Source organism: Ochlerotatus camptorhynchus, unplaced genomic scaffold (assembly GCF_037179485.1).
Source record: "Ochlerotatus camptorhynchus isolate MF236.1 unplaced genomic scaffold, CSIRO-AGI_Acam_v1.1 ptg000429l, whole genome shotgun sequence".
Lineage (NCBI taxonomy): Eukaryota > Metazoa > Arthropoda > Insecta > Diptera > Culicidae > Ochlerotatus > Ochlerotatus camptorhynchus.
Window position 1 is genome coordinate 907,704 of NW_027040915.1, and position 60,948 is coordinate 968,651.

Consider the following 60,948-nt stretch of genomic DNA (forward strand, 5'->3'; position numbering starts at 1 on the left):
GAAAACAAATACTTCGTAATGTTAGAGGGTTCGAGGGGGGGGGGCGTAGAATCTCATAGATGAACGATAACAAACTTTGATGTTTATGTTCTGGATGGGGAGTTGATTCGACAGTGAGAATACAGCGGATTGTTGCGGGAGGGCATTTCACTTCGTAGTTAATGGATGTTTTGTTTGCGATAAACGAATGTTAACAGATTTTTGCATCAAATTTGATATTCGATGGTCATGGCACAATATTGAAAATCATTTTGGAAATGGTTCGTTATCTTTCAGTATTCTTGACCATCTTCATCCAATATCAAAACTCCACCTAACTTATCGAAGTTCACTACCACCAATATGTCCAAATGACAACATTCGTCCCTTCCATCCCTGCATCCGTCGCCTCAGCCTCAAACCTCACAGATGAAGTACGTCTCAAAACTGCACGGCGTATCGTTCCACTTGAGTCCTTTGCCGTCGCGATTCCACAGCTCCAGACAGTGCTCCTCCTCGCCATTCTCGTACCGGAAGTTGTTCGGTTCACCGGCGTTCCAGTTGGTGAACGACAGTGGTCGTCCGTTCGAAATCCAGAAGAAGCTACCTTCTTCGGCTAGATCGGTGCCGGACGTCCAAAAGTGTTCGGCAGCTAGACCTAAAATTGGAAAAAGGATGTTAGATGAATGCATTTTTATTTCAGTTTTGTTTCAATGTTGCAAACAATAGCTAGTGACTAGAACAAAATTTTAACAGGAGCCAGACGAGCAAAACTGTATTGTCAATAGATATTGCTAAAGTGTGATTGTTTTTTTTTTTTTTCCTTTGGTTTGTTTTTTCCGTCGATCTTGTTTTCCGTGCTGAGCACCAATGCTACCGACGTGCCAGGAAGGCAGCTCCCACACCTGGACCCTACCTATCGATCCATCAACTCATGAACCGGGGACCAACGGCTTTACTTCCCATCCGAAGGAAGGCGTGATCAGAGATGTTATGCCTCAGAACATCCCGGCGGCGCCGACTGGGATTGAACCCAGGCCTGCTGGGGTGAGAGGTAATCACGCTTACCACTACACCACCGGCGCCGTAAAGTGTGATTGTGTAAGTGATTTGTTTTCATCAGGAAAATTATCCGCTATGAAGTCGTGACAACAAAATGCTTTAAAAAAAAATGTACTGTCTCAAATTTGAATTCAGTCAAGGAAATTATTTCGTCATTTGTTGCTGTGGGGTCACTCTACAAAAGATATGCAAATGTTGTTTTGTTGTTTTGTTGAGATCTCTGTCATTTTCCGTTAGATTTTGTTTATCTTTATGTCTTAGGGTACTGAACAGGAATTACTTCGTATGTGCTTGGCTCAGGATATTTTTCTAATTTTGTATACTAAAACTTCACCTTATGTTAACATTTTTCAAAATTCAGCCTGAATATTCATGAAAGATTTTATTTAAAAAGTAGGGCCCTTATTATGTACACAATGAGGAACGTTCATTAAATTTCATGAAATATGAACAAAATTATTAACAGATTTTGTTTTCAGGGTGACCCCAAACTTTTGATCGATGACTTGAATAACTATTTTATTAGTTTAAAATGTAAACTAAGTTTTTCAATCAAACTTTCACGATCATTCCTTATTGTGTTTAGATTAAGAATCCTACTAGCACTTTCATCACAAAATTTCGCCATCTCACTTATGAAAAAAAACCAATCATGAATTTTCAGTGTTATTTTGGAAAATTTTGATACTTTAGGCGATTTTTGACGTAGGACTACGTCTTTGATTTCTATATGGGGGTGCACTTTGTGAAAACCGAAAATGAAACATGTAACACATTAAGAAAGATTTTGAACGTTAATAACTCAGCTGCCCCTTGTCCAATTTAAATAATTTAATCACCAATCGATCAGATATATGGCTACGCATCGATAACAGTGCTTCCGAATGTTGATTTTCAACAAGAAACTATTGAAAAACTGGTAAATGTCCAGCATTGTCCAAAAGCGTCGAATTAACTAACAAATCCACCAATTACCTACATGCATATGCTGCTTCCCCAGCACAGTCGTCAGAGAGTAGTAAGTAGACGAAACAAGTCGAAGTGGCATTCGCCTCCTATCCTCAGGCGTGTGCGAATAGGGAGGATGGAATTGCTTAATATTTTGCACACTCATCGCCATATTCAGAACCAAACGCAAATTCTTCGAGATAACCACCATCCGTCGTCTGGCTCGCCGTGGCGGTGTTTGACGTATCTCCGGTCTGATTTACGAGGTGTGCTGAAGGTGTTCCTGAAAAATGAGATCCGTGATGCTGTCACCTACACTAAACACGCCAAGCGTAAGCGGCCATGGATGTCATCTACGTTTTGAAGTGACAGAGACGCACTCTGTTTGGTTTCGGAGGTTAAATCATCACCAACTTTGGCAACAAAACGGCTCTTTTCAGGGCCACCAAGCTTATTACAGTAAAGAGTAGGAATAGAATTCATCTGCCTGTTTGTCCTTATTCAGAACCAACGACCACACAAAATGCTCATGTAATCAAACTGGAAGCAGGGATACAAATTATTTTGATCAACCTTGATCAACTTTGAATCACCACGGCCGGATATTTTCGATGGAAGAAGCAACAATCTAGCATCTAATTCGACGAAGACAGCAGGAAACATTTGTGAAACCGAGTTATTTACGAAAGAGAGTGTCGATAAAGAGAATCGATCAATGTAGATAGGACCTATTGAAAAGTGAAGCGAGATTTATTTTCCGTACTGAGCTCCAATGCCAGGGAGGCAGCTCCTACACCTGGACCCTACCAATCGACCCATCAACTCAACCGGGGACCAACGGCTTTACTTCCCGAAGGAAGGCGTGATCAGAGATGTTATGCCTTAGAACATGCCGGTGGCGCCGACTGAGATTGGACCCAGGCCTGCTGGGATGAGAGGTAATCACGCTAACCACCGGCGCCGATATCTTTCAAGATGATATCACGGCGAATGAGAACGACCCAAATTTGAGTTTAGTTATCTCCGAAATAAGAAATAAAGTGCAGGAACTCAGCGATAAGTAAATTTGCCTCATGTTTTCCCAGATTTTTTCAGGATTTTCCAGGAAAAAAATCCCGAATTTGAGAAAAGTAAAGATTGAATTCACTCAGTCTATTGGTACTACTCCGAGATTGAATAAAATTTCCGTCAATTTCCTTATTTTCAGGCAGATTTTTTACGTTTTCCATAGGAAACCATGAGACAAATTTACTCATCGCTGAGTTCCTGCACGTTTGGCGATTATGAGTGAACTAAACTCAAATTTGGGTCGTTCTCATTCGCCGTGTGGAAAAGAGCCAGTGTCGCTACTTGATAGCAAACTACTCATAATGGGAGGAGTCTTTGTAGTTTTTATACCACTTGGTTGCACATCATTCTGCTCTAACCTGAAAAGATATAAAAGAGCGCTGCTGTATGGCATTAGCTCATTTTTGCTTCGGATGGCGTGGTGAACAGCAAAAGCAGCAGTAGGAAGGTGGTGGCTAGTCCACTCTTTCACACCTAACAAGCAACAATTGACTGGTCGTGGCAAAGGAGGAAAAGGTCTGATAACGGAGGCGCCAAGCGTCATCGCAAAGTTCTTCGAGATAACCGCCATCGGTCGTCTGGCTCGCCGTGGTGGTGTCAAACGTATCTCCGGTCTGATCTACGAGGTGTGCTGAAAGTCTTCCTGGAAAATGAGGTCCGTGATGCTGTCACCTACACTAAACACGCCAAGCGTAAGTGGCCATGGATGTCCTCTTCAATAAAACGGCCCTTTTCAGGGCCATCAAGCTTACATCAGTAAAGAGTTGGAATAGAATTTATCTGTGCTTGTTTGTCCATATTCAGAACCACAAGCCTCCAACGACCACACTAAATGCTCTCTGTAATCTATGTAATCTTGTAATCTTGTAATCTTGTAACCAAACTTAGAAGCAGGGGTGCAAGTGATTTTGATTGATTCTCTTAATCAACTTTCTCTTTGGTACGCCTACAATTCAAAAACGGAAAGAGTTGAGATAATACATAATTGATCAATTAAAAGAACTAAATGCTCTTCACATTTATTCCGTCCACTAGCGGTCCTACGTCAAGCTTCCGTTCGTGCCCTAGGCACAGACCCTTCTACTTTCATCTGTCAAATTTTAACCAAAAGTTGAAAAAAAAAAATCGCAAAATGGTTCAGAGCCAAGGATGGTCACTCTACACACGTATTTTGCGCCAATATTTTTCTCATTGTGCCTCATGTGTGCCGTAGCTGTGACGGCAGTGCCAAGAGTGTCAGTCATCAGACTGAATTTGTTTGTTTGTATAATGACATGTTTGGCAACCCGGTTAATTTGACACTTCAAAAATGTTGAATTTTGAAGAAACAAAACAAGCACAACCGGTGGAAACTAACGATTTAAAATTGGCTCACTGCTTGACTAACCTATTAGTCCCAAGCAAATCGATTAACATACTCCATTCTAGTCGAAATTCTAGTACTACACAATGTTTGTTTTGATTCGCTATGAAAATTTGGCAGATAAAATGAGGGGTTCGTGGATTTTCCTATGTTTCGAGGGGTGCATCGATTAGCTTGGGACCGAAGAGAATACCAGAGCTGAGCCAAAAAGTTGAGCACGTTTCTTGCGGACCTTCTGGTCTTAGAGTTACCTCTATGGTAGAATCGAGAGTGAAATCCTATCCCAGATCCTAACCATCCTTACCAAGACGATGTTCCAGAGGCACTCCAGGTGGACAAGTTGATATCGGACAAACTGGCCCGACAGGATGATCTCCTCAAGAACGTGATCGAGCTCCCTCGCCCGCTGGACAACGAGCACGGCAAAGACAACATCAAAGCGCATCTGGTGGTATTCGAAATCTACAATCGCTGGACGGGTTCACGCTATCGATGCCAACCACCCGACCGGAACACCACGGATTCATAGTTCGAAGAGGCCAAGGTCATGTACCAACTGGACGGCAAGAAACGGGACGAAGCAGTTAATTTCAGAATGCGACAAAAATATTCCTGCTGCAATGCTAGCTGCTTCAGCGGTGAGCACGAGTGTGAGCAGGTGTATGCATTAACAAAGTGCTGCAAAATGCGATTCCCGATGCAGTCTCACCACCATGTCGTCGCCGCTGGCATCTTCAGCGACCGTCACTACCAGTACCACCGGAACGGTCATGACCTCGATGGAGCAATAGCCATTGAAAGCCACCATCCGGCAGCCACAGCAAACTAAAAGCTAAAACAAGACTAGATAATTTCAGGCTGGTCAAACCGAAACACAAACCGGAGTAGTAGTGGAGGGCACCATTCCATCCGTTTCTTTTCCTTTCTTTCAGAATGGACGGAGCATACAATATAGAGGAGTTTCTTGTTTTTAATTTAATTTATGAAGAACAATAAAGCACCCCCTCTCCCCCTCTCCCCCTCTCCCCCTCTCCCCCTCTCCCCCTCTCCCCCTCTCCCCGTTCGTAGTTAGTTTATTGAAAACCGCTGTTAAAGAATCCATGGTGGAACTTGGCTGGAAATTCGCAGTTGCAGAACAAAAATTGGATTGTGTCAACAACAATGATTAAAGTTTTGACACATGCACAGCGGATATAGGACAGTGTTGCCAATAACTTTAAATATTATGCACATTTCCAACCATGAGTACCAATGAGAGTGCCCAGGTGTGTCCAATTGTATTTTTGACACACTGTGCCGAGTGACCAACCCCTTGTTCAGAGCCTAACTTGACTGGACACACTTTTCTATCAGGTTATGGGCCCAGTCAAGCTCCATAGCAACGAACAGTGTAAGTTCGAATTTTAATGCCATTGAGGCTGTGAACCATTTACCGAGTTAAATTTAACTCGTGGTTAAAAGTGACATTTCGAAAGTTATTTTCTCTGTTCGAAAATCCCTGTGCTGTCGATCGACCGGTTTTCGAGAAGAATTAAGCCAAGGTTGCCAAATTTAACTTCTTTTCTGTCAGAAGTAACCACGCTTGGATAGCAGGGTTAATTGATAACTTTCCATCTGTCAAATTTTAACCAAAAATTAAAATAATCCACTAAAAGGTTCAGAGGCTGAGAAGAACTGGAGATGGAGTGCTACCTGTTCCTTGTCAAGAAGTTGGCGAACCAGAGCAGATCGTTGCAGATCAAGAAAACCGAACACAAGACCAGGGGCTTCAGACGTGAATCAGCAAACAAGGATGAGTAAGCAGAGGATTCCGACCAGTAGCGTATCGCAAAAACCCTTGGAGAATCTGGAAGGCCGGAACGATTATGTAGCATGGGCGTTTGGTATGCGGATGGTCATGGTTAAGGAAGGTACGTGGTGTGCTGTCGACCATCCAGAAAGCATGGAGATTAATGAAGAGCTATCGCAACGTGCTTTGACCACAATTTGCCTTAGCATTGAACGTTCCAACTACAGTCTCGTTCAAAGCGCTCAAGAAGCATGGAAGAATCTGAAAACGGCTTTCCAGGATAGTGGCAAGAATCGAAAAATCAATTTACTGCGCAAGCTCTTGAGGATGGATTTAGAACTTCTAAAGAAGAATGTTCATCAGTCGAAGAATATGTCGATGACATCTTGACCACCAGCCAAAAATCGCAAGATAATGGATTCCCTATAGACGATGAATGGTTATCATTAGTTCTTATGATGGGGCTTCCTAAGCGGTATAAACCAATGGTAATGGGAATGGATGTGTCAGGAGTGAAATGGCCGGCAGATTGGGTAAAATCGAAGACTCTACAGGATGTAACAATCAACAGTACCAGTTCCAACAACGCATGCGCTGCGTTGGCAGCACGTCCGAAGAAGCCAGAAGGCTAATTCCAGTATTCAGTGGTATAAGTGTGACAAATTTGGACACTACGCTTCGGAATGTCAAGGTCAGCAGCAACAGAAGAACGTGAAGGAGGAAAAAGGGTTGAGAAACAGAAAGGCAGCGTTACTGGCAGTAAACCGATCCAGTAGTGTGCCTGATTAATGGATTCTTGATTCTGGAGCAGGAGATGGGAAGGACGCAGAGTACTTCAACGAATGCCGGAGAAATTTCGCAATCCACATTTGTGGCAGATGCTTACAAGCTAGCGGTTGTAGCTGTTGGCACCGTAGGATTGGAATCTGATGTACCGTTTGCGTGATAATGTTTGCAGCATCGTCTTGGTTTTTTTTACCGTAGTAGGCTGTGTATAAAAGAAAATGATTTACTTAGTTTGACAGTTGCACCATGATGAAGTGGCAGCACAAACGAAGTGACAGACGGAGCGGCTCGAAAACTTTGGTGACTAACCTGCTATTGCAATTTTTCAGTGTACCACATGGCAACACCACTACTACTGGATTGAACCACATGGCAACACAACTACTGGATTGAACTAGCATTTTCACCAAATGTATTAGAATGTTTTGGTTCTATCTCTTTCACTCTACTCAAAACTGAAATGCATAAAAAAATGACAAAATGATACGCACTCTTTGCACACTGTCAAAGAATCATTGTACACAAAATCAACTTTGTGCAAATCCAAAACAAAAATACTATCCCATCTGGTGGATGATGGCACAAGCTTCCAAGAAAATTCTATTACAGTGAACCACATTATTTTAATGGATTTCTTCGCCAGTTAGTCGTCTGTAACTTCGTTTGTGGTGGCAGCGTATTCGTGATTTGTCCCACGCGCAAATGTCGCAAAAAGAAATTTCAATCGCCGTGGGAGTGTCCAGTGAAAAGAAAGGACAACTATCCACGAAGGTGGCCACAGGTCGTCCGAGGTCAGCTCGGGTTCCGAGTGTTTTCGCTGCTATCAAAAGGAAGATTCGGGTGAATCCAGTGCACTGCAGTGCGTTCAATAAGGAAAATGGCAAAGGAACACGGGATCAGTGATTTACGGCACGGAAGATCGTAAAGGAAGATTGCCGGGCGAAGTCGAGGGCACGGAAAAAAACTCACATGATTACCAACCGCATCCGGGAGCTACGAGTCGAACGATGCAAGAAAATCTTGAACTTCCTTAAGCGAAAAAATCCGGTAATCCTGTTCATGTTTACATGTTTACTGTCGATCCCGTATCACATTCCAGAACCGACCGGTATATTAGTTCTCTTCCGGTAAAAGACGTGGCCAAAGAGCACACGAACGTGTATCTGACCAAGCATCCTGCTAGCGTTATGATGTTTGGATTGGTGGCTTCCGATGGCAAAAAAAAATAGACCCGGTGTTCATTCCAGAAGGCAACAAGGTCAACATCGGGATTTTAAGTAAGTATGTTCTTCCGTGGATCTAAGAACAGTACATTCCGAAGTCAAATGTTGTTTTTCAACAATTGCAGCAAGTGGAAACTCGATCGATGATTAACATAGTTTAAGACTCTGAGAAACACCCCCTTTGAATAAATAAAAAAAAAAACTCGAAAACGAAATTTTTGAGATTTTTTTAAATTTTGACATTGCTCAATGGTGCAAACATTATCACGCATACAATAAACGGTGAGTGCGCTGATCTAGATGTCTCTAACTTCTTTTGTGTTCCAGAATATGCAGTAAATCTCCTTTCTGTGAGCCGAATTTGTAAAAAGGGCTACAACGTCACCTTCACAAGCCAGTCGTGTGTGGTAATGCACGAACAAACGGGAGTGGTGATGGCCACGGGCTGAGAGTCAGATGGCCTATTCAAGCTAAACCAGTTGTGTCAATCCAGTGCATGTTTGGTGCGGCCATCTAATCTGGAGTTGTGAGACGGTTGGGCCATTTGAACGTGGACAGTGTTAAACGACTTCCTAGCATGGTGGAAGAAATAGAGATTCCGATCGGTTTGCTATCACCATGTGTTCCCTGTATTGAAGGCAAGCATCAAAGTTCACCATCCAATTCGACGGGATCAAGAGCAAGCGAGGTCCTTGAAGTGGGCCATTCGGATTTATACTGACCAATGGAGAAAGCATCCATCGGTGGAAGTAGATATTTTGTTACAATCTTCGATGATGCTAGTAGGATGGTATATATCTATTTCTTGAAGTCCAAAAACGAAGCTTTCGAAGTATTGAAGGAGAACAAGGCTCACCAGAAAATCAAACAGATCGAAAGGTGAAGTGCCTCCGTAATGATAAATAGCAAAAAGTTCGGTAAACAGTTCGAAAGCTTCCTCAAATGCATGGCATTCGGCATGAAACAACAGTCCCTCACAATCCCGAACAGAATGGCCTAGCGGAACGTATGAACCTCATAATCCAGGAGCGTGCAGGGTGTTTAATGTTTGATGGGCAGCTAGGAAAGCAGTTTTGGGCAGAGGCAGCTTCGACGGCGGTATACTTAATAAATCGATCGCCAACGAAAGGTATTTTTGTCACCCCCTATGAAAAGTTCACTGAGAAGAAGCCATATTTGTCACACTTCCTTGTTTTTCAATCAAGAGCGATGGCCCAAGAAAGTCAAGCGCAAGAAGTGGGACGCCAAGTCAGTGGCGTGCATTCTAATCGGATATTCGGAATGTTCCAAAGAGGTAGAGCAAAGAGGTGTTCGAAAGTTGAGATGTGATCATTATGGATGAGGGTCCGTCAACGAAAGCAAGTTGTCCACTCATTCCGAGGCAGCTGATGAGCATACGATTTCGTTTACTGATCATTTAAGCGAAGCGATCATTGAAGAGGAGAATGCTGAATCCACGAGTGGCGGCAATTGAGTTGAACCAGGTGACCAACAAGCTGCTGGTAGTGAATCAAATTGGTCAGAAGAGCAACAGCAGCCTTTCCAATGAGGCACAGCAAGCGGAAGCACAGGATTCCAGGCAAGTATTCTGATTTTAAGATGACGTACAGTCTCGTTCCTCAGAAATTTGCCCTTTCTCAGATTTGTAATTCTGATGAGCAACGTTCACCAACCCCTGAACCGGTCAACACTGTGCTCCCGTCACACTTGAAAGGTGGCGCTGTTGATTTGCAACACGATTCTGGGTATAGTGGCAGGAAGCGCCCAGTCCTAGGCAAATGTAATGACGATTCCATTTGCAACAGCAATTCCTCGCTGGCTTGTATTCCGCAGACTATGATTGATCCACAGACAGTACAAGAGGCTCTGGATCGCACGGATCACGATCAGTGGACAGCAATGTAGTCAGAGTAATAAGCGTTGTGCGACAATGAGACGTGGTGTCTCGTTGATCTCCCGGAAGGACGGAAGCCGTTGATGAACAAGCGGGTTTTCAAGCTCAAAACAAATGTAGACGGTGAAATCGAACGTTATAAGGCAAGAACGGTATATCGATGAGTTACTTGAGAAATTCAAGATGAAGGATTGCAACCTAGTTTCAACTCCTCTTGACATGAACAAACGGCTATCTAAGGAGATGTGTCCTAAAAACGAGAACGAGAAGGAAAAGATAAAAAAAAGTTCCATTTCGTGAGCTGATAGGGGGCCTTCAGTTCATCGCACAGTGCATAAGACCCGATATTAGTCACGCGGTCAGTGTATTAAGCAGTTATTGCAGCCAGCGTTGCCAGTATTCCAGATTTATCTGGATTTTCCCAGATTTTTAGTCGTCTTGCCAGATACATAGACAGACCACGTATATTTCCAGATTTTTCTAGATTTTTTTAAAAATATTGCTTTAAAAATATCACTGCAACTGATTTAAACTCTAATAACAAAATAAAACGCCAAACTTGCTACTTTAATAACTAAAGGCCATCAACGATGGACATAATTTGAATTTTAAGGTAATTCTGAAAATAGTTCACAGTTAAGTGTGAGGTGAATTCTTTGTGAAATCAAAGTAGAATTTCAAGCTACTTCTGAGTAGAATTAAATCCATCTTTGTGGGCTTCAGGGTCGTGCGGCGTCACCCATCATTCAGGCGTATTGTGAGTGCCACGAAGTGAGGGTTCGATTCCCGCTCCAGCCGGTGCAAATTTTGGCAACCTGAAAATTTCCCTACTGCTCTAATGGGTGTCGTGTGTTGTCCGTTGTCTAGTGTTGAATGTTCAGTCTTTGCGACCTTTGGTTGAAGACGGTGTCAATTGTCTTGTCAACTCTGATGACAATTGCATTGAGATTTTGTCAATACAGGAAATACAATCCGGAAGAGAAATCATAGAAAATTCTTATGATGAAACTTAAGTAGTATGCTGATACGAGAATAATTTCAATGGAATTCCGACCAATGATTCTATGGAGATTAATTTTACTAAAATTGTAAGCGCAATTTCTGAGAGACTTTCAAATCCATTTTGGCAAAGTACTTGAGTACTTAGGTAATACTGGAAAGAATTTCAAAACAATTTTGACCTTACTTACAAAGCAGCTCAAAGGGAATTATCGGATAAATCTGAGAAGAGTGTGACTGTCATTCTGAAGAGTGTACCAATGAAATTGTTAAGAATATTTTAAGAATTTCATAGAGAAACAAAATTAAGCCAATTCTTGCCAGTTTGAGGGAGTTGTGGAATTGGAGAGTGATTAATAAGAGATTACAAGAGGTAATGCTAAGAACTCTTAGAATGTTTCTGGAAAAGTTTAGATATTTTCAAGATTATTTTAGGGGAATATAGAAAAGAAAAATAATGGAATTCTAGGATGATTCAAATTAAAACAAAAAAGGCTAAGATATCCTGTGAAGAGTTTCAAGTAAATTCAGACTACCAAAAAATTTCATGATCTGGGGCGCAAGAAAAATATAAATTCCGGGATTTAGCATCATTGCAAGATCCTGAGACTTCAAAAATGAAACTATCAGACTTCACTATTCTTTTGCATAATGGTCATGCGAATAGTGGAGTTACCCGTAGTTTAGGTAAACTGTGTGTGAGTTCCACAATATCATGCTTTGATTCTTACTTCAGCCCGGTGAATTTTGCTTCAAAATAAAATTTCCTACTGGTCTGTTGGGTGTTGTGTGTTGTATGATGTCAAGAATTAAACTGTAAATCTGATCAACCTCAGAGTAATATTAGAATTATTTAGAACTAATAAAATCTTTAAATTCTGGTACTGCATCAAAAAGTAAGGACTACATCGACTTTAAGTACAAAAAATCCATCCCATCAAATTTCCTTGATTCTTTGCTTCTCACACTTTTTTTTTAAAGTTACAGTTTAAAGAAAAAACAATTCTAACCATATTTTCTGCTGTTTTTTACCCACATTTATCTCAATTTATGAAATGCTGCGTTATAGATATTTGAACTTTTTGGGCACACCGTGTCAATACTTTTCAACTTTTTGATGATTTTAGCAATGCTGACAAGTTATTTGCTTTATATAATTTATTTAAACATGTTATTTATTACCATTCTAGTGCTTTAAACTAATTCTACATGATTATACTGACCTATTTTTACGGAAGATTGGCACATAACTTTGATTACAATAGCATTATGTTAAAAAGAGGATTTTTTGGAGCATTCCAGATTTTTCCAGATTTTATATTTTACCTGTACCAGATTTTTTTCTGAAAATGACCTGGCAACGCTTATTGCAGCGATTCAGGATTTGCTCTCTGGACAGCAGCAAAACGGATACTTCGTTATCGCCAAGGCACGAAAGCATGCAAGCTGTCGTACCGAAAAACTGGTGATTCCAAACTATCGAGCTATAATTATGCGAATTGGATAAACGATCCTGAGACGAGCCGATGCTGTATCGTGGAGTTCCCGATAGTAATCCACTGTTGATTTATCAACTACAGAATCTGAATATATGACACTCTCAACGGCAACACAAGAAATCATCTGGTGGAAAGGATTCTTGGATGAACTACATGGCACTAAGGATTCAATTATCATCAAGTGCGACAACAAGAGTGCCATCAGTCTTGCTGAAAAAGAAGTTGGCTATTCAGCAAGAACCAAACACATTGGCATCAGGCATCATTTCATCCGAGAGTAAGTGGAACTGAAGTCAATCAAATTGGAACACTTCCTTTCTATTCTTCAAGCTGCGGACATCCTCACTAAGGCAATAATTGACTTGAAGCTCATTGAAAATCGAAAGATATTCCGCTTAAGGGAGGATATTAACATAGTAAGCGTTGTATGATAATCAGTCTAGTCATATCTCCGTTGAAACTCCTTGGGAACCTCCGTTGGCAGCATCTGATTTCTCGACTCCACGCTTTTCTTGTTTTGTTTGTTTACTTCGCCTCGATTCATGTATGTATTTATAGGTGTCAACAAAAATGCACAACAAATGGTTGATGTAAACGATGGAAATTAAATGCATTTTATGAAATTAAATGCATATTCAATGGGCATTCTAAACGTGAGACACAGACTCGTGTTGCAAATCATATAACTACTGCCGGTATTTGAAGAATTCCAGCTCTACATTCCTCAAGCAATATATCACCTCAAAAGTGTATATGAAGATCAAGATCAATTAAGAAACAATTATTATGCAACTGGCATCCACGTGCCATTCATGACCATGTGTTGCTTAATCCCCACCAGTTACACCCAGTTACAATCATTACCATATTCTTTGACATATTTTTCCAGACCATCGTTTTCCTCCTGTGACTGCATGCTGGCGAGCTGCATTCCATGATATCGGCAGTACTGCAGGGCTTTGAACCAGTTAGCCTAGGTGGGAAAAGGAAACATTAAACAGCGTTCAATAAACCTGAGGAATCCGCGTTTAAAAAATTCATACTAAACTAGTTTTGCCAATACTCCTTTCACTTCCAGAAGGGGAAAGAAAAAGTTCAAAGAACACCAATAGGTATGCGAAACTTTCAACAATGGAAGCGTAGCTCGTCAACACTTACCTTGAAGAAAATGCTAAGATAGTACCGCTTCTCGCCCAGTTTCAGCAGCGGCATGGTCCATCTCGTGGGGACACTGGAATCTTCAACACAGTTGGGACAATCTAGAGAGAAGAAAACAAGTAGGGAAAAGGATTACTTCAAGGTCCATCAATTTTGCCGCAGTCAGAGCGGGCGGGAGTTACACAATCGGACATGTTCAATGTTGGTTGGGTTATGCAAAACGTTTGCTGCACTTGTAGAAGTTGATCACATGTGAATGAAAGGGGGAAACGAAGGGTGGCAACTATGTAAAGGTATTGTAGTAAAGGTTGGAAAGGCGAGAAAATAAATCTGAACCTTCGATTCGGCGGAGATTCACCAATTATTCATTCAATTGCAACAATAGATTGGTTCCATGCAGTGGAATTGCCTCAGCGAATGGTCAATTGTATTCAAATTTATCGCCACTTTGGACGGCTGCAGATGTTGAGAGTGGAGCAGCAGAGTGTGGTTTGTTGCCATTGGCTATTGGTATTTATGGACTGTTAGACATTTGCACCAGTTGAGTAGTTCGATATCAACTTAAGCAAAGGTGTTGAGTGTTGCGTTTTGTCAGTGGAAAGTATAAGGGGGGTTAAGAGAGTATGCCTTTAACTTTGATTATTCTTATATTACAGCTACAAGTGTGTTCGAAAATACTGCAGAGCTCTAGTCCTTTCGAGCCGAACACACTTGCACTGCTTGCTTTAAAATTCTATGAACTTTTTCTGCATCACAAAAGGGTTAGAATCAGTTTCATGAGAAGACCACTTTTAAGGATATCCTGAACCTTTCAGTTCCAGTCACATCTATAAATTCATTCATTGAAATCGGATATTGTAGCTTAATTTAGGTAGAGGGCATATTGTGATGATAGAACGAATCATCAGATTTTCTTCAAAATGTTTTATATTTTCATAATTTTAAGATCATCACTATGATCTACAATTCAATAGTATTGAAATACCCAGCTTCTTATTTTTAAATCCTTGTTAAATAGAATGTCAATTATTATTTCTGCCAATCCATGGTTTTCACATGTTTGAAAAGTGGGAATGAGCCCAACGTTAGTTAGGCATTCGTGTCTCTTACGCTAAAGGTAACGAGTTGGTTACCAATTACACAGGTAACATGTCTTTTGAGTCTGTGATTTCCAGGGAGAAAGTCATTTTGCCACCTTGTGTTAAACACATCAAAAACACTCATCAAAACACGCAAACGCCCTCAAACCACCATCAGAACCAATTGTTCAATCTTTTTTGGCAGCACTGCCTAGATCCAACAATGTTTACATTCGTCTGATGCCCTTTTTTGTTTTGGTTGATTTTTTTCTGAAAGAAGGAGCTCCAGCAAACGGTAGGACTTCACAAAAAACTGATCGGGACACCGAAGTAACCCTCACCCCCACAATTGGGAAAGAAGATTCAACATCAAGCTCAACATTGAAAAAAACAGACAATTTCAGCCTCTAACAAGCTAGAATATCTGTAACTGTATAGGAATGAAGCGCATAGTAATTATCATATCAATCAATGGCTGAAGACAGATATTTCTTTCTAAAGTGTTTGATGCCCTTTCGTCGTGGTTTTCATATACACAATACCAAATCAGAGAGATCCATCCTACTAGCTGCCGCCTACAAATAGGTTCGATTTTTTTTTTTTCGAAATTTAGATCTAGAGATTGCTTAGAAAGGAGCGTGCTCGGTTGGGTTATCTGGGCTTGATTGCGACTGGAATTCGGTTGCACAAAAGTGGATGTAATGGTTGCCAGTCAGCATTAATTTCCAGTCAACGTTTTTACAGCTATGTCGACATGCAGAAATACCCATTAACACCTTCCGACACCCTAAAACACACAAGAAACACAATAAACACAGGCACAAGGTGGTTGAGTGACTTAGCCCCTGGTAATTTCCCATGTTTGTTTAGAATCTTTGCTTTACAAGAAGAATTCGATATATCGATTATTATGCTTGTGTAAATAGTAAATTAATTTAATAACGATCCATAATGACTCGTATTATCTTAATTTAAATGAGAAATCTAAAATGAAAAATAATTTGTAATTTAGATTTTAGAGGTAGGGTTAACAACCCCATTTCCAGCCTATTAAGCACAACCCGCACTTAGTCTTTCTTAATCTATCGCAGTTTAGCACCAAATGGAATGTTATTATTGCTGATGGCTGCCAAATTTATTTACCTTTCCGTATGTACCGTAAGATTTGATAAACAGAAACCAATCATTGAGATATTGCCAAAAGTCTAACACAGCTTCTTGACACCAAACTCGGCCTACGGATTCTAAACTCGGCCGAACGCATGAACCGCCATTGAAATGCCAATGAATTCACTTCGACCTATCGGATTAAGATAAGAATTGATTCGATCGGAGCGCTTCTTTTGTTTTTGGGAATAATGGATGCAAATCTTCATATCACGCATTCTCATTGACTTCGTTTGGTAGCTTATTTATTAAAGTATCCTACCAAACGCATAATTGACATGTTAACTCTGAAATCATGGATTTATTTGAAGTTTTCTGCTCGATAGGCCCAAAATGGGCGATTAGGCCGAAGTAATTCTCTACCCTATGTGTTCTTTTTCATCACGGGATTTACGTTGCATTGCTGGTAACGGTGTAAAGGTGTATATAATTATTATTTATTTATTTATTTCGTCAAGCAAAATAGACTACATACAATGTTTACAATGTTTTTCTTATTGGCTATACATTTTTTTCTATTTCCTCTTAGTATATGGTTTTTGGAAATAGTGATGTCAATTTCTTCGCAATTTATGTTATACAGGTAAACTATTCGATTGATGGGACCATTTTTGCGTAACTTGCTCTGCTTGTGTTTTTTTTTCCTTGGTTTGTTTTCCGTCGATCTTGTTTTCCGTGCTGAGCATCAATGCTACCGACGCCAGGGAGGCAGCTCCCACACCTGGACCCTACCTATTGACCCATCAACTCATGAACCGGAGACCAACGGCTTTACTTCCCTCTTTCTTCACCCTGCCTCAGAACATCCCGGCGGCGCCGACTGGGATTGAACCCAGACCTGCTGGGGTTAGAGGTAATCACACTTTCCACTACACCGCCGGCGCAGCTTGCATGTGTTTTCATAGAGTAATTTTCGAGTTCTAAGAGGTTTAAAGGGCGCATACAAATTTAGCTGTGAGAGTATTGCTGCAGATTCTATGCGGTGAAAGATAATGTCATTGATAAAGAAAAGCATTGCAAATTCACGCCGCTCCTTTAGTGTTTGCAGATTGATAAGCATGCAGCGTGCTTCATATAATGGTAGAGGAAATGCAGTCCAATTTAGTCGTCGAAGAGTATACAAAAGAAATTGCTTTTGGAAAGATTCAATGCGTTCTTAGTGTATGGCAGCGTACTATAGCATACTATGTGGCAGTATTCCAGAATAGGTCTTACATATGTAATGTACAGTTAGTCTATAGGGTAGGGGTTCTAAAAATTGTAACTGAACCTCTTAATGAAGCCCAACAGACTTTTGCTACACCAGGTGTAGGATAGATTTATTTCATTCTGGAATATTTATCAGCTTCATGTTATCTGCATACACAAGTACTTTAATATTCTTGAATATGAAGGAAATGTCGGTTGCATACAAAATAAAAAGAAGTGGGCCTAAATGAGATCCCTGGAGGACCCCAGAGCTGACTAGAATTGGTAATGAAAGTTTATTTTGAAAGCATACAATTTACTTACGGTTTGATAAGTAGGACTGGAGCCAGTTCAAAAGTCCGAGACGTTTATGAGTGGTTTCGAAAAAACCGCAGAGCTCTAGAATCTGTTTCGGGAATTGACCACTTTTACGGATTAGAGATGAACTAGCCTAAGGCTAAAAATCTCTTTAATAAAGCCTTAAAAAAAACACTTTTACGGATGTTCCGGATCTTCCGGAGGACCATCGCATAGTCCCCAGAGTCCATATTCCATTAAAAACTCTGAATTAATTCTGATAAGACGCCTATGAGTGGTTTCGACAAAACCACGAAGCTCAAGGATCGGTTTCATGAATTGACCACTTTTATGGATGTTCCAGATCTTTAATGAACCATCCCTTCGACCCCAGCATCCATTTTCTGGTTACAACTCCGAATTCATGTTGATAAGACGTTCATGAGTGGTTTCGAAAAAACCGTGGAGCTCTAGGATCAGTTTCATGAATTGACCACTTTTACGGATGTTCCGGATCTTCCGGAGTACCATCGCATAGTCCCCAGATTCCACATTCCATTAAAAACTCTGAATTAATTCTGATAAGACGCCTATGAGTGGTTTCGACAAAACCACGGAGCTCAAGGATCGGTTTCATGAATTGACCACTTTTACGGATGTTCCGGATCTGCAATGAACCATCCTTAGTTCTCAGCATCCAATTTCTGGTCACAACTCCGAATTCATATTGATAAGACGTTCATGAGTGGTTTCGAAAAAACCGTGGAGCTCAAGGATCAGTTTCATGAATTGACCACTTTTACGGATGTTCCGGATCTTCCGGAGTACCATCGAATAGTCCCCAGAGTCCATATTCCAATATAAACTCTGAATTAATTCTGATGAGACGCCTATGAGTGGTTTCGACAAAACCACGGAGCTCAAGGATTAGTTTCATAAATTGACCACTTTTACGGATGTTCCGGATCTTTAATGAACCATCCCTTCGTCCCCAGTATCCAAGTTCTGGTCACAACTCCGAATTCATATGAATAAGACGTTTATGAGTGAATTCGAAAATACCGTGTAGCTCAAGGATCAGTTTCATGAATTGACAACTTTTACGGATGTTCCGGATCTTTAATGAACCATCCTTAGTTCTCAGCTTCCAATTTCTGGTCACAACTCCGAATTCATATTGATAAGACGTTCATGAGTGGTTTCGAAAAAACCGTGGAGCTCTAGGATCAGTTTCATGAATTGACCACTTTTACGGATGTTCCGGATCTTCCGAAGTACCATCGAATAGTCCCCAGAGTCCATATTGCATTCAAAACGCTGAATCCATTCTGATAAGATGCTTATGAGTGGTTTCAACAAAACCACGGAGTTCTAGGATTGGTTTCATGAATTGACCACTTTTACGGATGTTCCGGATCTTCCGGAGGACCATCGCATTTTCCCTAGAGTCCATATTGCATTCAAAACGCTGAATCCATTGTGATAAGACGCCTATGAGACGCCTAAGGCTGATACACAGCTAACATAGAACATGTCAAGCTTTATAATAGCCGCATATTAGCCTTATAATGCAAAAAAGGGAATTAGCCGGCTTGATGGTTACTTGGGTAGTTTCTACGATTTGGAAATTATTCAAATTATTGGGCCTTATTACGGGTGTCACTACACGGCGATAAGGAAGTGATACTCAGAATAAGAGCCGTGACTGCCGTACAATTCAAATGAGAATCACTTCACCGTGATGACAAGTGACAAGTTTTCACCGTGAAGTGACATCCGTAATAAGCCCCATTGTTTATTGGGGAAATAATGAGGTGAGAAATACACAAATGCAAAAATGGGTTTTTCTCCAGCAATAGTTGCTTTGGCCCAAACATGTTCAAATTCTTTGTGTTTAAGTAAATTGGTACGCCCCTCGTGCGCCAATAGGACGCCTCTGGTGTTGGGAATCGAAAATCTTTGACAGTGGTTTGTTTACAGAGAACAACTAGAGGAAGTTTGATCAAAGTAGTCGATCGCGTTCAGAAATAAAGTCAAATGGAACTCGAAAGAAGAAAAAATATTGTGCACAAACACCTGGAAAATCCGGAGTGGTCCAGTTTCAAGCTGGCTAAAGCGCTGAAGATGCCGAAAACAACAGTTTGTCGAGTGCTCAAAACCTACAAGGAAACCCTGAGTGTGGAAAGGAATCAGTGAACCTACGAAAAAAACTTTCGTCAGCTGCCAACAAGGTGTTGATGTGCGTTATGGCCAACCCTGGTCTTTCGAGATGTGGCCAGAAGGTACAACGCCAACTTTCAAACGGTGTGGAACATCCTTTCCAGGGAAGGATACAAGCCGTACAAAGCTAGTAAACATTCGAACCAGCACATGAAGCAGAATTCCGTGGCCAAAAAAGCGTGCAGCTCTTGTACGACCGTGTATCGCGACTGGATGTGGGGATGTGCCGGGGAGATTCAAGTTCGTGTTTGCCGACAAGTTTGCGAAGAAGGCCATGATTTGGCAAGCGATTTGCAGTTGTGGCTTGAAAAAACGGAACCATTCATCACATCCTCGACGATGACATTCCAAGTTTACATTGAAGAATGCCTGAAAAGGGGGTAGTGCCGTTTGTCCGCAAGCATAGGGCAAAGTCATCTTTTGGCCCGATTTGGCCAGCTGCCACTACTCCAAGGTGCTTCTGGAGTGGTATGCTGCCAACAAGATCGATTTTGTACCCAAGCTAATGAATCCTCCGAATTACCCGAAATTTTGACCAAACGCAAAAAAAAACTAGGCAAGTCAAGGACATCCAGCAAATGCGGGCAAAATGGAAGAAATGTGCTGATTCCGTATCCGTTTTCACTGTGCGAGCGCTGACGGGATTCCTCCAGTATTTATGAAAAGTCTAGCAATGGAACTCATGTGTCCTTGGAATCTGAATCCTTTCCAAAAATTTGGAAATGCTCGATTTTAGGTCCTATATTTAAATCTGGCCGAAAATCGGACGTTCGTAATATCGTGGAATTGCCATCATCTCTTGCATTCTTAAATTTTTCGGTGCAATTTTTAACGAAAAACTGTTTCTCCAAATCAAAAATAGAATTACTGACATGCAATACGACTTCTTCAAGAGTCGTTCGACCTTAACAAAATTTACTTGAATATGTAGACTATTCATTGAATGCAATGGATAACAGAAACCACGTAGAACCCTCTAGACTTTAGCAAGGTATCTGACCGCATAATAATGCTACTCTTGAAATTGCAAAAAATTAGATTTGAGTCAGGACTCTTGAAATGGCTTGAATCATATTGAGATTACACGATCAAAATACAGACGATAAAAGGGACACGTAAGGGACGAGTAAAAAGATAATTGAGTGTACTTTATATAGCACATTAGCGGCGAAACCAAATGTCATGTTATATAACTTCCTCGACTTAAATCATGTGCTAATGGCCCTCGTTTAGCATTGAAAAGCTTAAGACCGAATCCCACAGCACATTCCATCCTCTTCCTTTCACTATCGATAGTGTAAAGCGCTTCCTTTACCGCATCATCACCGAAGCAGGTTTGCTAGCCTTATTTGTATACTAAACTAATTATCCGGACAAGATGGATCTGCGACAGCGGCAGCATTCAAACCTTGCCCACCACCGTCCATGTGTGCAGTCTCGACAACGACGACAACGAGTTACCCGCACTAAACGACCTTCACCTTAATGCGTCCCGCTCAGCCGTTTCATGGATGCATCGCATCACCGACCGTCGCCATGTCGGAGGCTTCGGTTCAAGTGCGAGAAGATGGCTCTCCGTGCTGGCGTGGTTAAACAATGCGATAACGACAATTTTTCACTTATTTAAATCAAGCGATTTTCACAGAAGGCCTGCCCATGGAACCACTAAAAGATCGTAAACACCAGGTGATAATATTGTGAGGGTCTCATTGTGAAGTGCACCACCTAAAGGTTAAGCTCGTTGTGATGAACTACCCGTGCTTTACGATCATACAATCACAACGGAGAGAAGTTGAAGAATGGTGGAAAAGAAGCAAAGTCGATGTGTGTAAGCAATGAACTGGCACTCGTCTGTGGTGTTTGATAATTTAAAATTATTCAACTAACTCAACTGGCACATCTTTTTGAGATTATATTATCCATCTTCATATGATTGGTTCGTTGTGCGGGTTCAAATTTTTCATCGGCTATCAGCAATCAGCATCTTCAAAAGAAAGACTGCCTAATTTTATAATGAGTGATTTACAAGCGGATCAAACGAAATGTATAACCAAAGTGGAATCTTCTTTTGTATGACTACTGCGTGAATACGTTCATTAGGGGTGATGCATATATTGCGTCACGATCTAAGGGGGGAAGGGGAAGTATATGACAAACGAAACAACGTGACGAAAAAGGGAAGACGGATTTTTTTCCTCAATTTAGCATGACATCATTAATGCATGGCCCCTTATTGATAAGCTGTTACAGTAGCAGGTGGTGAAAATATTCATATTAGAAAGTATGGGTTTAATTTGATGCATAACTTGATAAAAGCACAGTTGTCTCAAGATAAAATCATTCAATCTTTGGAAATCACTTGTCCTTATAAAACAAAGCAATGTACTGCACCCCTAGAACAATCAATCATGTAAAACGACCACGGAATGATCCTTGAAACGTTCATGATCTGTATTGTGCTGGCAGTCTTGCCCAAAAAAAAATCAATCAATACTGCCCAAGGTGTACCTCGTGACACACGAGAACCCAGACAAGGTAACGCCAATATTTGATCAGAAAACAGAAAAAGGAATGCACCTCGACAGCGTGTCATAATTCGTACAACCCCAAATTAAGCAAACAACTTTTTTTAGGCAAATAAAACCATTCCACCTCTTGCTACAAGTTCACGAAGACCTCCGGTTGTGCTCAGGATTAATTAGCACCTTGCACATTTATTGTACCTTTAAAACCTTTGGAACACGCACGAATGTTATTACAGATTAAGTTCCAAATCACTTCTGTTCCAATCACTCGTCACTGCCCACCTCGCAGCGGTAGTTGCCGATTAATTTAATTGCCATTTGCTCATTGTGTCCGACCTTCGCTCAAGGCAGTACCTATGTTTGCTTGCCGTTATTATATTTTCCATCGATTGAAGTGGATAGGTAGGTACATAGCAATTGACCAAGGAGCAAATAATTTACTCATTTCACTTTCGTTTAAGAGCACTTCAAACAGCGCCTGATAGATGTTAAGAGATGAGGTACCTACCTACCTCTTTACTCTCAATAGAAGCCACCGGTACTGGAGTCAGTGCATCTGAAAAGCAGTGCGCTTTACGCGTGCCAAGCAACCGTTCAAATTACTACTTGCAACATCGCTGACTGCTGACTGGCACTGACTGTGGTGGCAGAGCTTCAGTTGTATCCAATAACACTTAATTCGCTTTAACTGGATCATTTGTGCTGCGGTGATAATTACGCAAAAATACGCACTTTTGCCACTTGGTCGATTTGTACCTTGTAAGTAGGATTTGGATATGTTGTTGATTCTGTGAACCAGAGTGTAAAATATCTATTATAGGCTGTTTTAGAAATTATAAGCACCGCTGAGGACGATTTGCATACGAACGATTTTTAACGTATGGACACTTGGTCAATAAATCAGTTTTCCATGCATTAATTTTTCATGAATGATAAGATGAATTTACTTTAGAGAAATGGGTAAGACCATTATAGTCAAAATAAGGAAAAATGCATTGCAAACCAAGCAATGGAATTCCGACTGATGGCAGTTTTGAAGGTTTGAATTATTTTCCCATTTGAGCAATTCTCTACAGATTCACGAATTTTTTAACATTCAAAGTGATTTGATGTTACTTCATACGCGAAGTTAGCGATTTTCAGAGTTGGTTGGAAATGCTAACATGAAGCTTTATTGTGATAATTTATTAGCTAGAGAATGATCTTTAGAAGAGGGCAGGTGGATAGTTCCGTTAGAGTACGGCAGTATGAAAATTGAATAGAAGTTGAAAATGAGCGAAAGGCCATTAATGCGACAGTTTTTAAAGCTAGACGCACATCTTTTGCCTAACCCGTACGATGTACGCGGAGACTTGAAGTACGTATCCAAGTCTACAGGCTGAAGAAGAGAAAATATCTAAACTTTTCTGCAGTCTGCTGCAAATAACACGAAGACTTCTTCCTTTAGCAGAAATGCCTGTGTCATCAGCGAACAAAGATTTGTGGCAACCCTGAGGCAAATCAGGGAGGTCCGAAGTGAAAATGTTATACAATATAGGCCCAAGAATGCTACCCTGAGGAACTCCTGCTCTAACAGGTAGTCGATTAGATTTGGAATTTTGATAATTTACCTGCAAAGTTCTGTCAGTTAAATAATTTTGAACTAATTTCATAATGTAAAGTGGAAAATTAAACTCCAAGTTGAGCAACTCCAGTTGAGCAGCCTTCAGATTTGTTTGAACGAATTAAATTGATAACTCTTAAGAGTTGATGAGTATTTATGTGAAGCATCATTTTATTTAAAATTATCTTTTCAAAAAGTTTACTTTTGAAAGCAAACTTATTGGATGGTAACTAGAAGCTTCAGCTGGATTTTTATCCGGCTTCAAAATTGAAACATCTTTTGCATTTTTCCATTTATCAGGAAAGTATGCCAAATGGAAATATCTTTTAAATAATTTTTCCAAGAAAGACAAGGTACTCTCTGGGAGTTTTTTTATAAGGATATATAAATTCCATCATCACCTGGAGCTTTCATATTATGAAACTTTTTAGTTGTAGACCTTACTTCGTCCAAAGCAGTCCCCCAGGAATCATCAAAAATATTTTCCCGAGAGCAAATATTCAGATAATCCCGAGCAACCTGATTCTCAAAAGGACTAGTAAGACCCAAACTGAAATTGTGGGAACTCTCGAATTGCTTAGCAAGTTTCTGAGTTTCTAAGCGCTGGAATAGGTTTTTGAGGTTTTTTTAAATTTTTTGTGAGTGTCCAAAAGGGTTTGGAACTCGGGTCTAATTTAGAAACATTATTTTCAAAAGTTTAGTTCATCAGGGCAGAGAATCGCTTTTAAATTAGTTTTTGCAAATCCCGCCAGATAGCTTTTATGGCAGGATCACGTGTTCTTTGATATTGTCTCCTACGGACATTTTTAAGATGGATCAATAGCTGAAGATCATCGTCTATTATAATTGAATCGAATTTAACCTCACATTTTGGTACTGAGGCAGCTCTTGCTTCAACTATAGAAGTAGTCAGAGATTCAAGAGCATAATTAATTTCATCTTTGGTTTGCAAAGGAATGTTTGGATCGAAGTTATATTCCATAAATGATCGATATGTCTCCCAATCAACTCTATGGTTATTGAAAGTAGAGCTGTTGGGATTACAAATTATTTCTTGGAATATTTCAAAAGTTACTGACAGGTGATCAGAACCGAAGTCAGCATGGGTAACCAATTAGCTACAAAGTTGGCATGAATCAGTTAAGACCAAATCAATAGTTGAGGGATTTCTCGCAGAAGAAAAGCATGTTGGGCTGTTTGGATATTGAATAGTGTAATAACCTGCAGAATATTACCATTGGAATTGCTTTGAGCATTATTCCATGAGCGGTGTTTTGCATTAAAATCACCAATAATGAACTATTTAGACCTAAGACGAGTTTCTGAACGTCACCATTGAGAAAATTCTTTTGCTGGCCTTTGCATTGGAATGGCAAATAGGCAGCTATAAACGTAAGTTGTCCACATTTTGTTTCAACAGAGACACCCAAAGTTTCAAAAACCTTGGTTTCAAATGAAGAAAGAATTTTATGTTTGATTCATCTATGAACAATGATGGCAACGCCACCACAGGGTCCATCAAGATGATCATTTCTTTAAATCAAATAATTTGCGTCCTTCTTATCCTTATGGTCAGGTTTAAGGAACGTTTCAGTTATAGCGGCAATGTGCACGTTATGAACTCTCAAAAAGTTAAATAGCTCGTCTTCATTATCTTTAAGAGATCGAGCATTCCAATTTAAAATATTTAATGCTTTAAAATCCATTACTGAATTTTAAGGTCATGACAATATTGTTTGCAAATTTTACTCCAGATTGAATAGCATCAAACATGGAGTTAGATTTAAGCATATCAGAAATCATGTCAATTAATGATTTCTGTAAAAATTCTATTTTAGGGCCAGTTATGCTTCCGAAGTCAAAATTGTCAAAATTTTCGTTAGAATTACATTGGTTAGCATTTTGATTTCTACCCGGTGCAATAGCAGCATAGGTAGCTCCATTAACTCGCTGAAGCAGGGGTGATATTTGTACCTACGGGTCCAAATGTATAATTTGTTCCTCGCTGACCGTTGTTAACAACAGAGTAATTTATACCAGGTCAGAAACGTGGAGCGTTTCCTACCTGTCGCTTAGAACGAGATTGTAGGATCGCTTTGCGAGTCTTACATTCCCAAAAATTGGATTTGTGGTTTTCACCACAATTTGAACATTTAAATTTCTTAGGATCTTCCTTCACAGGACAGTCGTCCTTTGCGTGAGAGGAATCACCACAATTCATGCATTTAGCTGGCATGTAGCAATTTTTAGTTCCGTGACCCCATCCCTGGCACTTACGGCACTGAGTGAGGGGGAATCTTTTCCTTCTTGGCATTAAGCCGGGAAAGTTTACTAGAATTTTTCTTGGATGATGGATCATTCTCATCATCCGTGAGCAAATCAAATTGATTACTCAAATTAATTTCTTCAGAAGGGGGGTCAAGAGTTTGCCCCTTTCTTTTGCGTTTAGGCGCCATGGCGGCAGCAAATTTTTATCCAAATCGACTTCCAAGCAGATTACTATAGGAATCTGAAGGATCGAAAAGGAATTTTCCAAATCGACATCCAAGAAGGATTACCTCGGGTAGGGTCCAAACAAGGATCGAAGAGGAATAAGAGTTGAACAAGGTAGAAATTTTTTTTTACAGGTTGAGCACTGAAAAGTGTTGTTTAAATTTGTTGTAGCTTTAGGTAGTAGTAACACTTCCTTCAGCAAAAAGCAAATATATCCGCACGGCAAGAAAGCATACATACATACATTTATTTGTACAACATCACATTTAAGATGAGACATAATCAACAATAGTACGCCTCAATACTCGGTTTGCGGCTGCCGCTCTCCATCCTCGGTCATGTCCAATGCTCGCTAGATCACGCTCTACCTGGTCCGCCCATCGTGCTCTCTGCGCTCCACGCCAACCGGATGAGTAGCGAACACCAACTTTGCAGGGTTGTTGTCCGGCATTCTTGCAACATGCCCTGCCCACCGCATCCTTCCGGCTTTGGCCACCTTCTGGATGCTGGGTTCGCCGTAGAGTGCAGCGAGCTCGTGGTTCATTCTTCGCCGCCACTCACCGTTCTCCTGCACACCGCCGAAGATCGTCCTTAGCACACGACTTCCACTGATGATGCGCCTTCGTATTTCACGACTCACATTGTTGTCAGCCGTCATTAAGGATCCAAGGTAAACGAATTCCTCCACTACCTCGAAAGTATCCCCGTCTATCGTGACATTACTTCCTAGACGAATCCTGTCATGTTCGGTTCCGCCTACTAGCATGTACTTTGTTTTTGACGCACTCACCACCAGTCTGACCTTTGCTGCTTCGTGTTTCAGGTGGGTGTATAGTTCTGCCACCGTTCCAAATGTTCTTGCGATAATGTCCATGTCGTCCGCAAAGCACACAAATTGACCGGATTTTGTGAAAATCTTACCCCGGCTGTTGAGCCCGGCTCATCGCATTACACCTTCTAGAGCAATGTTGAAGAGTAGGCATGAGAGTCCGTCACCTTGTCGCAGTCCCCGGCGAGATTCGAATGAACTGGATAATTCACCCGAAACCCTTACGCTGTTTTGCACACCGTCCATCGTTGCTTTGATCAGTCTGATCAGTTTCCCAGGAAAGCCGTTCTCGTCCATGATTTTCCATAGCTCTGTGTGGTCGATACTGTCGTATGCTGCCTTAAAGTCGATGAACAAATGATGCGTTGGGACCTAGTATTCACGGCATTTCTGGAGGATTTGCCGTACGGTGAAGATCTCGTCCGTTGTCGATCGGCCGTCAATGAAGCCGGCTTGATAACTTCCCACGAACTCGGTCATTTTAGGTGATAGACGACGGAAGATGATCTGGGATAGCACTTTGTAGGCGGCATTCAAAATGGTGATCGCTCTGAAGTTCTCACATTCCAAATGGTCGCCTTTCTTGTGAATGGGGCAGATTACCCCCTCCTTCCACTCCTCCGGTAGCTGTTTTGTTTCCCAGATCCTGACTATCATCCGGTGGCCAACTTTTCTGGGCCCATCTTGATGAGTTCGGCTGCGATACCATCCTTACCAGCTGCTTTGTTGTTTTTGAGCTGCTGAATGGAGTCCTTAACTTCCCTCAGCGTGGGAGTTGGGTCAGTTCCGTCCTGTGCTGCACTGACGAAGTCGTTTTCTCCATTGCGCTGGTATCCTGTGCCTACGTTATCCTCGCCATTCAGGTGCGCATCGAAGTGCTGCTTCCACCTTTCAATCACCTCACGTCCGTCCGTCAAAAGGCTCCCGTCCTTATCCTTGCACATTTCGGCTCGCGGCACGAAGCCGTTGCGGGATGCGTTGAGCTTCTGGTAGAACCTCCGTGTTTCTTGGAAACAGCACAGCAGTTCCATTTCCTCGCACTCCGCTTCTTCCAGGCGGCGTTTTTTCTCCCGAAAGATGCGGGTCTGCTGTTTCCGCTTCTGTTTATACCGTTCCACGTTCTGTCGGGTTCCATGCTGCAGCATTACCGCCCGCGCTGCGTTCTTCTCCTCTAAAATCGCTCTGCACTCCTCGTCGAACTTCATTCCGTCGACTTCTTTCCACGTACCCGATGCACAGTGGCGGCACTGCGAACAAAAGTCGGACGAAACCTAAAATGTCAATGAAACTGGCTGAAAATAACATATTATGTTAATTTTTGGGTGCTGAGTTCATTTTTGAAGTCAACAACCATAAAAATGCAAACTAATCCCCCTAAAGTGCGAAATAATCTTTCGGATCAGAATAAATTTAATGACTGATAATTTATTGAGTTATTACAACACATGATATTTTTAAGTTCATTTTATCTTGTCATCGAATCCAATGGTAATACGGCTAAAAACAATGGTAATACGGCTAGACGATTCTTCGCCAATGCACAAGTATCTTCGGAGATTACAGGAATTGATTTGGATTTGATACTGCGATTTCGGACTTTACTAACAGCGATTTCTAGTGGTGAGAGCATTGATGTTTCAAAATTCAAGTCATACGCGACGGAAACAGCTCACCACTACGTAAAACTGTATAGTTGGTATCACATGCCAACAACAGTTCATAAATTACTGATTCATGGAAGTGAAATTATCGACCAATCTTCAATTCCAATCGGTATGCTCTCTGAAGAGGCCCAAGAAAGCATGAACAAGGAGATTCGTCGAATGCGTGAAAGCCATTCTTGGAAAGGATCCCGTGAACGGACAATAATTGACATCTTTCATGGATTGTTGGTTGCATCAGATCCAGTTGTATCCAGTTTCCGACACAACAAGCCGAAACCGAAAAGTGATTTCCCAAAGGAAGTGCAAGATTTGTTGATCTTTGATGAAGATGACGATTAAGTAGTAAGGATAATGCTAGTGTTATAAAAGACTAAGAGTGAAAGTAGTATTTTTAAGACACCATTATTTTTCTTAATAAAATTAGCTTAACTGAAACCAAAATGAACCACTTTTGAAAAAAAAATCGATAAAAAACATATAAACTGAATGGATACCCTTCCCAATCCTTTTGTAACATGTCTATTTACTTCTGAATTTCTAATCACCATGGTCCTCCATACCGGTCATTTTATATTAACTCTCGTATGTCCAAATTTTTTATTTGATTCTATATAATTTCTTTCGATAGGCCTTCATGAAAATATGAACAATTGACATATTTTTTTTGATCTAGATCAATTCGGCTGGTCTAGAGCAGTTTTCGTAAAAAAAGATTTGTTTTTTTTAATTTCTTGCATACTATAGCACAGGTTTTCACCAAATTTTGCCAGTTGCGTCTAGAATTAATGAGCGAATTCTGGTAAATTAAAATTTACTTTTTACAGACAAAATCTGAAAAATAATAATTTTTCAGAAAATCATCGAATATTTGTTTTCATCATAACTTAGCAGAAAGGTTTTGCATCGGATTATCTTGAAATGTTCATGGAAATGATAGATAAACAATGTATCTTTCTAACCATGTGCACACCATTTGGTAGAAAATTCAATATGTTTGGTCCCAGCAGTTTAAGCGTACCTTGCCAAAAAGCAGGCTTGGGTGTTACAGGGTTAAAATATGTTTTTAACCCCTTGGGGCAACTAGGGGCAAGTCGGGATGCATAAATTCAAAAAGTTGAGGAAATTTCCTATAGAATGTATATCATGTGACCTTTTCGGACTGTTTCAGAAGATTGTACAGTACGAATTTGCAAAAAAAATAAGGTTTCATCATAATAAGTTTCACCATACATTATCAACATTTTCCATAGTTTAGAGTAATCTAAACGGATGGGTTTGAATGGAACAATAAGTTTATCCATCAAACTTCAAAATGAAACTTGTTGTGCTCAAATCGGTTTAAAATTGGAAGAGTAACAGCCATTTGAAGTGAGCCTTAAAAATGTAGTTTTTGAACCAAAAATCATTAAAATTTGTTGACACCGCAGCCTTCAAAGTGCTGTCAAAATTCAAAATAACATCCAATAGTCATGAAACTTTGCGACAACGTTATTCAAAGTGTAAGAAAGCTTGGAAAATTATAAAATACTCAAAATAACAAAAAAAAAAAATTGGGTTTCGTCCGGCCTCCGGCCACTGTGCGATGGTGCTCTCGGCTGCATCGGTGATGACTGCTTTTACTGTACTCCAGCAGTCCTCTAGAGGGGGCACATCAAGCTCGCCCTCCTCTGGCAACGCTGCCTCGAGATTCTGCGCGTATGCTAAGGCGACCTCCGGTTGCTTCAGTCGCTCTAGGTTGTACCTTGGCGGGCGTCGGTACCGTACATTGGTGATGACGGAAACTTTTGAGCGCAGTTTGACCATCACCAGGTAGTGGTCAGAGTCAATGTTAGCGCCACGATAGATCCTGACGTCGATAATGTCGGAGAAGTGCCGTCCATCAATCAGAACGTGGTCGATTTGCGATTCCGTCTGCTGTGGTGATCTCCAGGTGTAATGATTGGGGAGGCTGTGTTGGAAGAAGGTGCTACGTATGGCCATGTTCTTGGAGGCGGCGAAATCGATGAGTCGTAGGCCGTTCCCGTTCGTCAACTGGTGGGCGCTGAACTTTCCAATCGTCGGTCTGAATTCCTCCTCCTGGACTACCTGAGCGTTTAGGTCTCCTATGATGATCTTGACGTCGTGGCTTGAGCAGCGATCGTATTCGCGGTCGAGCTGCGCGTAAAATGCGTCCTTGTCATCATCAGTGCTTCCGGAGTGGGGGCTGTATACGTTCCTCAACCTGCACATTCTTTCGTCGATCGGCCACCAACCTATCACGTGCTTCTGCATTTCGCCCATCACGATGAAAGCAGTGCCCAGCTCGCGTGTGTTGCCGCAACTCTGGTAGATGGCATGATTACTTCTGAACGTTCGCACCATGGATCCTGTCCAACACACCTCCTCCAGCGCTAAGATACCGAATCCGCGGTCCTTCAGTAGATTGGCGAGTATTCGGGTGCTCCCGATGAAATTGAGGGATCGACAGTTCCACGTGCCGAGTTTCCAATCGCAAGTCCTATTTCGTCGCTGGGGTCGCTGCCCTTGATCTCGGTTCGTATTCCTCTGTTGCTGATTTTCCGTTGCAATGCTTTTTTACTGCTGACACCAACCCCCTAACTTTCCGGATGACCAGGGTGCACAGTTGTGCTTAGAGTCCTTCACTGGCACTCGGACGTAGATCAGCCACCCCTAACATGGGGGACAGACGCTGTTGTGAGCCGCTCCTCCTGGAGAACAGACACTCAGGCTTGCCGAAGCAAACCCCCCCTTCTCTTTCAGCCTATGACCAAAGTTCCCACCGGGATGGTTACCCGATCTTCCCTAAGGTTGCTCACAGTTCCCGGCCGGTACCACGGGGAGGTAGGGATAGGAGTTGCTGGGAAGAGGCTAGTGATCTCAATGGGATCTGTATTGCGCATTACCCAGCATTACCCGACAAGAAAGCACGATGCGGCCTGAATTAAAGTATGCTTAGTTTAAAGGGTGTCCACGATGAAATTGCCACACACAAAATTGATTCGCAAAATTCGAGTTTTCATCCGATTGCCATCAAATTTTCAGGGATTGAGAAATAACTATTAAACTTCATTTTTCCATTTTACTCGTATTTTATTTACAGTCCATACGCAAATGCCCGCACCTTGGCCTTAACCCCGGCCATAAGATTCTGCACAACCTGTGAATCAACCGTTTTTTGCATGTAAACCCATACTTTCTTGAGTTCCTCGACTGTCTTCACTACCTTAGGTCGTTTAAGAAGGTGCTGCTTCATAATCGCCCAGTACTTCTCGATGGGGCGGAGCTCCGGAGTGTTGGGAGGGTTGAACATTTTCGGCACGAAATTGACCTTATTGTCCGCATACCACTTCTGCACGTCCTTGGAGTAGTGGCATGAGGCCAAATCCGGCCAGAAGATTGTTGGGACGTTGTGGGCCTTCAGGAGAGGAAGCAGCCGCTTCTGGAGGCACTCTTTTATGTACACCTGTCCGTTCATCGTGTCCTGGGTCACGAAAGGTGCACTCCGCTTCCCGCACGTGCAGATGGCTTGCCAAACCAGGAATTTCTTCGCAAATTTGGACATCTTCTGAGTGCGGACATGCTCCGGAACGCTGAACTTATCCTTGGCCGTGAAAAACAGGTTGCCGGGGATCTGTTTGAAGTCGGCCTTCACATATGTTTCGTCGTCCATGATGCAGCATTCAACTTTCGTCAGCATGTTGAGGTACAACTTCCTGGCACGGGTTTTGGCGGACTTGTTCTGCTTCTCGTCGCGATTAGGGGCCTTTTGTACCTTGAACGTTCGAAGCCCAGCCTTAGTTTTGGCCTTCTGGACAAAACTTCGGCTTAGGTGCAGCTTCTTATCCACATTCCTAACGGAGGCGTTCGGATTTCGGTTGAAGGCCCCAACTACGCGGTTGTGATTTTTGGTGTTGTACGGAATACTTTTTCCTTCACTTCTGGGCTTCCGATCGGTGGTCAACCGTTCCTCAAACCGCTTAATCACTCGCGACACCGTGGAATTCGCGATTCCCAACGTTTTAGCGATGGAACGATGCGAGAGATCCTTGTTCTCGTGATGAATGCGCAAGATTTTATCACGCACGAGCTGTTCTTTCGAATCCATTTCCGCGAGTTTTGATCACAGGACTTTAAAACTTGCAGGATGTAAATAATGCACTATGAACTAAATCCACCCAAATTTTCATTAAATTCTACCCGACGGTTAAAAAGTTAGAGCAATTTCATAGTGTGGCAATTTCATCGTGGACACCCTTTTAGGTTATATATGTAGTATATCTGGAATATACTGATATACAAAATCATGCAAGTGTTCAATCGTTATGATCATTTTCAAAAGTGACAGTTATTCCAAATCACCCTGTACAATTAGAACAATTACAACTTTTGCAAAAAATCTGATATAGTCAAATAATCTGCAAATATCATATGAAACCAATTAAACAATCATACGTTTTAAAATTGTCCAAATGTTATTTATCTTCTTCAACCAATCATGTTTTTATTCAGTTGGAGATGCTTAACGTCAAACATCAGACTTAATGGGAACATTTTATACGAATGTTGATGAGATAAATGTATAGAGTTGATAGTTCCGTTCATCATTTTTGTTTGGACAGTTTTCCAGCGACTAATGCAACAATAAAAACAATGATCAATTAAAACTCCTATACAAACAAATTAAATATGTAACTCCACACTTGATTTGTCGATAAGAACATTTGATTGAACTGAATTTCGACAAAAAAGTCTTCGAGCAACAACAAGTTAAGTCGGATCTTGTATCCATATCCTATGTGCTTGACTTTGCAATTTCATTTAAAAGACACCATTCCATCTCATAATCAGCAACCTTTCCAGATTTACGATTTTACTGTAACATCTTAAACGATCGTTAAATAAGCATTACTGAATCCATAAATATGAAATTTCGTCACCGGTGAATAGAAATGAGCCTGCCTTCCCATTAAAAAAAAACTAAACTCATTTCATCATACTAATCTTGCGATCATTTGCAGCATCATGTATAGTAGTGTAGTAGTGTAGGACACACGTACGTAATCTCACGGCGGTGCCATACCACGGTGGCTTACCATACGTACCAGGGAATTTCGCCGTGCCAGTGAAATATGAATTTAATTGCATCATTGCACCTCCTTGACATTTATATTGCTCACGTGAACCGCATCACCGGCATCATCACGGGCTGTCCGCAATCCATCGTCGTCGTCGCCGTCGGCTCCGGTGGCACTTCTTTTGAAGATGGCCAAAAAAAAAAACCAGCCAAAACCAGTTACGTGTGCGAGTATGCTGAGCTTGGGTTAGTGCACAGTATTTACACAGGGATATGATCTTCAACTTATTCGGTTGACAGCCGCGTGTCAAAATTGGTTAACCAGCGACATGGCCACCCAAAATCAAAACCATCCCGTATTCGCGGAAAAACTTACGAGAGGTCAACAACGGCGAACGTCAACCACTGTGCCAACAAATGCGTTACGTGCCTCTGCAGAAGTGCAAGACAAATAATTACATTTTCGGTGCGTGATTATCTCGATCTGTGCCCACCGACCAAAAGTAAGTGATTTACTCCGTCGATGAAAGAGAAAATGAGGCAGTTAATGTGCCATCAACACGATACGGATCAATATTCGACCGCCAGCTGGCAACCGTGTGAGTTAGTACCTAGTTCTTATGTTTACCCTTGCTGGGTGGGAGGTTATGAAGGTTATTAATGCTCAATTTGCGTTTCACTGTGATGGTCATCAAGAAATAAGTTATCAGTGTTTCAATGCCTACTTCAGATGATTACTGTTATGAGTGCTGGAGAGTTGGTAAATTGATGATTCCATGTTATTTGTTCTTGGTCTAGTTGAAGCTGTGGCAATGAAATTCCTATTTGACTTTATTTGCTTGTTTAAAAATTAAATTTTATTTCGTTAATTGTTCATAGTTAATAAAGGGTATCCCGCATCAAATTGCATCACGGAAAAAAACGCTGTAGAAAATTATCCATTGGGTATTTTTTCTTCAACATTTGGGTAGCGTATTGTTTACACTGTATTTTTGTATCGCTGTCAGTTTTTCGAAAGTTTGAAACAAATTGTGTCACCCGAAAAGCAACGTTGCGAATTGATTTTGCGCAAGCACCTGGAAAATCCTCAACTCTCTCATCGGGACATCGGAAAACAACTTGGAATCGAGCAGTCAACGGTGAGTCGTGTGATTAAACATTACTACGAAACTTTGAGCATCGATCGGAAGGAGAAATGCGGTCAGAATGGATGTTCTATTAGTGATCAGGATCACAAGCGTGTTGTGAAAGCGTTTATGCGAAATCCCAATGCTTCGGTCAGGTATGTGGCCAAAAAGTTGAATCTGTCCAAGTCTTTCGTTCAGAGAGCCAAGGACCGGGAGGGACCTGCATACGTACAAAGTGCATAAAGCTCCAAATCGTGACGAACAGCAAAATACAGTGGGAAAGTCACGGGACTAGAAACTGTACACCCAGATGCTGACGAAGCCTAATTGCCTCATCATGGATGATGTGACTTACGTCAAGGCGGACTTCCGACACCTTCGGCTACTGTTCTTCACCGCCCAACACAAGTTTGATGTTCCGGAGGAAGTAAGGAAGCAGAAACTTTCAAAGTTTGCCAAGAAATACATGATTTGGGAAACGATCTGCTCATGTGACAAACGGAGTATGCCGTTGGTGACTACCGGGACTGTAAACGGGGAGATCTACCAACAATCAATACGAAACTAACGATTTTAAATTGCCTCACTGCTTGACTAGCCTACTGGTCCCAAGCAAATCGATTAACGTACTCCATTCTAGTCAAAACTCTAGTACTACACTATGTTTGTTTTGATTCGCTATGAAAGTTTGACAGATAAAATGAGGGGTTAATGGATTTTCCTATATTTCGAGGGGTGAATCGATTAGCTTGGGCTGCCAGAGCTGAGCCAAAAAGTTGAGCACGTTTAATCGGGACCTACTTATCTTAGAGTTATCTCTATGGATCTACCTCAAGGAGTGTCCACATAAGTGTCTGCTTCCTCTGTTGAATCGTACGGTCCGATCTTCTGGCCAGATCTAGGTTCGTACCACTATTCAAAAGGTGTCCTGGAGTGGTACGAAGCCAATGGGGTCACTTTCGTACCCAAAGACATGACCCCCGGTTTGTGGCAAGTGTGCTACTAGGGTTGGATTTATTACATCCTCTGCATATGTTTTTTAAACCAAATCTAATTGTAGTTCTTGCATATGCATATTTCTCAGCAGGGTGCCTTCCATTCATTTTGGCTAAAAAAATGTTTTTTGGACTATGGAATAATGAGATATTATGATGATATGTTGTATGTGTATACAGTAAATATTGTATATAACTGAGAGATCCATTTTCACGTTAAACTTCCATAATTTGGCTGTTTTCATAACCAAAACCCAATAGTTTCGTGAAATTTCGTCTGTACCGCACATCCTTAGTAGAGGTGAGAATGCTTTGAAAATGCAAGCGTCGTCTAACGTGGTCTCTCAGGGGTCATGCATATATAATTTCACGCTCAAGAGAGAATCGGGGCTAGGGTGGTGCTTATTTTTCAAAATTTCTCACGGGCATGTTTTCCCATGTGGACTAATAATGGTATTAATTAAGTAGCATATCAAAATTTGAGATTTATTCGATGACATTTAGAGGAGTTCTAAGTTCAAAATGTCGCATGATGATTTTTTTTTTCAAATTAAACGTATGGTTTTATAAGTAAACATTTGATTTTGCGATTCTACAGGACAAAAATGTTGTCCATTTTGCGAAATCTTCACTCGTTCTTGATATATATGGCATATCGGTGTTCCCGTATATGAACTTACGCTTACATATTGGTCTATCGCAATCAGCATCCTTGTGGTGGTAAATGTATCAGGAACTCAGCTCGGACCACTATCCTGTGGTGGCTGGAGTGGGTTCCTCAATCAACAAGCTCCAAGCATCGCAAAGAAACTACCATCGGGTAGATTCGTCGCAGTTCCAACACTACGTTGACACCAGTATCGACTATAACGTCCACCCGGAAACGACAGATGACCAGTGATGGCATAATCCTCACTCAAATGATTTTGTTTTGCTCTCAAGGGCTCCCAATATCACGCATGATATTGGAATAAAATATCAAGCATGATATTGTTTTTACAAGCTCCTTTGATATTGCGAGACTATTCAGAGCATATAAAATTGCAGCCACGAGTTGACTTACAACAAAAATGATTCCTTTGCACATCGTTTTCATAGAAAGAGAAAGCATAGTTTGCTATCTTTCTTTACGCTTCACAGATGGCAGACACGAAGTTACTGCTGCCAGCAGTGATGGAAGTTTCGTTTAGTGTTCGGATTTACAGCAAAAATCTTGAAGCTCAAACGCAACACAGTTTGGTGAGAATTGTAGCCGGGGAGTTTTGTTAGCATGATATCATAGCAACCGTATCACAGCTTGTAACACGCTGTTGTTTGCGTGTTGAGTTTTTGGTCTACGATACTCAAATGAGATTATGCACATTGGTGAGATTAGATCTTTTGATATTTTCACAACACTGCAGATGACATCGACCGGTGTCTGCGCACTACCGATGAAGCGATTTCCCGGGCTAGGGAGCAACATTTCCCAGTATCCAGACAGGTGAGTAATACTCTGAACCTTGACAGGCCCACTAAAGACCTCATTAGACTCCGAAACACGATTCGTAGGTAGTACCGCGTACTGGGCTGCCTAACCTGAAGACCAATTGCAACCGTTTGAACAAAATCATCCAACCAGGATGGTGGATCTCAGAAATATCGATTTTGCAAATAAGATTAGCTCTCTCCCAGATTGTGCTAAGCCATTCCGAAAAAGGCAAATATTTTAAAAAATAAACCGAGGCCCATCCCTCCCCTTTCCTCTCCTGATCGGAATTCGAATCCATCCTTACTCATAAATAGCCCCAGTTGAAAAGGCCAATGCTCTTGGTTAACACTTTGTGAATTCACATGACCTCCACATAACGAGCTTGCAATATCGGAGGCAATGTCTAGAGTCGCAGCCCCCTTGTAGTTGTCCCTGACGAAAGTACAATATCGGCTGATGAGGTGCTAGCAGCGATTAAATCAACCAAGAACATGAAGGCCGCTGGTCAGGGATGGATCGCTCTTTCGGGACGTTTTCATTATTTTTGAGTATAGAATACTTACGTTAAATCAAATTGAATTTTTAGTAAACTAGATAGTTTAGTGTAGCTAATCTCCCGATCAAAATTTATCATTTCCGCACCGCAGAGCCACACTCTGTGATTTCACTTAAGGTACACTTGAGAGCGCTCTCGAGTGCACCTTCAGTGAAAACACAGAGTGTGGCTCTACAGTGTGGATATTTTGTATTTTAATATGGAGTTTAAGAGCATTAAACTATCTACTTTTCGATGGGTTAACTGAACATTTAACTGGCTCTTACGTTAACATTCTATAATAAAAAGTAATGAAAAAGCCCCAAAAGAGCGATCCACCACTGCCGCTGGTGTCGATGGAGTGGTCAAACTCGAGTTAAAAAACTTAAGTGTTGACTTTTTCGAGCACGTTGCACCGGTCTTCAATAAGTGTTTGGTACTTGGCTACTTCCCTGCATGCTGGAAGTTAGCCAAAGTCATTCCAATCTTGATTAGGTCACTCTATCCACTTATAAACATAAAGTCCACCCTTGCCATTAAAAACAAGCTTGCCGTCCACAAGCAAATCATCCGCCCCGCCATTGAGTACGGAACGTCAATATGGGAGAGCTGTGCTAAGTGCCATCACCTCAAACTCCAAAGGATCCAGAACAAGATCCTTAGGATGATCCTCAAGAGTCCCCCGTGGACTCGAAATTCTGAGATCCACCGCCTGGCTGATCTTCAAACACTGGAGGAGCGGAGTACTCTCATCCTAGAAAGGTTCAGAGACGCCTGTCTGAGATCAAATCACGAGATCATACGCGATCTTGCAAATTAGGTTAAATTATTCATAGTTAGGTAGGTTATCGGGGACGACCCCGGCGTAGTGGTTAACATCCATACCTCTCACGCCAAAGTCACGAGCTCAAATCTCACCCCCGGACAAGTCACGAATGACCCAAGAGTGTTAAAGTGCATATAATAATAAAAATATGTAGATTATCATTTTTTTCAATTCAATCAAAAATGAACTCCAAGGGGGTATTCTGTAGACTAGTTGAAAAACGTGAATACGTAAATTAGAATAACAAATTCAACAAATATGAAGTGCCTGATTGGTTAATAAATTAAAATGTTAAAACAATGTAAATCATAAGTAACAGAAATAAACGTAATTTTACTACATACAGAAAAGTTCATCATTCGATAATTGGACTTAGACGAAAAAATGTATTACTTAATTAGTCCCAATAATAATTTTTCACATGGGAAAACATGTCCCCGAGCGATTTTGAAAAATAAACCCCATCCTATTGGGGCCGGGGTGTAAAGTTTTATGACAAGCAATGCATTAGGCATAAAAAAAAAACGTGACGGAAGCGAGGAGGGGGGTTATTTAATTTTTTTCAATGACATAATTAATGCATCCCTTTTCAACAATCCGAACACGATGCCTCTGGTAAAATGTGTAACGGCAAACTTGCAATGCTTGAAAAATCATGGCTCAGCCATGTATTGGCACATTTTAAATCGATTGGTGCCATTTGAAACTACAGACTTTAAAAATATATACGGTATCATTAGATTCGATAAATTGCTCAGCACTGATTTTTCAAACATTGCCAATTTGCCGTTACACATTTTACCGGAGGCATTGTGTTCGGTGTGTTAATTGATTTTAAAACTTCGCCAAAGTGGTACAATGCTATTCAGAAACAACGATGGAGGCTACACAAGTTGCAGAACCAGTGATTTAACCACAGCGATACACTCAAATATATGTTGATCCATTATCTCAAACTGTAAGGCCCTATTTTTAGCATATATATATATTCTATATGTTCTAATGATTGTTCCTGTTAAATAATCTGGCAATCCATATTAATTGCGCACCCGTCGTGAGGGCTAGAGATTGATTTGATATTATCAAAACGCATTTCCTTACAATAAAAAGTGACTTTTTAATGCAATACCATGTAGAGGGCACCAGACGAGCATGAAAAGAAACATTATAGTTTACCCATACCTTTAAAATATGAATTTTTCTCAACTTAAATTAGCGCATATTTTACCAAGCAAATTTCCATCGACAATAAGATTCTCCAAAGATTTTAATTGATTTGCAGCGACCACCAAGAATTGAAGGATTATCATTAAACAAGAAATAATTGTCTGATTCATCATTTTTAAGAGATTTACTAAACTAAAATATAAACTAACACCAGTCGGATTTTTGCAAAAACCCATAATAAATAAACTTCACTAAACATTGATGACAATGTTTAGGTTCCGTAGAAACGTGAAAATTTCTTCCGCTTCCAATGCATTGCAATGGAAATGTCTGCTCTTATCACTTTTTTGAGGATTCTTCTAGGAAGGAGTTGGAAGCAAAAATGCAAATCCTTCTAAAGAAGTAGGGTAGAGCGCTACTTCGTCGTAATAGCCCATTTCCGTTTTATCGATCAGAAAAGATCAATAATCTCAATGATTTAACCGTGCACAAATCAATAATAGGGTTTTTTTTTCGATGCGTTAATTCATTAGCTACAACATAAATCCTATTAGAGCGCATTGTATGAATATTTATGCTCATTGTTCTCAAAACAAAAGAAGCGTTCCTAGCGAATCCCCTTTTACTACGTTTATCCGTAGGACGAAGAAAATCTAGTGGCGTTTCAATGCGTTAGGACGGAATTGAATCTCGTAGAACGAATTTAGAATCAAGAAGCAGTATTAGATTTGTCAATTTGTCAACAATGTCTTTACAATTTGTGACTCTTTATCAAATACAACGGTACGTATGGAAAGGTGAATAAATTTAGAAGTCATCTTTGCCAGAAATATTCAATTTCAAACGGCGCCGGTGGTGTAGTGGTAAGCGTGATTACCTCTCACCCCAGCAGGCCTGGGTTCAATCCCAGTCGGCGCCGCCGGGATGTTCTGAGGCATAACATCTCTGATCACGCCTTCCTTCGGATGGGAAGCAAAGCCGTTGGTCCCCGGTTCATGAGTTGATGGGTCGATAGGTAGGGTCCAGGTGTGGGAGCTGCCTTCCTGGCACGTCGGTAGCATTGGTGCTCAGCACGGAAAACAAGATCGACGGAAAAAACAAACCAAAAGAAAAAAAAAATATTCAATTTTGACGTAGGATTACGTCTTTCGGCGACATATTGGGGGTAAAAATTCAAAAAACCGAAATCGACCGCGTTACGAAAAGTGGTCAGGTTTTGACCACTTATAACTCGGTCAATAGCAGATGGATTTTAATTTTAAATAAGTCAATCGATTGAAAATCTTTCCACAAATCTGCTAAAATGAACACTTAATTAGTTTGCAATAGGTCACTATTGAAAATTACACAAATGTCTAACTGTTGCAAAGTTGATCCAAATTATTACCGATTGCCTGTAATAAGTTGTTTCTCTAACACAGCCGCCGAATATTGATACCGAGCACGTAATCCTACGTCAAATCTACGGTCGTGTATTGAATACAACCTCATACTTTTTTGTTCAAATCCGTTCCGGAAAAGGAGGTAAAGCGCGGGTTGTGCTTAGTAGGACGGAGATTAGAGCGAAAACCCTACTGTGACTCCCCAAGTAACATTTTAAGTTTTATTAAAACAACATTCATAAATCCCTAGTCATGGCTATTTTGTCATTAATGCATCCACCAAAACCTCATTAAGACTAGAATCTGTCTAGTTGGCCCACCCTGGAGAAGGTTCTGAAAGATGTATTCTCGGAGCTTTTCAAGATTAATTTACTGCAAGAAGGTTATACGACGAACGTATTGAGAACCATTTGAAACCCGTATCTAAGCTACAATAAAAGCTATTTGGTAACAATAAACCCCTTTCTTGAGCCGTTTTCCCTAGTTGCTTGCTAAATCCACTAGAAAAGCATCAATCAAGATAGAAAAGAATTAATAATTACCATCCGATCTTATCAAAATGGTAGTGGTAAGCGTGATTATTTCTCACCCCAGCAGGCCTGGGTTCAATCTCAGACGGCGCCACCCGGATGTTCTGAGGCATAACATCTCTGATCACGCCTTCCTTCGGAAGGGAAGTAAAGCCGTTGGTCCCCGGTTTATGAGTTGATGGGTCGATAGGTAGGGTCCAGGTGTGGTAGCTGCCTCCCTGGCGTCGGTAGCATTGGTGCTCAGCACGGAAAACAAGATCGACGGAAAACAAATCAAGACAAAAAAAAAGACATTTGATTACTGAGTCTCGGATAATGCTTAGCTGAATCTCAGAAAACAAATGAGATGTTTGCTGAGATCACAGTAAAACTTTTGTTGCCGACATTTGCACAGCCGAGCTCGGTAAAAAAAACTAAGTGTGTAGTACTCATAAAGTATCCTAGTCTTAGGTGCCATATTAAATCTCGTGTGAAATGTACGTGATAACACTGAAAAAAATTAGTCCGCCCTTGGAAAATGTCGATTTTACTAATTATTTTAAATTTAAGTAAAAACAAATTTATTCTTAAGATCGATCATCTAGCTTAGCCAAGATTCTTTAAAAATATTTTCGCAAAAATTTTTGCTAATTGCTTAATTGACCAAAATAAAGTAATATCCAAGGAAATAAAGATTGAAAAACAAAGATTGTGAAAAACCAACAAAATAATTAGCGGAGGCATAAAAATTTGATTTGCATGGACCATTTATGAAAAACTGCTTTCAAGAAATTCCAAACAAGTTAAAAAAGTTTTAAGAAGGCTTTTATGAAGAAAACTAGCAGACTGAATTGTTTTTTTTATCTTAGCCGTTTTGCATGATCCTAACTCGTTCAGATTTATGCCAGCATTTATGGCATAAACTTAAACGTCAAAGTTTGTTTATCTTTCTATAGTTCCGCTGTGCGATCCAGCGTTCTTCTAGGCAATGGATTGGAAGCAGTGACTCAGAAAGTGTGCGATACTGTTGTATTATATTTAGCATTTCGAACAGTTTGTTCCCGAAGAAGATCCCCTTCTTCCGGATGGTTCCTGAAGTGCAGCATCATACGACGCAGGAATGTACGCTTGAATGAAATTTTTGATAAGTTGACCCTTTCGCCGAATAAAATCGATGCCATGGATCGGAAATCAGCTAATCCCTGCTAACTGGCAGCTTGGTAGTTTGCTGTCGGTACTTATCCAAGTAATTACGATCGTCACCTATTGGTACCGGTTCTTCTAAAGAAATAAATTTTGCTGAAATCGACATCCATTCGATCGGTAAAGTCGCTCGAATTTGCATCCTACTTCGTCTATCTTTCGAGATTTCCTTGTCATAAACTTTGGTTTAATTCACTATGAGGAACCATATCTTTTAAGTTCAATTTGTAAACAGAGTAATTGTGGATTTTATTATACACTTTAAAAAGAATAAAAAGCATTGACATATGCCTTTTTGCTCTCATTTAAAACCCAATGATTTTATGGTTGCTTTTATAATGATAGAACACTTTCATAGAGTATTTGATCAAGCCAATAATAAACAATTGCTGATGAAGTTTATGATTCAATTACAGAACAGTTTTATGAATGGATTAAGAACTGCTTTAAATTTATTTTTAAAACTAGGCAATCGTCGACTTTCTCGCCAGAATATAAAAGGTTTTTGAAACAGCGAAAATCTGAGTTACTAAACAGCAATGGTTAACACTTTGAAATTCTGTATTTATTTAAACTAAATGGATTGTTCATTGCCATTATAAAATCATCTTAAATTAGAGTAAATTCCAAATGGGTGCTGAATTGTTTCTTGGCTCATATCTGTTTTGAATTCATTTAAACATTTGGAAGCAACGTGTCAATTCCGTGATCAAACATAAATATTATTTAACTTTGCACTCTTTTTCACACCATACCGTTGATGTTTCAATGCCACACTCACTAAACATCCCCCCAAGTAAGGTACCGGCATGAAAATATATCATTTTCAGATATTTTGATAAATAGACGTTTAATCCAAATAAAGGTGTGAACGTACCCAAATCAACACCAGCTTTCAATTCAATTCGCCTTCAAAATGGTTATGTTATGTTTGCACGGAACATTCCAAACCACGGCATGGTCACACCGTTTACTCTACATTTGGCGTGTGGTTTGGCGCACATGCACAAACACATTCCGCACCTCCGGTAATTAAGGTCATTGTTGTTAAATTACCAATAATGCACCGAGTACAGCCACCCCACAGTGGAGTTGACTTGGTCCCCTAGTGGTCCACGGCTTCTCATTGATATGTAACATGAACCACCTCGAGTACACCAAACATCGCGCGGTGCTATGTGCGTGAAAGGAAATCCTCACAATGAACAACGCGTGCAAAAACACAGGTATCGCACCGCACAAACATTAGGAAACACAATCTAAGCCCGCTGTCGGTGTCGATTTCCCACAACCGATGAAAAACGGCTGCTGCTAGAAGAGTGTTGTTTTTCCTTCCTTTCTTGGTCTCCACCATGCATGCTGTAGCTTTAATCTAGCGTGAAGGAAGCACTGATGAAAGATACAGCTGCACGCACAGGTGCTTTGTATCTCGGATAAATGGGCTCGTAGGAAAACAAATCTTCCGATTGAGGCACATATTTCACACATTCCACATGCGGGTATCGCAGGGGTGTTTGTGACTGAACCTTTGTCGTGCGTGCTGTTTTGGCAATACTTAAATCGAGATGGAAGAAACACTCCATAATAATACAAAAAAAAAAGAATTTCATCAACCGTGAGGTTTTTCATGACCTCGTCATTGAACAAACATGAACTCTCCATTTGCGTCGTTTATTGTTTGCTGCACTGATGACCGCGACGATTTGATTTCCACAAGAGGGATATGGAGATTTTTATTTAATGTCCGGTGGGATCTTCATCATTTTTAAATAGCAATTAAATTCCTTTTTTCCCAATAATTTATTTGCTCACCATCTTCGACTACGTCGTACAGACTGATTACTTAATTTAATCTTAACCCCTTATTTTAGCACTTCACAGATGTTTGATCAAAATAAAATCAAACTCGCTACAAACATTATCAAAGAAACGCAAACAACAATTAAAACAACTATTGAATCGAAAATTCGTTCTGTGAAATGGAATTGCAAGCAACGGGGAATTACGGAATCGTCGAGGAGGAGTATACCACGGAATCATTTCCAGGAGTTCGGGACAGTCCACGTTGTCTGTTATGAGGTCGAAGATAAACAGTCGTTGCAATTTAAGACACCTGGCTGAGAGGGATTCCAAATCAATCAGCTAGCATCGGTCGGGATAACTTGGAAGATTGACTGGATCATTCCAGGGGAGCTGACGCAAGGCAAACCTTATAAAACTTTTCTGAATGCTTTCAACCGCAAGGATATGCGTAGCGTAAAATGGAGACCAAACCGGGGAAGCATATTCTAAAATGCTGCGAACCAGCGAGCAGAATGGCGTTTTGAGACAATACACATCGGTGAAACCTGAAGCATGACGACGAATAAAACCAATAAAACCAAGCACAGTATATGCTTTAGCATTTACGATGTTACTGTGTTCGTTAAACCTTAGCTTCGAATCGATCGTAATACCTAGATCACAGATGGAATTTGCACGTCTTAGAGAATCCGGCCCCATGTAATTTTGATGGTGAATAACGTTGTTGCAGTGAGTGAAGGATATTACTTTGGACTTTTTGCTGTTTACGCGCATGCCGTTGTCACCGCACCGGACTATCACACGATGTATATCTTCTTGCACTGCGACACAGCCAGTGGGAGAAAAAATTGCACGGAAATTTTTAGATCATCGGCAAAAGAAAGTTTGGATGACGAGAGCATGTCACACAGGTCATTAACATAAATGATAAAAATAAGAGGACCGAAAACACTGCATTGTGGTACGCCAGATGGTATGTTGAAAGTCCTGGAGCGCACGGAATTCAGTGCCATTCAGTGATCCATGTCGGAGATCCAATGTGGTTAATTTTGTCAGCGATGATATTGTGCGGTTCTGTATCAAAAGCTTCCTCGAAATCAACATAAACCGAATCCACTTGTTGCTTCGATTCTAAGTTACGTGATATCGCTGATACATAACACATTAAGTTCGATGTTGTCGAACAATGCTTCATAGAGCCGTGCTGACTGATCGATGCAGCAGCTCTGTACAAAACTGTGTGGATCAGTTTCTCAAATACCTCACTTAGACTACAAAGTATGGATACACCTCGATAATTGGTGACACACTTGTAGCTTCCGGATTTATGGATTGGTACTATGGACACCGTTTTCCATGCATTTGGGAACGTTCTGTCTTGGAGCGAACGGTTGAAAATAGCAGCGATGGGCGTCGCCAGCTGTCTATTCCGGGTCCTTTCGTTGAATCAAGCTTATCGAGGGCTTTTTGAACTTCATCTGGAGAAAACTGTATACACGGTAGATTAATGCTATGGGACGGTATCTGATCGAAGAAAGTTGCAAAGAGATTGGCTGCTTCTGAGCTTGAACGAGAATTTGTTCCATCGAAGTTGACCGAGCCAGAGATTCCGTTTCCAGCTTTACGTTTCTTGATGAAGTCCCAGAAGCGTGAAGGAAATCGACTACATACATTCGAACATTTGTTTATCGAAAATCGAAGGAAGACATTCCACGCAACTACCATAAACCGGACTAGTTCATGTTGATCTTCGTCAAGCTTCGTCTACAATTTGAACTTCTACAACAACACATGTCAGGCAGCTTCAGATTCAATTGGCTAAACTTGGTGAGTTCGTTCCATTTTGTAAATTTTTATCTTTTCAAACCAGTAACGTTGGGAGATCACCTTTTTGTGGTGCGTTACTGGTATAAGATCTACCACCGAACCCTAGTCGTAACAATTTCAACCTAGGGAATCAGTATTTTCCAGTAATCAAAGGATCATATTTTAGTCCTTGTTACTTTTTATGAATTGATAATAGTGACAAGACTGGGGTAGTGACCACCGCGCCGTTATGCATTTCTATATTGTATATTTCAAATCAAAAATATTTTTTATGTTCATAGAGTTTACATAATCCTTTTCCCTTTGTCCTTCTCCTTTTCCTTTCGCTCTTCTCTTTTCAGAAAGCGAGTAATGGCGTTACAGCCATAATTCATAAAAGGCTAGGACAAGATATAGTGCTCATGCCCCAACCGTCAGAAGAAAATGGAGCAACACTTAACCTTTCTAGCTTTGATGCTTTCAACGACCAACCAATCATATAATTGCCAAAATCGGAACGTACGGCACGAGATGTCCACGTTTCATCCATTTATTGGATTCTGAAGCATCGATATTAACAGGCCCGATGTTTTCTGAATCATCTTGCCCCTTAAATGCTGCACAGTAGGCCTGGCCGTTCTGATATGTGTGACGCATCTTCGATGTGAAACATATACCAAATAGACAAGCAAAATTATGTCGCTATATATACCATTTTTCAGGATGCTTTCAAGAGCTGACTGTGTTGGTGTTAGATTAGATTAGATTAGAAGTCCCAGAAGCGTGAATCATTTTGCTTGACGGTTGACTGAATAATGAGCAAATAGTTTTCATGTGTTGCAGAACGAATGGCTTTGTACTCCAGCTCAAGCTCACGGAGTCTAGCTTTATCGGACCCATTTTTTGTAACGAAACATCGGTACCGCATCTTACGTACATTGTTACGAAGGCTACGTAGCTCAGGAGTCCACCACGGTTGGTTGAAAACAGATATCGATTTTTGTCTTTTTCAAGGTACATGACGGTTGATAACTTCCGAGAGAGATTGGTTAAAAACTGATAGCATCTGATCTACGGTTCCATTATACCATAATCGTTCCCACTCAATATCCATAAAAATACAGTTCAACAAGTCAAAGTCACATGCCGAATAGTCAAATTTGAAACATTGATCATGATCGTCAAGCAGTATTGGTGCGTCACTCTCGTCAAGTAGTAAAATGACTGGTGTGTGGTGGTTATCTACAGGTAACAGCGGAGAAGACGGTGCAATCAGGTCATGATATTCCGGTAAATTGGTAAATACAAGGTCTAACAGTCTGCCATTTGTGTTGACGAAACTGTTAATCTTCCTCAAGCCGTTGGCAAACATTGCTTCTGTAAAGTTCATCTCAGTATCAGTAGAGACACTCCAAGTATCAAATCTAGAGCTGCTTGGCTATATTCAAAATTTATAAAGGTTTTATTGCAGCTGCAACCATTACCTACAGCTTTATGACGGTCATATACAATGCAAGTCATGGAACATTCTTATAGCTATCTGCAAAACCCCTATAAAGCTTATAAAAAAAACCAACTGATGCTTATACTATTTTCACTTATGAAAGGTTTTATGATTGCCTTGAAGTATACAAAAAACAATATGAATTGCCCTTATAGAACCATAAGCATTCAGTTGCAACTTGTCAGAATGGGTAAATGGGTGATTTATTTTTACAACATAGAAAAAAATCAAAACTTTCCGGTACTTTCAAGCGGAGCGCAAAGAAAATCAACAAAATTGTAAGCATGAGCCCGTTTATTTTCTACAGTCAGCCGCAAACCTTCGCCTCTGCATTTTCTGCGGATGTCACAAAGGAAGCTGTAAAGAGTGTGTCTCCTCACCATTCTGAACCATCTTCACATTGTATCAAAAATGACTCATGAAGAGGCTCGGGTTAAGGTTTGCACTGACAAAAAGTTCGGGTTCACACGGGTTGGAACTGGGTTGGAACTGAATCAAAAACTAAAATGACAGTAGAGATTGCTAACGAGCGATATTGCCAGTGATTTGTTTTCATCATGAAAACTTTCCGCTGTGGAAAAAAGTTTGCTGATGAAAACATTTTGCGTATGCGTAGGTATACACACTTAGAAATTACTATTTTTACACGAGACGTAATTCAGCTTTGACGTAAATCATGGAACGTAAAAAAACATGGCATGTAAAATTAAGTGTCCTGAAACTGAAGCATATGCAACTCGACGAAAAGTGCGTTTGATTGAATTGATTTTCTCGTCCTTTTCAACTGATTCTTATGTCAAAAGGGCCGCTTGCATGTGTCGGTCTCAGGGCACTGAAATTTACATGTCTTTTTTGCAGTGTGTACGCGACGTAGTGTGCGTAAGAAAAACGTCTGCAATTATAATTCTTCCGTTCTCGCTCGCATATACATGGGGTGACACTGTCGAATCTTGGTCGAAATACATGGAATGGTGACAGTTCTAGGACAAAAAAGTTGAAATCACCCATAACTTTTCATAAAGGTTAATGTACCATACAAAACGTTTCCAAATGTTTGTAAAATTCATCGGTTGCACCCAAGGGGTCAGACAGGTTTACTCTGAGTTTCTTTTTTGCAGCGAGTAACTCGCGAGTAGCTCAATGTAGCTCAATATTTTCTATGCCTACTCCGTTTACTCTTTTTAAGCATATACGTCTCATATTACACGTCGGTTTTGTTTGTAAATAAAGTAATCCCAAGTGTATTCTGAGCCTTTCGAATAACTGGAATATTATGAGAGAACCTGTGCTGGTGCCTGCTTACTACCAATGACAACCTACACTTCCATACAGCTTTAAGGGTTGTTCTTCCTTCTCAGCAACCAGTCCCAGTCGTCACTCCAAAAGGATCATCTCCGATCAAAAAAGCTCTCCAGTATTCTTCTAAATATATGTAATTCCACCTATAATGCAGCAATCCCATCTTCTTCGATTTCTCCAGTTGTAACAGCAGTCCCATTGGAAAAGTCATCACCAATTAAATGTGGTAATACCTAGCTCCGATCCCCTTTCGACTAACATTTCCGTTGGCACCATGGCAAACATAGAGTAGTGAGTAATATTTCAACCATGCCCCCTCCAACGGCACCCGCCGCCACTGTTTCCGGTATAGAAAATATCACCCCGGTGCGGCAACAACCGATTAACACCCAATTCCAGCTCCGAAGGCAACGCTACAAACCATTACCGCGTGGAATGTCCAGCCACAGCATCAGTGTAGCCGCTGCCACTGCCGAAGCCGAAGAGGAGGATGACGATGAAGTAGCTGCTGTTTCCGGTGAGTGCGATCCTTGTTTGAACTTCAAACCCAATAACGATCTACCGGACGACACCGAAGTGAAAATCCGTCAGGAAGACGAAGCACAAATCAAGCTGACAGATTCTCTTCGTCGACTTTCTCCTGGAGACTTCGGTCGACGGCCGCAGAAAAATCTCGGTGATTTATAGCAAAAACGGGAGCGAATCACGACTATCCGGAAGGCCCAGCAAAAGCACAAAAAGCGAGGACCCCGTCAGCAGAACGGCGCCGTGGTAATTCAGAGCTCGGTTCGCAGTTCCATCCAACGGCAGTTTGTCAAGCGATGGGACGGAATTGCTTTGACGAGTATCGATTTGGAGTATTTGGTCATGCAGATCGGGTTTTTCTACCACATCAACCAGATAAGTGTCCTTGGTTCAAAGGTTTGGAGGTGGGTCGAGACTTCATTCGTGTGATGTCTCGCCTCATGTCCAATCACTATTCACTAAGCGCTCACTTGTTCCGTGTTGGGCTGGGGGACAGTAATCTCTGTGAATGTGGACAAGGTTACCAGGACGCAGATCACATTATTTGGTCATGTGCTGAGCACCGTGGAGTCAGATCCGAGTTGTACGATTCCCTTCGGGCTCGAGGTAGACAACCTAATGTTCCAGTTCGGGATATTTTGGCTAGACGCGATCTGGTGTTTATGCAACTCATATATGTTTTCTTGAAGAATATTAATCATAGATTGTAAGTTTGATTAACCTTGTGTTTAGTTTGTGTTTTGTATGTGTGTGTGTATTTTTTTTTGTAGATTTGTTTCGGTAATAATTGTATAATTACAGAGTTGATATAACGTCGATAGGATTAAGTATATCTTTTAGAAAAAGTGAAATTTTTTAATCATAAATCATATTCCAAATCTCCTTTTCCCTCTCCCGATCCAAACAATTGTCATCCACTAACCTCGAGAAGACCGCGAGTAATCGGTTCCAATCCTTTAATTTTAGATTTAAGACATTTATAATGTCTAAAGAAAATGATAACTTGGCTCTGTAAAGTTTATTCGATTGAGCCTGTACAAATAAAGTAATTAACAAAAAAAAAAAACCAGATAAGCATTCGACCGCCGTAATTGTAACGTTGCAACAGGTTCCTTTCACGTTCCCGGTTGGTAAGGGTCTAACGAAGGTTATTAAACTGATATGATTTAAATGTCTCCGAGTTCCGCTTTTATTGATGATTTATTTGACAGCAGCTTTTCGGCTTCGCATGAAGGTGCACCTTCAAAAGTTGCTGTGATGCGAAAAGTGAGAAAGCAAATGAAAGCAATCTTGCTCACTGAGCAATGTGAGTTACTCGAGATGCTTCAAAAGCAACTCTGAAATTGCTCATGATTAGGAACTGTCTTTCCCCTTGGTTGCACCCGTAGAATAGGAATATACATTTGCCCTCAAATAAAAAAATGAATTGCTTTTGTAAAAAGAAAATAGTGCTCGAAATAAAATCATGCATTATGCTTTTCTGTTCTGCTTTCATCCAATGTAAGCATCTATAATGTAATTTTGAATGATATAAGACGTTCCATTTATGTGCATCTTAGTGACAATAATTTACATTTTTTTAACTGTATTGTTTAACTTCTCTGAAGTATGCAGAATTGCAATGAAGGTCATATAAATTTTCTAAAGTTCACAAAACTCTCTTGAAGTTCTTGGAACTTACCAGGAGGACATTGAACTTCCCTGAACCTCGCAAAACGTTCCTGAAGTTCAGGGTTCCTGGAGTTTGCAGAATTTTATTGAAGTTCAACTTTCCTGGAGTTCAAGTTTACTGATTTTCCTTGAAGGTCGCAGAACATCCATACAGTTTGCCAAACTTTTGAATCCGGACACTTTATTTATTATATAGGAGCACCTCTAGTGGTCGGATTTGGAAAGTTTTGACAGCAATTTGTTTTTAAAAGTTCACGTGTTCCAGTGGTGATAGTTTCGTGCACTATTAAAAAAATTGTATTAGAAGACGAAAAAGAAAATTGATCCTGCACATCCACGTCGAAGGCCCGACGTGGAAAATTGCCCGTTCACGGACAAAAGGCACGGGGCAATGTCCCCAGCAAATTCATGTTTGTTTCATCACCAAAAATGATGGAATAGAAGCTGTGCCTGGAGAAATTTATACACTGAAACCTCCGTTTACGAAGTCTTTTTTTACGTAGTATTCAATTTACGTCCCTCTTTTTACGAAGTAAATTCCAAATAACGAGGTTTCGTTTTACGAAGTAAATTCCAAATAACGAGTTTTTTTTTTTGCGATTATGGGAATCTGGGAAAAAACTATGAAATATCCCACAATATGGGTATCTTTGGAACCGGAGTGAGATATAGGAACCAGAAACTCATGTCTGACGCCATTTTGAAATCCAAGATGGCGGCATCCGGTTCATGAAAAACTGGAAGAAACTTTCAATACCCCACAATTTGGGTATTTTTGGAATCAGGGTGATATGAAGGGACCAGAAATCTATATCTGACGCCATTTTGAAATCCAAGATGGTGGCTTCCGGTTACATAAAAACTTGGAAATTCTGTCATATACCCCACAATATGGGTATTTTTGGAATCAGGGTGACGTGTAGGGACCGGAAATCGATATCTGACGCCATTTTGAAATCCAAGATGGCGAGTTCCGGTTACAAAAAACTTCGAAATTCTGTCAAATAGGCCACAATATGGGTATTTTTGTAATCGGAGTGACGTGAAGGGACCAGAAATTGATGTCTGACCCCATTTTGAAATCCAAGATGGCGACTTCCGGTTACAGAAAAACTTGGAAATTCTGCCAAATACCACACAATATGGGTATTTTTGGAATCAGGGTGATATGAAGGGACCAGAAATCGATATCTGACGCCATTTTGAAATCCAAGATGGTGGCTTCCGGTTACATAAAAACTTGGAAATTCTGTCATATACCCCACAATACGGGTATTTTTGGGATCAGGGTGACGTGAAGGGACCGGAAATCGATATCTGACACCATTTTGAAATCCAAGATGGTGACTTGCGGTTACAAAAAACTTGGAAATTCTGTCATATACCCCACAATATGGGTATTTTTGGAATCGGAGTGACGTATAGGAAACTGAAATCAATGTCTGACGCCATTTTGAAATCCAAGATGGCGACTTCTGGTTACATAAAAACTTGGAAATTCTTCCAAATACCCCACAATATGGGTATTTTTGAAATCGGAGTGACGTTTAGGGACCGGAAATTGATGTCTGACGCCATTTTGAAATCCAAGATGGTGGCGTCAGACATCGATTTCCGGTCCCTACACGTCACCCTGATTCTAAAAATTCCCATATTCTGGGGTATTTGACAATATTTTCAAAAACCTCCTTTTACGAAGTAAATCCCAAATAACGAGTTTTCTTTTTACGAAGTAAATCCCAAATAACGAGGTTTTTTTTACGCACTAGTTCGATTTACGAACCCCCGTTTTGGTTCCTAAATGGAGGTTCCAGTGTACTACCTTTCATTAAGGCTCACAAAGGTCCAGTGAAGTTCTGAAAAGGATATAAATCCACCCAACTGCCTGCAATTCTGCCGAATCGAAAAGTATTGGGCAATTATCAAGCGGAAAACTGGAATGACGACTCACGACGCAGCACAGATGGCTGGATGTTGAAAACAAGGCCGCTCAGGTTGACCAGTTCAGTGTACGGCAGATGATGTCGGGAATTCCAAAGGAAGTCTGCGAGTTCCCAGACAACCAGAAGTTTGTATAACAATGTGCAGACAGAATCGTAAATTGCTACAGTTGAAGTCAACATCGCATATAAGAACGGCATGCATCGCATTATGTTTAAGTTAAATCGTATAGAATGCAAATTTCCGACCAATATGCGATGATTCATTTTTTCGTCGTACTGTATCACAAATCAAATCGGATTACATCGTATGACTCTTCAAAGTGAATGTGTTATTACAGATTAAATCGTATATGATGTTAAATCAACCCATTTAAAATTAAATAAAAATTTGTATGTATATGACCTCCAATTTTGTACGTATTTCTTTGCATTCTATACGATTTGTTTGTTTGTATATATGTTTGTACATCAGGAAAACAACTTTGAATATACGTGCATTCTGGTTGTCTGGGTTCATCCAAATGCCGTGGGAGTAATTTCACAATTATTTTTTTTTATGAAAGTACAATAAACCTTCAGTTTTCTTACGTCAAATCAATCCCGAGAAACACCTGGTTTTATGTATCTGGATTCTAAGTGGACCAGTTTAGAATTTCGCTTCAGTTCAAAGAGCTTTCCGAAAATATACATATCGTCCTCAAAGTTTGAAGCAGTTCCCTGAAATTCTCAGAATCTCTTTGAAGTCCGCAGAACTTCACTGGAGTTTGCAGAACTTTAGTTTGTAGAGTTTCCTCCTTCTTCTTTCTTTTATTTAACGTCAGTCTCTGTTCCGCAATCTAGTGCCAATCACCGACGGACATCGATTGCCATCCATTGAAGGCAATTGAATGTGCAGGAAAGCAGCTTCCACACCTGTGTAGGATATCGTACCCATTCAAACACACATGGGCCGGGACCAAAGGCTTTACTTCCCTTCCGAAGGAAGACGTAACCAGAGATTTTTATGCCTCAGAAAAATCCCGCTGACCTCGGCTGGGATTGAATCCAGACCCATTGGGGTGAGAAAGCAGTCACGCTTATCACTTCACCACCGGCGCCTGCTTTGTAGAGTTTTCTGAAGCTCGTCGAACTTTCCGTATGTTTGCAAAATATCCCTGAAGCTGACAGATTTTCCTGTAGTTCACAATACTTTCCTAAAGTTCAAAAATCTTCACTGAAGTTGACAAAACTGCCCTGAAGTTTTCAGAACGCAAAGACAACAATTCTTAATTTTACTGGTGATGTAAATATCCATGCATGCGAACATTCATGCATACAAGCATTCTTTTCACGTAAACTAGGAACAAGCAAGAAATGATCGACGTTTACATTTTGGAATATTACATGAAATGTTTCATAACTTTACTCGATCTATAAGGTTAATTTGTATGATATATGACGTTCCATTTATGTGCATCATAGTGACAGAAATTCGCAATCTTTTTCGAACTGTGCATCTTTAAAGTTTCCAAAACTTTTCTAAGGTTCAGAGCATTTCCCTTAAGTTTGATCAGCTTCTCTTTAGAAGGCAGAATTTCCTTGAAAGTCGCAGAATTTCCTTGAAAGTCGCAGAACTTTCCTGAAAGCTTACTATGAAAAAAATATGGGATCTGCGTTGATGCTCTGGCAACTCTGTATGGAGTTCAAAAAAGTTGGAAGGGTTGTATACTAGATACGACCGCAGGGTTGGCGTTGGATAACGTCTGTTATGTGTTGTACTTAATTGTGTATATTATATTTTAGGAATATTCCTTAATAACTCTTTTGCGAAAGTTTGGTGGCCCTGAAAAGGGCCGTTTTGTTGGGCTGATGTTGTTGACAATGATGGAACGGGCGACCTTGTTGGACGCTTATATAGTAGAACAGAAAATATCCGAGGTGTTAGATACTCGCATACGTACGTTAAACTCTTTCTTGATAATGTTTTGGCCCTGAAAAGGGCCATTTTTCCAACGCGCTCGGCGTAGTTGCCCTTGCGGAGCAGACGGTAAATACGACCGACTGAGAACTGCAGCAGCTGGGCATTCCATGACGGCGGCCCAGTATACCGGAGCACTGGCACCAACGCACTCGGCGTAGTTGCCCTTTCGCCCCCAGGCTCTGCTGCCGTTGCTCTGCTTCCGCTGTTCTGGTACTGCTGCTCTGCTGCTCTGCTGCTGGGTCGACGATCGGAGAGACAATGATGGAACGGGCGACCTTGTTGGACGCTTATATAGTAGAACAGAAAATATCAGAGGTGTCAGATACTCGCATCTGATGTCTCGGTTGGAGAAAGTATAAGAATATAAAAAAATCAATCGATTTTCACCAATAGACAATGGTTTACTTTTAACCATTTTTCAAAAGTTTACAGAATGAAATCAATAGTTTTGAAACATTCAGCAAATTGCTAGAAATATTTCCAATCGATTGATGCCATTATCTCGTAAATCTATCGAGAGACGGTTTAGTTATTATCGTTCAAAATCTTTTAATTTTTCGTAACGCATCCAAAATGACTGTTTTCAATTTTGTACCCCCGTATGTTGACGAAAGACGTTATCCAACGTCAAAAGTAGTGTAAACTTATGTTACAATGCGTTACTATGTTAATTAAGCGTCATACAAGTTTACATTATAGATCGTGTAAATTTATGAGACATTTCATGAAATATTCCAAATATCCTGTGCAACATTCCATCTACGCAAGCAAAATTTTTAACAAGTTGCTGGTTTACATGTGAAGAAAGTTTATATGCATGCATGTTTACATCAGCATTATCCCGGAGATGAACCAGCGTCTGGCTGAAAATCTCTTTAACCCTCCGTTCCTCGCGCCAACTTTTGCAACACGAGTACTCGCGCGTTTTACTTTGTACAACAGTGTGAGTTTTCCATTGCCATTGTGCAGCCGAGCTACCAATCGATATGAAACCAACGAGTATTCATTAAAAAACTTGTTTTTAACTAAACAAGCTAAACTTTTATCACAGTTAACCCGAAAAAAATGCGGATAATAGGGAAAATGTGAATGGAAACCGCTTAAACGGTGTCTGTACTTCGTGGGATTTAACTTAATTGGTTACAACATGTAAAATCTCGAGATCCTGACCAGATAGAAAGTTACTTTCTTGGGCAAAGTTGTTCTACAGATCATAATCTTTTCGCTGGTGGAGAGTAGTTTAGAATTTTCTCACTACGTAGCACTAGAATACATGTGAAATTATCGCATGGGATATATCTCGAGATCATGACCAGATTGAAAGTTACTGTCGTCGACAAAGTTGTTCAGAAGGTCAAGTTCAGAGTTTTCTCACTTCGCGGCGCTAGTATACATGTAAAATTCTCGCACATATAAAATATCTCTAGATCCTTACCATATAAAAAGTTACTGTCTTCGGCAAACTTATTTAGGGGGTCAAGACTTTTTGGCTGGTGGACAGTAGCCTAGAAATGTGTCACCACATGGCGCTAGTAAATGTGTACAATTCTCGCGTATGCTAAGCTCGAGATTCTGAACAGGTAGAAAATTACTGTCTTCGAAAAAGTTGTTCATGAGGTCAAAGCACATTGCTTGGTGGTTCAGAATTTTCACACTACGTGGCATTAATATACACGCAAAATTCTCGCACGTAAAATACCTCGAGATTCTGATCAAATAGATTTCGCTAGTGGACAGTAGTTCAAAATTTTCTCACTATCTAGCGCTAGAATACAGTGAAATTCTCGCATGTGGTTTGTTTCGAAATCCTGACCAGATAGAAAGTTACTGTCTTCGACAAAGTTGTTCAGGAGGTCAAAGCCTTTTTGGCTTGTAAACAGTAGCTAAGAATTTTCTCACCACGTGGCGTTAGTATAGATGTACACTTCTCGCATATGCCATATCTAGAGATTCTAATCAGATAGAAAGTTACTGTCTACAACAAAGTTGTTCAAGGAGAATTTCACATTTCACTTGCACTACGAAGTGAGAAAATTTTGAACAACTGTCCACGAGCAAAATTTTTGTGATATGCTGAACAACTTAGCCGGCGACAGTAATTTTCTATTTGGTCAAGAACGTGAGATATTTTATATGCGAGAATTTCACATGCTTACTAGCACCATGAAGTGAGAAAATTCTGAACAACTGTCCACTAGCCAAAAGACCTTGACCTCCTGAACAACTTTGTCGTAGACAGTAACTTTCTATCTGATCAGGATCTCGAGATATATCACATGCAAGAATTTCACATGTATGCTAGCGCTACGTAGTGAGAAAATTCTGAACTACTGTCCACCAGCGACAAGGCTATGATCTCCTGAACAACTTTGTCGGAGACAGTAACTTTCTATCTGGTCAGGATCTCGATATATTCCATGTTGTAATCAATTAAGTCAAATCCCACGTAGTATGGTCACAGTTTCCGCGGTTTCCATTTACATTTTTCCCTATTATCCGCATTTTTTAGGTGTTAACTTTAATCAAAGTTTAGCTTGCTTAGATCAAAACAAGTTTTTTGAAAAATACTCGTTGGTCTCAGATCGATTGGTAACTCAGCAACAAAATGGCATTGGAAAACTCATGTGTGTTGTACAAAGTACAACAACGCGAGTAACGGAGGGTTAATATAGACAACCAACCAACCAACCTACATCAGCATTAAAATTCAGAATTATTTTCCGTGTAGTTACTCATGTACCTAACCTCATGTGAGCTAGACGAATTTTATTAAGCCTGTGCTCCGGTATCATGTAGCTTCTTAGTGACAGAGCGATAATCAACCTGTACCTGAACATTCCTGTATTATTGACATTATTGATCAAACGATTTGCGAACAGAAATTTGTTATGGTTGCCAGTAATAAATTTCTATTTAGCAATTTTTCCACCCCTTATGATTTTTGTGTGTGCCATATGCTACTTTCACCACCTGCTGTGTATATCCTACTTTATAATAATTGTTAAAATTACATCATTAAAAAAAATAGGTTTACTAGAAAAATCAATTTTTATGTTTAAATTTTTTTTCCAGTGCGTACAAATATGACATCTACAAGCATGCTTGGCATACACAGTTTTACATACCAACTGCTCATTTGTTAATAGCTTTTCACTCAGTTGTTGAAATTAGGTTTTCTTTGAAGTAATTGATAGAGAAGGACCATAGTTTACTACAGACATGCAAAGAGTAGTTAAATCATAACTTTTGAATCAACGCCATTGAATTTTTAAACTAAAAGTACGAGATGTGTAGCGAGCATTTCTCACTTCATTTTGGCAACGCGAAAACAAATACAGCGGATTACTAGAACTAAAACCTACTATTTTTACGTATCTATAACAAGGTTAAACTCTATTCTATTGACTGTTTCAAAAAGAACAATGTTTCGTCTACTGTGTGCAAAGTTATTAGCAAATGAGCAGCTCACGACCAAAAATGTGTATGCCAAGCATGTCTACAAGCTTTCGATTTTTTACCATATCTCTTCCCCCTGAGTCATATTTTTTTCCGTACATTAAACACGTACTGTTACAAATTCTAGGACCCCTTCCCTCTCCTTAAGAGTGGACGTTATATTTGAATCGCCCCATATTGTTATAAAAAACTTCTAACAATTTTCTACAATTCAGTGTAGAATCAAATTTGTGTAGGTCTTGTCACTATTAAGACTAATTTTTTTATTGAAAAAAATGCAACCTTTTTCACTACCATTTGAGAATATTTTTTCAAAGAAAACAGGTATGCACAATTGCTTAGTAGACAAAATCTATTCACAATTTCGTTGGAATCTGGGAGGGGATAAGCTTTGACACGAAAGCTCATATCTAAACAGTATGAATTATGCCCTGATGTCTAACTCAGAGGATGTTATTTTCCACTCAGCTAATGGAATGGCAGGGGAAAAACGCATGTCACCTGCGGGGCGCAACGTTCAATGCGTGTCACTGCCACTGGATTTCCAAATTATTGTTTTATAATATTAAAACAAAATTTAATAAAAATCAACGTCACAAATCCACTTTACGATACCCGTTCAAACCACTAGCATGCAACAGGTACCTTTAAAGCGCTTAGTCGATCGTTTCTTTGCTCTCTGCCTATTGATCGTCTTCCTTCACAAATGCCTTCACTGAGCTCAAGCTCGAATACAAGGGATCTTCATAAATTAAAATTCATTTCAAATTCACAAAATACCTCCACCATCACTCGCTGCACTGATCTCGAACGCAGGCGCTCGATATAATTTGGCCAACGTCTTTCCTGTCCCCATTTGAATTTCGATCAACCTAGTTCAATATTTACTCTGCCGACTGCCCGATTATCTCACACATCGACCGACAGGTTTTGATCACTTTTACGTAACGACGATGATGACGGTGACGACGACGACGACGATGCTAATAAGTGGTCCCAGCGCAAACAACAAACGGCGACCTCAACGGTGGGAGGAATTCGAGGGGAGTCCGTGGAGAGTCTCGCGTCCTCATCAATGTCACACACAGATGCTGTGTAACAATGCTTGCCTTGCTCGGGGCGACACGAATTGCGCGAGCATGAATGCGGCAGGATTTGGGTCACACTGTCGTAGTCAAACTAGTTCAAATGAAGCGCGATCGTTGATCACCTCCAGCACCCAGATAGGTTGGAATGACAAGGATATTCACCGTGGTTGCTGGTACTGCTAAGCGCCTTTGGTGTTGCACTGCCCGTCGTTGGGAATAATCCACACAGCTGCAGGATCAGGAATATGCTGATGATTCGGAACTGCCACGATTGGAACATTCTGATTTTGCAGAGGATAACAACGATCACTAAATCCTAAAGAGGGCACAAGCCGTAGTAGCCACCGAACCAAACACTTTGAACACAATTTTGAATAATCCGCGCGCAATGTTTTTCCGTTATTTAGCCGCTACGTGCCGAACCGCTTACGCATGCTTTCGAGAGATCGTTAATGATTGACTGTCAAAGCTCAACTAACCGTGGGGGAGCGATCGTGAGTCCGGTGAGCAGCAGTGGTAGCTTTTTTCCGTGGCTGTGAGCTCTCCCTCATTCTCTGGGTTTCTCGCGGGCCCGGCGTGGAATCGACCAGCCACCAACCAGTGCACTGGTTAAGACCTTCTTCTCTGTTTGTTGTGGACAGCCGCTTTTTGAGCTTTTCGAGTTTTGTCTCTCCAGCACGCGAAAAACGCGCATCTCTCAGCTGCCGTGCGTGAAGACTCTCCGACAAAAACAAAAACGTAATCATGCTACTCTGCACGGCGTTATGCACA

The 60,948-nt window shown here is 40.6% G+C and overlaps 1 protein-coding gene across 1 annotated transcript; it reads right to left on the reverse strand.

Annotated features, from left to right (window-relative positions):
* Positions 1–367: 367 nt before the first annotated feature.
* On the reverse strand, positions 368–60,646 carry tfc (triforce). Its single transcript, XM_065234084.1, has 4 exons — positions 60,340–60,646; positions 13,769–13,869; positions 13,475–13,583; positions 368–637 (listed from the first exon to the last, which is right to left on the reverse strand). The coding sequence occupies exons 1-4, from the start codon at positions 60,455–60,457 to the stop codon at positions 396–398; spliced, it is 570 nt and encodes a 189-aa protein (XP_065090156.1). The 5' UTR covers positions 60,458–60,646; the 3' UTR covers positions 368–395.
* Positions 60,647–60,948: the final 302 nt, after the last annotated feature.

Excerpts from the sequence above, each read along its gene's own strand:
- tfc (XM_065234084.1), bottom strand. The coding sequence starts at position 60,457 with ATGTTCCAATCGTGGCAGTTCCGAATCATCAGCATATTCCTGATCCTG. Across the intron at positions 13,870-60,339 it reads TAGCAGTACCAGCAACCACG|ATTGTCCCAACTGTGTTGAA; the intron begins GTGAATATCCTT and ends TCTTCTCTCTAG. Across the intron at positions 13,584-13,768 it reads ATCTTAGCATTTTCTTCAAG|GCTAACTGGTTCAAAGCCCT; the intron begins GTAAGTGTTGAC and ends TTTCCCACCTAG.